Source organism: Uranotaenia lowii, chromosome 3, assembly GCF_029784155.1.
Source record: "Uranotaenia lowii strain MFRU-FL chromosome 3, ASM2978415v1, whole genome shotgun sequence".
Taxonomy (NCBI): Eukaryota; Metazoa; Arthropoda; class Insecta; order Diptera; family Culicidae; genus Uranotaenia; species Uranotaenia lowii.
In genome coordinates, this window is record NC_073693.1 from 105,496,587 (window position 1) to 105,568,675 (window position 72,089).

The window sequence follows — 72,089 nt, forward strand, 5'->3', positions numbered from 1 at the left end:
ATAATTCAAGATTATTTTTCGTTTTATTTTATTTTCTGCTTCATTCGTATGAAAAAACATTATGGTATTATGGTGACAATAAGCTGCCTTTCAACACCCGGTTCCATAAAAAAGTTGTATTGCGCCTCGGACCTTCGACTTCGCGCTTTTTGCCGGTAACCTGAAAAGTAAATAAAACATAAAATTTTCCCATTGAGCTTACAAATATTTTCAACTTAAAATAAATTTCAACTCAAACTTACCATTTAGAAGAATAAAATCACATAAAAGTATTCAGTAAAAGCAGTAACTTTACAAATGGTCGAGTGATTCTGACGACTACGAAATGCATGACTGATGGAATGAATGTGTTCATCATTTTTTTCACAATGCCGTTTCTTCTATTTTTCATAAGAACTTCGTATGAGAATTGAAAGAATTTCATAAGACTCTTATGAAAAACAATTTTACACTATAAATAGCGGTTCATAAGATGCATCTTATGAAAATTGTAATAAGAATTTGCCTGAGTGTATATACCATTAAACGATTTTCCTAACCTCTTTATGTGGCATGGTATGTATGAAACTGTGATTGAAATACGATTTAGAAAAAAAAAAAATAAAAACCTTGTGCAGGTGCATTTTAAAATTTTTATTCTTATATTCTATTTTGTAAAAAAGCACAATAATTTATCCTTATAAATATCCAAATGTTTATATAAACAAAAACTAAAAAAACTCAAAATTTTGTTCCTTGATTCGCAGATGAACTTACAATTCCCAACTGGTAGTAATCTCCTTTGATAAACGTGTGTTTTTTTCAGTTAAAATCACCATAAAAATCTTTCTGAAGCTGGAGAGCAATACAAAATACCTTTACATAGTTTTATCGCCGTATTGAACGTCATCAGGCAATCTGAAATAATTAAAATATAAATTAGTATAAAACTAATTTTTCGAATCTATCTGTAGTTCTTACACTTAAAAACAATCCGTTATTATCACGCAAATAACAGTCTCGGTTAGTGTTGACCGACTGACAGTACACTGAATCCGGTCCAATCCACCAGCGTATCAGAATATGCATTTGATTCCGCTCAGCCAGAAATGGAGTTTGATTAAAACGCTGGTTAACAGCTACCGTTGACGTGTTTCGACATGTTTTATAATAGCTTTAAAAAGCTTTGGTGATCAAAATTTTGCAGCATAATGATTTTATTGAAGTTTAAAAATTGGTGATGGTGACGTTTCTAGCTTTATTACAGTCCTGGTGATTTTATGAAGATTAATGCTATAGTTTGGCCGACCATAATAAAGTTAAGATTTTTACTTGGGTTCCATTTCAAAAATATTGAAAGGTTAATATTGACGACCCCTTGGCCGACCCCTTACACTGAATTTAATACCTGAAACCGATTGTCCGAGCCTCAAAACTCTCGTGTACCAGTTTTCTTCTGAAATCGTTGTTAAATGACAACAATATCGCATAAACAGTGAATAGTTAATATGGATGACCCCTTTGGCCGACCCCTGATTTCAATTTGGATAAGTGAAATCAATTGTTTGTCCCTAATAACTTCTATGTGCAAATTTTCATCCCAATCCGATGCATGAAAACGTCAATATCACTAAGACATTGAAAAGTTAATATGGACGACCCCTTTTACCGGTTTCTTACATTGAATTTGATACTTCAAATTGATTACACGTCACTCAAAAATATCGTGTACCAATTTTCATCAATAACGTCAATGTATCAAAAACAGCGATATGTTATTATGGACGATCTCTTTGACTGATTCCTTACACAAAATTTGACACCTGAAATCGATTACTCGGCATTAAAATTATTCATGTGCAAATTTTCAACACCATCCGACGAAAAGTAACGTCAATATCGCAAAAACAATATTTGTCTTGTAGGAACGACCCCCTTTAGAAGGGGTCATCCGATAATCTGAAAACATTTTTCATCATTTCTGGTTCTAAAGAGCATCCATGCCAAATTTCAGACCTCTAGCTCTTAAGACGGTTGATCCTATAGAGGACAAACAAACAAACATACAGAAATTTATTTTCAAATATATATAGATTCAATAGTATGAAATGAAGATAGCTTTTTTTAAATATTGAGCAAACAAAGACCCCAATACCCCTTTTTAAACAAAAAATTAATAGATGATAAACTTTGATAACAAATGCGAACCGATATATTTTTATACACTGTACCACTGTGCAACGCTTTAACTGCGCGTGGGCGGCGTACCCACAATTTTCGCCTATCCGATAGGCGCTGGGAAAACTAGGGTGATATGGGATGCTGACTTAGGCCGCCCGATAGACTCAAGTGGGGACTAAGTAACGGGAAGCGCTAGGGAGGCCGGCGGGGCACCAAACGAAACGCGCTAGGGATTTCCCGGGTGAAGCGGGCACGGAGCGCGAATGTGGAAAATCTCATCGGCGAGTGTGGGTGGACGGCGCCTAGCAAGAAACCAACTGCTAGTAACCCGCTGCCTTGGGGAAAACCGAGGAAAAACGGAAAAATGCTTATATATAACTATACTCGATTGGCAGCGAAGCGCACCATTCTGCCCAAGTGCTGACCGCGATCTCCACGTCCACGTTTTTCGTGTTGAGCGCGTGAACTTTCCCGTGAAATCCGGTATTCCTGATCCGTGTTTTCGGTTTTTTCGTCGTCGTCGAACGTGCCAATTTGTTAGCTCCAGCGAACCAAAATGAGCGGAATTGTAAGTACCCCGAGTTGTTGGAGCAGTGCCTGGCGTTAACACCTTTGGGATTTACTGTCTCTGGATTGATTTGGGAGTGGGTGGAGGAAAATTGCCCGGAAGTTTGATACTGGAAGATAATATCGGTGACACTTTGTTGGAATATGTTGGCGGCTGGAAAATTCGGGAGAAGTTTGGTTGACAGAACTAATGCTCCTGGCGGCTGCCTGATGTCCTCGAAAGGATTGATTCAAATTATAGTGACACATGATTGGTCAAGTGAAAGATGGTGGAAAATTTTATGGAAACTGACCTGAGAATTACTGGGATATTCCACTTAGTGAGCAAACTGATTATGGATGGCTGGATTTCAATTGAAGAGAGTCTGACCAACCTTGAAATTAAATTAAAAAGTGAAACAGTTTCAAAGTTTCAAAGGTGATTTCTTGAAACTGAAGTAATTATTTTGTTCAACCGTTGCCGTTATTTGGATTTCAAGTGAAAGTTTTGTGCAACGAAAAAGAGTATTGGCTAAAGTTGTTTGAAATAAAATTGAAGAGCCGTTTAAAGAGAGTTAAATGAATTCTTCATATACACGCGAAAACCTGACGTGTGTTTTAGTTTCAATTAGGCTCAGGCTCCGACAAAAGCGGGAACGCCAAATCCTGCACCTTATACTGCCGGCCAAAAGTTTGGGATCACCCGCTAAAAAACATGCGTATTTTGATCATTTATATCTCAGCCGTCTTAGAACATATTGCAAATCTTCTGATCTCATTTGAACGATAATGAGCAATATCTATTTCGGAGGTATTTTGCCTAGAAATAATGTTTTAGTTTTGCACCTGAAGCTTAACCTAAAGTTAGAACATTTTCAAAAAATCGCTCTCAATATTCAAAGCCGATCATCTCGAGATAGGGTGGACCAAATTTCAAAATTTGAGTTGGATTAGAATCCTATAGGCCCCTAAGACAACGGCTTAAGGAAGCTTTTTTCATTATTTCAATAGAATTGCCTTCCACGTTGGTTTAAAACTGATGTTTAGTAGTTAAACTATATTTCCAATTCTGTTTTATGAAACTATGTAGGAAATATATCAATCCATTACGTACTTTTGAGTCAATTGATGATTTATTTTCCTCATCCAAGTTCCTTCATTGTCGTACCAGGTTCCTAATTCCGTCGTACAAGGAGACCGAAATTGTCTCAATTTATTCCACCCTCTTTAGAAACACATTTAAAATTTTGCGGTTGCGGTTCATGCAATTTGCATTAGCTTACATCGAACGAATCAACCGCGCAGGATAACAGCAGAAGTTCTTTCAAGTAACCAGTCGCAATAAGCCAAGAAACTAGGATAGCTTTATTGTAAACAGGTCTACCATTCCTTGGGTAATGCATCTGCAGGCAGCAAAATATTTTACCTTCTATTCAATTCTACCGAAATTGTCTCAAACTATTCCTCCCTCATGAGGGATAGATTTTAAATTTTGCGGTTGCGGTTCATGCAAATGCTATTATTTACTTCGCTCGGATCCACCGCGCAGGATAACTGCAAAGTTCGAATAGAAACTAAGTCGCAATAAAATGGTCTTGCCAAGAAATCTCAAGGTAGCGTTATTGTAGCTAGGTACCATTGCTTGGCTAGAGCAATTGCAGGCAGCAAAATATTAGACCTTAAAAATTGAATCCACCCTGCAAATGTATTTTGTACCAACACACTCTCCAACGGACAGGGCTGCCATGATCCAGGATTTGTCTGTAAAATAAGATTTCATAACATTCATACAGACACTTAACACAAATTACAATGCACAAATTTACATAGAAACTACCCATATTTAAAGAACATCAACATTTTTAATAGAACTATATGTTTTTCTACGTAATGAGACTGAATAGTAAGACATTTGAGGAGAGGCAGAATCACATTTGCGTTTTGTCAACATTTGTATTCTTATACATGTGGGAGCCCTGGCGAAGGATATCGAAACAAAGCAACACCACCTTGATGCGTGTAATGCGCATTAGAATGGTTCAGCTCATCAATTCGAGTTTTTTTTACGAGCGATAAAAGTTTTTGCAAAAATGTTTGTGATTCAACTAAAATTAAACTTTTATTCTTTTTCATTCAAACTGTAGTATGACAAAAATTAAAAAACATCTTTTGTTGAAAATTCACTGAGAATTTATAAAAAATGAAGCAATCATCAGTCAAGTTTTAAAACTTATAGGAATCGTCATATAAAAGGGGTTCAATTTTGTTGAATTTTGACGACTTTATGTACAAAAAAATCATATCTACCGATTTTTTTAATCCAAACTTTTATTGAGATCCAAACCAGAGACTCGTGAACTCTTATTTCAAAGTATAAATCATTCATTCATCTAAACTTTCTTGTCTTTTTGATCTTCAACGGAAGTTTTTGGCATCGTTTTTTCATGCATCGCAAAAATTGAATAGAAATCGAGGTTTTCGGTCCAGGAATTGAATTTTTTTCCTCGAGTAGTTATTGATTCCCATTTAGAGAATTTCTGAAAACTGGAGAAGTTTTAGTTTTCAAGGATTTCTCAGTGACCATTCTGTAGAGGAAAGCGTTTGGTCGTATGTGAGATATTGCAATTTGAATGAAAGAAGTTCAAAAAGTCTAATTTTCATATAGTTGATGTATCTCATGTTTCAAATACTTGAGAAAGGTTAAGTGTCATCAGAGAATAAATCCAAAAATAATCAAATCTCAAAAAATAAAATTTTGAAGAAACAACGTCATTGAAGTTAAACGTTAGAAATGTGTAAAGTTGGAGATATTCTTGCGTGCACTCAAACGTCTATTAAATATTGCACGGAACTGTTAGTAAATAATTTGTAAAACACCAACCACTTAGCTAAAAAAGCCATCAATTCTATGTTTCATTTGTTTTTAACCATGCATTATAAGCAATGCTGAATACATTCAAGTAATTTATTAATATAAAAAGACTTTTTGAACTTATCTCCCAGCGCATCTAGTTCCTAGCTTCAAAATTACTTTATTGTGTTGTGATTACTTAGAAATCAATTATGTTCATTCTCTATGAGTCCGACTGTGGTCAGAAAAAAAATAGTAAAAATGAACCGGTCTAATTCCAATTCTAGCAAAACGGTTTCCTACTCCTGTCCAGGGATGCCAGGTGTTGAGGATAAAAAATCTGGGCAATTTTGAAAAAAAGTCTGGGAGTGTCTGTGCATAAAGATGATCACAGATTTGACACTAAACAAGAAATTGGGGGGGGGGGGGGGGGGGGGTGTTTTGCTGTGCGTTATTTTCAAGTTGAGAACTATACAACAAACACTGTTTCCTGCCACGTACCATGCCGATCTTGTGTTTAATGATAATTGGTCAAATACCAATGGATACAAGCGAGATTTCAGTCTAATCTGGCACTTACGGATCAAATTCGATACACGAATATTGATTTCATCACTCAATTTTGAAAGTCTGTAAAATCTGGGCACTCTCAGCTAAAATCTGGGCAAAATCTGTGTCTGACCAATATCTGGAAGAAGGGTCAAAAGTCTTGGTTTAACAGACAAATCTGGGCACCTGGCAACCCAGCTCCTGTCGCAAAATTACGACGAATTATGGGGGCCGAGCGATTTTTTTTCAATCGAATACTGACAAATTTATATAGTTCAAATTAGTTTGAAATCATTTTTCTAATTTTATTTCAACACTTTTCTGTTGAAAATGATGATTTTGATTGTTATATGCATTGACAGGAAGCGTTAAAACAAAGAAACACGTTGGGGGGATCACTAAGTTCGTCTTTCAATAGGGCGGAGTGCGCCAATAATTAATTTCACTTCGCGATTTCAAAATCAAATATCTCAAAAAATAGTTTCAAAAGTGACAAATTTGTGAAAGAAAATTAATTCACAGGCGTAAGTTTATCATGTGAAGTAGCCTTTTGAAGTGGAAAGTGATTTTTCGGCTCTAAAACATGCATTCATGAACTAAGACGAATCAGAGGGATACGACGGAGGAGGGTACACCTACCCTATATCTAAGCAACTTCTGAACCGATTTCTACAAACTTAGTTACTTAAAGACTCAAGTTTTGAATCTTTAAGTAACTAAGAATTGAAATTATTTATTCTTTAGTTTTCTCATTCGAGATTCGGGATTAACATTAGAAGATTAAGTATTAATTGTTAGTCATTTGTATTTAAGTTTTGGACCAAAAAATATTTCTAAATAATTGTAAAAACTGCCAGCTTACTTCAATTAATCGTTGCACGGTCGTATTCTGATGCTATATTCAGTAAAATCCCTACAAGTTGTATACTGGCGTAAATATAAATATTCATGGTATGCAATATTCACGGTATGCAATAATATATAATTAACAGCAGTTTTCGAAAATTTGTAGTATTATTTTAAATTTCCAAATAATAAAAAAAAACACAAGTCGCTTGCCTTCGGTAGCGAGCGACAAACACACAAAAAGCACAATAGTTAAACAAACTGACAGCCACCTTTTGCGTACGAGCACAGATGAACAGATGTATAAGCTAAGTCTTGAATGTGTGTAAAGTTCCAACGACCGTTTTGAATCAATTTTTGGTTTTTTGGTTGACCCACCAGATGTCTCCAAGATCACCGGAAAGAACTGTCCAAAAGAAAGTGAAATGTAAACAAACAAAACTGCCAACATCAGTTCAGTTTTGAAAAGGTCGTATTAATATTCGACGAGTTTCGATAAAATCGGTGTTGAAATTTCATAACGCATTCGTGATATTGGATACTGAAATTTGTAAGCTTGATTAAACCTTCTATTTGAACAAAAAATCATATAAGTAAATGAAATTAGCTTAGTCCCTCGTGCTCCAAAAATATCTGCTCAAATTTGACGCATCTTAAAGCATACTGTTTCAAGGCTCAGTGTTTGATTTTTAGAACTAACTTTTCTTTGAAGGCTGGACTTTAAAATGTCGAAGGATATTAGTCTAAGTCGATTTGGGTTCATTTTTTAACTTCTTAGACTATGGTGTCCATTTTTTTCAATTTGGTTCAAACCATATTTTTTTCTGTAGAATTGTTAAATAATTTTTCTTCTGTATAACCAAGCTTGCAAATGGTTTTTGGGCCTGTTTATTAAGCATTAGAAAATAAAAATTAGCTTATGAATAGGGGTTTTGTCTTTTGGCGTTCAAAAAATATCTATTCAACTGACATCACTGCTGGTTCCTAGCGAGATACTGCATGACAACTTTTTAAGCTATACTTCGCAAGGCATCAGCAGTGATGTCAATTGAATTGATTAATTTTCAAAATCAAACACATACACCTACTTCAAAGCTAAAATATTTTTTTTTGATAAGATACTTTGGAGAATTTATAAATTGGCAAAAAAACATTAGTTGGTTTGGTTTCACAGAAGAAACAAAAATTATGTTGATTTTTCAGAACAAAATAATCAATGTTCCCAAATAACCTTAAAGTCATCTAAACTGAGGTTACCAGAATTTTTTTAGCGTGTATTCGGGCCAGACAAATATTGTTGGAGCCTAGGAATTATTCATAAAAATTCAAGAAAAATAAACTTAAAAAACATATGGTCATAAAAAATAATTAGGAGATTTTAAATCGTATCTTTTTCTTTCAAAACACCTTTCATGATTATTTTAATAAAATTTGCTCAATAAATTTTATTTTGCACGATTATATTAAACATTTTTACAAAAAAATTTTTTTTTTAGTTTGATTTGAGAATGAAAATTTTGGATCTTTCAATGTAATCTGGGTAACTTTCCCAAATTTTGCATGAAATATCCGGGCAAACCCGGATTTAACCCTGAAATCCGGCAACCTAAATCTAAACGTTACTTGAAAATTATGCAAGAAATCTTTGATCAGTTTTGAACTTGATCGAAGCATTTTAGACCCCAGCGCTTGTGAAATTTAAAAATGATCCGACTTAGTCTAATGGGACTTGGTTAAATCAAAATGGACTATTTTAACAAGAGAGTTCAAGGATATTTCGCACTTTAAATGGTTTTGTTACGTACCGTTTCGAGATTCGTTGTACCAAACATTGCTGATCAACTATGAAAGTTTCTACATACCCTTGAGCAAAACCGTAGGAAAAACTGCCTTATGGGAGGGCAGGGGGTTTGATGATTGATTTTTTTCTATGATATTTTTTCTCAAACAATTCATGAATAAAAAAAAATTGAAAAAAAATGTTTGGCCCTTTTTGGATTATCCGTTTTTAAGTTCTAGTTTAAAATCCCAATTTTTTTTTTAAATATGTTTAGTACGTAATATAGAAATAATTTTTATTGATGTTTTGAATTTTTGTATTTGCCCAAGAGTCTGGTAGATTATGATGATTGTGTCAAAGCATAGAGATCTTTAAGGAAGCCTTCAATTTCTTTTCAAAAAACTATTCTATGCTCAATTTAACTAAATAAGCTTTATCTATCAACCTATTATCCATCGATGAAAATGTATCCAATTTTCAAGAGTGAAAGTAAAATAACAAGTAAAAATTAACTCAAATTATCTTTTAAATTTGTAATGTTCATATAAATGTTCCTGGACCTTTGGCTAATAAACCAGACACGTCACTCATTAGGCTTAACGACCACCCCAAATTGTAAATTAAATTTGATATCAAAATAATACGTCTGCGATCGACTTTAATTCCTCAACAAAATATTAATTTTGATTTTTTTCATCTTGAATGTCAATTTCATTCACGAGCTGTATCTAAACCTGAATTTTGAATACTGATTCTAAACCTGTAATCAAAATTTGAATCTTTAATCTGTTTCCGAATTTCGAGACGATTTTTGAATTTGAATTTCAGATCAGAATTTGAAATTTGAGCCAATATGTGTAATCTGCTTTACAGCTCCTCAATTATTATATTGAAGTTTAATTTTGAAGCTATGATTTTAAATATGGATTAGTTATTGAAATTTTTTCAATTCAACTTGTGGAACTGAATTTAAATATAAATTTTAAATAATGAATCTGGTTCTAAATTTGGTGTTGCATTCGTGTTGGAATTCTGCATAAAAATTTAATCCAAGAACTTTCAATTTCAAAATACTCGAAATAAAAATCCAGAATGGTTTTTAATTTTTTCCCTTAGTAAAATTATGATCTTATTATTGGAAATGCATATGGGTTTTAAAAAGCTTAAAAAAATTGTGTATGAAATTTGAAACTCAAGAATCCTAACAGAAATAAGCTTAGTTTGATGACATGGAACCAGAATTTCTATGGAAAAGTGAGAAAATTTTGAAAAACTGTTGCACAATATTGAACATGGGAATGGTTTTTGAGGTTTTGGTATCAGTTTTGAGTGAAGATTGTTACTTTTGAATATTCATACTTTATCATCCAAATTCGACTAAGAATTTAAAATTTTGATAGAAGAGTGGAAAACCTTGCTTGCTTCACCTTGACCCTCATGGGAAGGGGTTAACCCTGACCCTCCCTTCTACAGACATGTCATTGCCACTCTGTGAGGCTGAGTTTCACCTTGTCGATAACTTTCATTGAGTGTGTGGAAACGAGAAAATCTTGATTAAGAATTATTTCATAGAATTCTCAAATCAAAATAAGATAATTTCATAGAATACTCAAATCAAAATAAGATTAATTCAAATATTTGATCAAAATAAGATCAAACAGGAAATCATTTTCCACCAAAACAAACATGAAAAAACGGTTGTTTAAAATTTTAATAATTGAAAACAATTTGAACACTGCCAATGTGCTGTGTTAAGATGAATGATGAAAAGATAAAATCAAAAGATTTCACCTTTTTCTTGATTTTGTTTTCAGTATAGTCTAAATTTTATCAGATTTTTCCGAATATTGCATGGATTTGCCTCGGGATTTGTCTTGGATTTGCTGTCTCGGATTTTCTCAGGCTTTGGATTGAAAATTTTTATTTCATCCCAAAAATATATAAATCTGATGGAAGATTTGATTTTTTTCAATGAGAAATATGATCGCTTGAAATAAAAAAAAATCATCAGGAGCTTTCAAAAATATGGAATGATGAGTTTGTGCTGTTTAATCATGTCCGGAATGGAATTTCGTTCCAAAGTGCCAGATTTATGAAAAGTTTTGAAAAAAACACATCTTTACAGGATTGCGAATAAAACAATATTCAATTTTTGATAAAATTAATGTTGCACTGTGAAAATTTGTAAAAAAAATGCTATGTAAGGAAAATAAATTTAAAATCCAGAATGTTTTCCGGACGTTTCCGAACAGGACAAATCCGGGCAATTTCATCTAAAAACCTGTCAAAATCCGGGCATTTGATTTCAAAATGTTCAACCAGAAATCTAGGCAATATCTGGAAAAAATTTGGTCAAAACCATAGAATTATTCAGTAAAAGTTAAAAAAGAAAACACTTTAATTTTTTTTTCGTCAAAACCCATTTGTAGATTTTAAATCGTATTTAAAGCGTCCAAATCACCTGTCATGATCATTTGGATAAAACTTGCCATAAAAAAAATTCTTTTTGGTCGGAACAATAAAAATTATAATAACACAATTTTAGTTTTTGCTAGATTTTTCAAATTATGTGAATAAATCCGGGCAAAATCCGGGCTTTTCTAAAAGACATCTGGTCCGGTTCGGACCGGATTTTCCTATAAATTCAGTGTCAAATATCCTGGCAAGTCCAGATAAATCCGAGCAATCTGGCAACCTCAAGCCAAGTATAATTCCTTAATTTAATTTTGCCATTTTACTCCAATCGTTATCAAATTTCATCCCTAAGTATAGTCTTGAAAGAAGATTCAAAAACTTTTTTTTCCCTCTAAACTGAAGTTTGTTAAATTTTAATTTGATTTTTTTAAGTTTCTAGAGGAAGAATTTTGATAAATCACCAATGAGAAAAGCTTTTGAAATTAATGTTACAAATTGAAACCAAATCCCCAGTTTCGATATGATTTCTCACCAGATCAGGAAACTACTGCCAGGTAAGAGTGGGTCGATTTTCATTTTGTACCTTCAGCTTACCTGCTATTCTGAGAGATGGAAGGTGCAAGGGTGGAAAAGGGAATGAGAATACTCACCCACTATAAAAAAAAAGAAAAAGTTCAAGAAAAACAACAAACGGTAGGACGTCCACACCTTCAGAAGCAAATTCCTTGCAACCTACCCACATTTCAAATCTGGCGGATGCTGAGAATACCTTGGGGGTACCCATCTATTCTTTTCCCACTCTCTTCCTGGGCACCTGTTATAGAACGAATCGCTTTTTTCCCACCACCAAGGATGCACCAAGTCTACGGGGCTTTAAAAATTTGAAATTTGAATGAACAGACCAGAAAAGGATAGAAAAAAAAATGATCCTACACCATTTTTGCACACCGGCATTCAACAGTGGCCGTCCTTGCTCATCTTTGTGAATCGACTATAAAATGTAGTGAATCCATATCGGATCGTCGAAAAACTCGTACCCGTCTGTTTTGGTGTGTGAAAATCGGATCATTTGGGAAACGTGGTTGGATTAGAGAGGTTCAACTTTTTTTTGTAACAAATTAAGAATCAATAGCTGGGTATAACATTGGTACTTGCCTTATCAATGGAGAACAGAACAATTGCTTATGTTTATAACTGCCTTTCTTTTTTATTGCTATAAAGGTTTTATCCTTACGATTTTACAAGGCAACAAAATTCACATTATTCTAAAGTGCAAATTGTTAAAATGCTCATTTTAATAATTTTGGGGCGCTGATTCCAAATATGCAAATAATATTCAACATCTTTTTTTTTTCGAAATAACCTTTGGAAATAGATACAAATTCATTAAATTAATTTCTGCTATTTTGGCAAAACTATAGAAAATTACAAAAATTCTACATAAAATAAAGGTTTTAATTGAATCCAAGTCGCGTGTAATTCATGTAAGAAAAAAAATATCACCTCAAACAGGAATCGAACTCAAGCCTACTGATTACTTCTCCGACATCTAACCAATAGGCCAAATCGTCGGACGAAACAAGTCAAGCTGTAGCTCTATTTTTTAGTTGACTTCATCGAGTGAAATTTGCTGCTAGATTCCACTACAGAAAACGCTCATCGTGCCCCGATTTATGTTGCTTATACTGCCCCAGTGGGTATTCTCATTATGCACCTACAGGATCTGATTTTCAACTTATGGAAAAAACAATAAAATGCATATTTAAACGATTTTGTCTACTTTTTCAAGAATAATCCAATTAGGAAATAGACTTTTTCAGTGTCTGAACACGAAACAATGATGTTAGTCACATATCATAGCTGTTTTCTTTGGTTAAATAAGCGTCTTACTTAAGGTGGCCATTATGCCCTTATCTCTCCAAATGAAATTTTCATTCAACTTTTCAGATTTCAAAGTGAAATATTATCTTAGAGTACACATACTTTGTTGTTTTTTTTTATGTCATTGAATTTATTTTCATTCCTTTTTTCAAGTCAATTTTATCTATTCAATTAAAAAGTAGTGTTTACATTTGTTGATATCTCATCACTTTGCCTGGTTTTAAAGTTTGCTACAATATGAAATATGTAGTTAAATTTTTGCTGGTGTGTTGCACATTTGTTCAGGTTTGATTTAAAATATAAAAATATCACAGAGTCCTCAACCGTTTATTCAAATGAACGAAAACTGACGATTGATGGTATTTTCACATAATTTTTTTTAAAATCGTTTACGTAGAAATGGGTTCTAGTTTCAATCATTTAGTAGATATTAAAACACTTGAAAAATACGCTCAATCAACAACTTCGGCTTCTGTAGAGTATTTTCAATTCAATATAAAGATAATAATAGAAGTGATATGAAGAATGTACAAAATAAAGCAAAAAATAAATGTTATGAAATGAAATAAAACAAATGTTTGGCAACACTGGAGGAAAAACTACGAGAAGTAATCAAAAACACCCGTCTATCATTGATCTATTTTTGTGAATGACAGACGAGTCTCTGAATTGAGATTCATAAGAATCGTGAAAACATGACAATTACGTAGTTGGCAAGATGAGCACAGATTTGCACGACTGATGCTCAGATTGTTTAGAAATGGTTCCGGCTCCAGCAAATAAGACAAAACGAATGGAAACGCGCAGATGATTAAGGCTGCTGTTATGCTATGTTCTTCCGGTAAATAAGTCGGAGAGACTGGAAAGCGCAGATTTTTAAGGCTGCTGCTACGATTTTGAATTCCTCCGGTATATAAGTCGAAGAGACTGAAAAAGTGCAGATTTTTAAGGCTGCTGCTAATTGTTTGTTTCTTAACCGGTCTTGATTGTTTGTTTTTATTTCACTTTCCGGTGGCAAATGAGGGATTGGCTTAGGGTGTGCTGATTTTTAAGTCTGCTGCTTGTTTGTTTTGATTTGGCATTTCGGTGGGAAAAACAGATTGGCTTAAGAAGCGCATATTTTTCAGTCTGCTGCCAATGATTGGTTGTTTTGATTAGGCCTTCCGGAGGAAAAAAGGTAGATTGGGTTAAGAAGCGCTGATTTTTAAAGCTGCATCTGCTGATTGTGTTTTCTGATTAGGCCTTTTGGTGGACAAAAACGGATTGGCCTAGGAAGCGCATATATTAAGATTGTATCTGTTTCTGTTTGTTTTATTTGGCTTTCCTGTGGAAGAAGACGAATTGGCTTGGGAAGCGCAGATTTTCAAGGCTTTTGCTGCTGTTTGGTTGTTTTGATTTGGCCTTCCAATGGAAAAGACGGATTGGCTTCGGAATTGTAGATTTTCAACGCTGCTACAGTTACTGTTTGTTTGATTTGATTGGGCCTTTCGCTGGACACAGACGGATTGGCTTAGGAAGCGCATATTTTAAGACTACTGCTGCTGCAGTTTGTTGGTTTTAACTTTGCCTTCCGGTGAACAAAGACGGATTGGCTAAGGAAGCGCATATTTTGAGATTGCTACTCTTACTGTTTTTTTTTTCGTTTTTATTTGGACTTCCGGTGGTAAAAGACAGATTAGCTTAGGAAGCGTAGATTCCCAAAGCTGGTTTGGGCTTCCGATGGAAAAGACGGATCGGCTTTGGAAGAACAGATTTTTAAGGCTGCTGCTTCTGTTGGCTGGTTTTGACTCGGCCTCCCGGTGATAAAAAAAAACAGATTAGCATAGGAAGCGCAGATTTTCAAAGTTGCTGCTACTATTGTATGTTTTGATTTGGCTTTCCGGCGGATAAAGACGGATTGGCTTAGAATGAGCAGATTTCAAAGAATGCTGCTGCTGTTTATTCTGGCCTACCGGTGGAAACAAGACGGATTGGCTTAAAAAGCGGCGACTTTAAGGTTGCTGCTGTTGTTTGTTTGTTTTGACTTGACCTGGAAAAAGACGGATTGGCATTGGAAGCGCAAATTTTCAAAGCTGCTGCTGCAGTTTGTTGGTTTTCACTGAGATTTCCGTTGGACAAAGGCGGATTGGCTTAGGAAGCGCAAGCAATGATTTTCAAGGCTGCTGCTGTTTGTTTGTTTTGATTTGGCCTTCCGATGAAAAAGACGGATTGGCATCGGAAAAGCAGTTTACCAAGGCTACTGCTGCTGTTTATAGGTTTTGATTTGACCTTCCGATAGTAAAAGACGCAATGGCTTTTTAAGGCTGCTGCTGTTGCTGCTGCTGATTGTTTGTTTTGATTTGGCCTTCCGCTGGAAAAAGATAGATTGGTTTCAGAAGCGCAGATTTTCAACGCTGCTTCTGCTGCTGCTTGTGTGTTTTGATTTGGCCTTCCGGTGGACAAAGACGGATTGGCATTGGAAGCGCATATTTAAAGACTACTGCTGCTGATTGTTTGTTTTGATTTGGCCATCCGCTGGAAAAAGAATGATTGGCTTAGGATGCGCTGATTTTCAAAGTTGCTGTTGCTGGTTTAGGAAGCTCGGATTGTCAGGGCTGCTGCTTTTGATTGTGTGTTTGCGCTGGAAAAAGACGAATTGGCTGCTACTGCTACCGATTTTGATAACAATCATCAAATCACGACAGTTGTTATGTAGTTAAAAGAGTACAATAAAAAAAAAATTAAACAGTGATGTTGGAAACATCAGTATTTCTTTTGTATCATTGGAAAAATGTTCGTTTTGGTATGAAAACTGCTTTTTGTACTATTTTTCGTCTTCTCACATGACAATGGAAACATAAAAATCATTCGAATGACGAAAAAATAGAAGCTTTATTGATGAAAGAATTTAAAAATTATTATTTTAATTGAACATAAACCTGGGAAATGTATACTGCTCGAGTCTCATATATCCCAACTTCTGTTAAATCGATTTTTCTTCATTATTATGGCATGAAATGATAAAACAGATATCTTTAATTGATTCAGACCCAAAAAAAACAACTCATTCAAAAATTTCAAAAATTAAAAAAAAATATTAGAAAAAAATCAATATTACTTAGATACCAAAGTTTCTGTTTCGTGCATTTAAACCCTTTTTTGCACCCTGAACCGATCTAACTGGCAAACGATGCAACGTGTTACCTTTGAGACCGCCAAATGCAGCGACAAAAATGCATTTCCCTACTCTCTTGAGGGGGGAAACTGACGACGACGACGACGACGACAACGGGATCATATGCACAACACGAGTACACAGCAAAGATGAGTTATTGGATCGGTGTGTCATGAGCCAAAACGGGACCAGAATCTAGGCAGGTTGGTGAAGTGCTTGCTCACTCACTCCCGCAGTACCTAATGGCTCAAGGTATTTCGTTTCGGGCCAAAATTTTATAGTACTTTCTTTAAGGGGTAGCAAATTTAGCCAAAAAGAAAAAAATATCGTTATAGTATTATGGTTTTCAGACGACGACGCGTCATCGTGACGATGCTGATGATGATGGGTTTCGGTGTGGAAAAACTGGCCCGATCAATTGTATTTTTCGCGCGGACATCCCGGTTTGTTGGAACGTCTGGTCTCGTCGTCTCGTAGGTCTTCAATAAAACTCTATCCGGCAACCGGTGGGCCAGTCAATTCCTGTTCTAGACTCAGACAACATCCCCAAAAAGAAGGACCCAATCGTCTCGACGTTGTGGTCGTTGTTGTGTCAAAGTTCGTTAGCCACGAGTAAGGATCAACCGGGGTGTGTGCCAAGCCAAGTGTGCCCTCTTATAGAAAAACAACCGAGAAGACCACCCACCTCGATCAACAGCCATGGTTAGTGATAGTTTGTAGCCTTTGCCATTTGCTCGGGTTCTAGAATCTCTAGTTGTGTGATTGTTTTTTTTTTGGTTTCCCACCAGTTCCAAATCGGAAGAAAATATTCCATTTATAGTTTGTGCTTCCATACAAAAAAGTAAAAAAAATCCAAGGAAATTCACCAAAAAAGACTAATTACAAATTGCCTTCAAGTAACACCTCGCATGGAAATAGTGCAGAAGATAGTTCGGATACCTTCCACAAATGTTTTGCTGTTTCTTCTTCTGGTGTTTGTGGTGCTGATCGGTGGATTTGGATCTTTTCTGGGTGGAATCGGTGTCCACGGAAGAAGACCGGTTGGTTGATTTTCCAGGGAGGCAGAAATAAATCTTCTTTTCCCCGGGTTGGGATGGATAAATATTTACTTGTTTTTGGGTGTTCGTTGCTTTGGCAGCTTTGCTGTTGATACAACTTGCGATTTTTAGGTCGGTTGTTACTTTTGAAAAGTGCTTTCGTGAAAGAATTGTCCAAACAAACCACTTTGCTTTGACAGTGCTGAAGGCAGTTTTATAATCTTCTCAACCAGAAATACCATAAAATGCATGAACACATCTGAAATTAAGTCTTTTCCTGAAATCATGATTGATTTAAAGTTTTTTCATACATTTGAGAAGGTTTCACTGTATACAAAACTGAACAATTTCAAGGAAATAACTGTGAAACTTTCTTTACGAAATATGTTGTTCTGTAACCGATGTCGTTAATTTCCCAACTGTTCTAGAAAAACTAGGGCATGATGAACACCTTAAGACTTCTAGTAAAAATTGAGATAGAAATTGAGATTTCATTTATGACGAGAATCAAATTTAATACCCTTGAAACAAAAAACTAAAATAAGCAAAATCACCATACCAAACTGAAATTAATTAAAAATACATATTTACGAAGTAACTAAGTAATCGGATAGTTTTTCGATGCACTGAGTCAACCAGTTGAGATTGCTCATTTTATCGATGCTTTAACGTGATTTAAGCTCATTTTAAGTAATAAGTGCGAATAACAGTAAGATACAGCGTATTTCAATTTAAAAGACTCGATTCGTTCATAATCTTGTAGAAGTTTCATGAAGATGCTTCCAAACAATACATATTCGTTTTTCATTAAAAAATTTTTTCCTGGATTATTTTAAACTTGGTTTCGTGCTCTATACATAAAATAGTTTAAATAAAGTTTAGAAAAACATTTAAAACAAATACAATCTTTTGGAACAATATTCTTTTAGATTTAAACATTTATTTTTAGTGTTGCAAGAAAAATAGATTTTTTATGAAATTTTTTGCGTTGCATGAATAATTAGAACTGTTACAGAAAAACTGATAGCCTGTTTTACTTAAGCATCCTCAAATTGATCACAATATGATCTAAAGCGAAAATAAAAAATTTCAAATTTGTAGAAATGTGTAAGTTGAATTTATAATGTAAATTTGTAAAGTAAGCATTATTGAATCGCAAAACAGTAATGAACTGAAGATAAAATGTCATTTTCAATTTTTCACTTCACATTTTCACATTTCATTTCACATTTTGTGAGACATTATTTCAAATTTATTTAATATCTTGAAAAACCTTGAAAACATTATCTGAGTAACTGTTTGGATGTCAAGTATAAAAAAAATAAAAATATCTCTGTCTAATATATCTATCGGTTTTTGTATCTGACAAGCAGATGTCAAAGGTTACGGCCTAAAAAAGCTTAAAAACATGAGAAAACTGTATATCGACCACAGAAAACATGGAATCGCATCAGAAATGATAGCTTAAGTCGTTAAAAATGGTGTTGTGAATCGCAACTGCAACTGCATAGTGAAAAGATCGTATAAAATGTCTTGTGAAGTCAGTTTAAATCGGATATGATAGAAAGTCCGCCATGTTCGTGAATTTTGAAATGATTTTGTTCCCACGCGGGTTCCAAGTGAGAAAATTATCGTTATGTTCTCTCTACAACCAGCAGTGCATCCAGATGGCTAATGTCAGATGAAAATTGAGTAATATTAAGCAATAAGTGGACTGGAAGATATTGTTGCTGGCAACGATTTGAAGGCTATGAGAGCAAAATCTTGCGCTCTATTGCATTCGTCCAATAGGTACGAATAAGGTGTCGGATAGCTCTCAATTGCTTTAGTTTTCGTTGCTATAGTTAGAAATGGAATTTATGTATGTATATTGCCTCCAATTTGGTAGGTAAATGTTGTTTTTTCAATTTTAATACGATCATTCTATAATGTATATGGATCATATATATACCAAATAAGTATAAGAATATAGTTAAAAAAAAATGTTTACAGGGACCTTAGGGTGGCCTTTAGTTAAATGGAGATGTTTAGAGCAAAAATTTCAATCCTCCCACCCTCTAATATTGATCGTTTCAACAAAAATGCATACTGTGTAAAATTTTATTTTGTTTGGACTAATCTAAGGCGACCCTCAAATGCATTAAAGTTGTAAATCGTTAGAAAAAAGTTAGAAATTTCCATCTAAGAAATAAGAATCAATTCTGGCAACACTGGAAGCTTTATAACTTTATTGAATTAAAGATTTATGCTTGGGAACAATTTTTTAAAAGACTTTTTAAACAAGTTATTTTGAACAAAGCGAAAAAAGTTATATACCTTCGTGTTTACATTTTCTCCTTCTTTTTGTGTGGGGATATGTGAGAAATCAAAAATTAAACAAAAATACTTTTCTAATTCAGTTCACATTTGTTTTTTTTCTTTTTCGAAAGAGTTCTCATCAACTTAAAATTATGAAAATGGAACATTCAGGAATGCTTGAAAATATTTCAAAAAATTATCTCTTCGTTTTTGAATGTTTCGAAAAAATGCATATTCAATGTCATAGTCAATGAATTAACAAGGCTTAACTAGGCGTTGTCACTTCAAACATTTTAATGATTGGCACAAGACGGGGAAAACGAAGTCTCTATCAAATGCAATTTTTTTCTCAAATTGTTAATTTTGTTGTAATAAGTTAGGATTATTGGTTTTGTTCTGTTATTTTTTTTTATTTAAACCAATTGAAGATTTTGTAAGAGTTTTATATATTTTTTCTTAAAACCTGTTTATATTATTTTGTTACAAGTATTTTATCAGTTATGTTTTCACATTAATGTTACCCTTGTTGTATTTTCTAAATGTAAGGATTTTTTTTAGAAGTCAGATCCGAAAGGAAATATATTAAATTTTTTTTTGTAACGTTACAATTGATCATTTTTTTATCATTACTAATATATAGCTTAGTTATGACCAAAACTGTAACATTGTAAACAAAGTTATTTTTTGATGTAAATCTTTACTTAAAAAATGCAACGTAAGCAGAAGTATTCAGTTTCTTGCACCACTGTAGGACTGAAGTTTTTAATTAAGTAAGGTTTACCAATATAAAAAGATTTATAAAATATCAATGATCACAAACAATTAAGGTTAATAGTTAAAGGGTTCACGGCATTATGATTTTGCTGTTCTATTGATTTATTTTAAATTATATTTAAAAAAATAAAAGCTTACCTAAAATTGCTGTAAACCTTTTCACGTGTGTCAACATGATTTGAAGTGTTCCGCAAAGTTGTTCCTCACATTAAAATTTTAACGTCACTGTCGTAACCGGTGGTCTTACTGTTCTATATTCTTTTCAATTTCTATAAACTTTTTTTCTTCACCAGTCACAAAACCATAATTCCGTTCGCTTTTTCAACTCGATCAAACTGATTTCCATAAGATCCAAACATGAAGCAAAAACTTTGCATATGCACTAACCCTGCACCGACACAAACATTCAAAAGTATGTTAAATGAAACTTCAATTTAAGATCCATTCCACATACGAACATAGAAAAATCGTATGTGAATCGATCCCTATATCCAGCCTCGGCAAAAATTGTTAGAACTTCATCAATCACGTGTGTAATAAGATGCTGAACATATTTCATCTAATCGAGCATTGGTTTAGAGTTGTGAACTTCCAAACTTACACTTGAAGGAAAAGGATAAATCGTTTGATTGAATATAAATTTGAATTCTGCATGATTAAAAAACAAATAAAAATAGATAAAATATTTTAAACAATATATATTTTTATGTTAAAAAAAACTTCAAAATGTTAGAAGAAAACAAAACACAACTCGGAAATAATTGAACACACAGTCTTAGACTAATCTACCCTGATGAATTTTTGATTATGTTTGTTATTGTCAATTCTGAAATTTTTTTCAATAATTATGAGTTGAGAAAAAAAAATGATGAAAATTGAAATTATTTTACATTTTTCCACAAAATTTAAATTTTGAACGGTTGACTGCCATCCCCTGCAAGATTGTGCCATGAGAAAAATGTGCTGTTAAGAAAAATGCGTTTGAAATTTATACAATATTTTCAGTTTTTTGCATAGATTTTGATTCCACCGACAGTTTTATCGGAGAAAATAGTTCAAATTGATAAATTTATAGTGTAACCTGCCAGAAACGGTACATTTTCTACAAAAACCTGGAAGTTTTAAGCTTCGTGTGACTTCATTGCCTAGAAACTGATCGTATACGGATACGAGTTTCTACGCAAAACTTTCACATAGCTATGCCTTTTCCTCCTTAAAAATGACTGTTTTGAATATTAAAGAAAGTATTCTAACTTCTCTTATGAGTAATGAAACCTAATCACAGCTTTATCATTCCTTTTTAGTTTTATTTTGACATAAAATTAAATAAAAACACGCATTACAGACTGCTCCCATTTTCACATCTTTTTTTTCTGAGTCATCAATTTGGATAACATCATATTTAACAGCTTGATTTAAAATCAGCTGGTTTTCAGAAGCTGATTTTGTAAAAAAATGCATTTTTCTAAAATTTTGTCATTTGTGACATTCTAGCATGGAAACATTAAATAAAAATAAGAAATGGGTTCAGAACAAAGTATACTTGTTTATTTCTGTGTAGAACGGCAGTTCACGCTAGAACATGATAAAAATTTCAACGGGTTTGTGATATAGCTCAGATGGCAAGTCAGTGACTTCTTGAGCCGATGTTCGTGAGTTCGAGCCCAAGAGTAAACATCGAACACAGTTGTACCGGATAAGTTTTTCAATAACGATCCGCCAACTGCAACGTTGATAAAGTCGCGAATGCCATAAAGATGGTTAAACGACTATTGTAATCGAAACAAAAAATAAATAAATAAATAAAAATTTCAAATCGGTTTCGGAATTTGGATAGGAATCTCATACAATTCTCAAAATCTGATTCATTTATCGATCCTGCCATCCAACTGTAAAAAGTATTTTTTTTTACTATAAAGTCTTTCAGCCTTTTGCTGGTTTGTCTCTGTGATTTTTTTTACTCCGTAGAGTTTACAATTTCCGTTTTCTTTGTTAAATTGTCTCATTTCACTATAAAGTGTGTTCATCTGACGTCGGAAGCTTACCAAATTTCCATTACCTAGATATAGGGTGGTGGATCTCTGGCTTTTAAGCCAGACACATTAACTATTATGTTAAACGACCACTCCAACTGCGAAAATTGGGTAATAAGACTCTCAGTTAGATGCTGTCAGAAAATTCTATCGATTTCTTGATCTGACGTTCTTAAAATTTCACAGTATTGTTCATCTCACTTCTCTGAAAATTGATTAAATCACCGATACTGGGTAAAAGATCTGTATGTTCAATTAGAATCGGCCGTTACCAAAAAAAATCCACATCCAGCAAATCTGAAACAAAATCAAGTTGCTACCGAAACAAAAAAAAAGTCGTCAATTGATTAAGAAAACTCCGCTTGACAGAACGTATCGCAATTCAAACGACCGATCGTTTGCTCCATTGTCATTCTTTGGATCCCAGAACATGGGAAAAGGGAGGGGGACTATCCATTTCTTCCCAGGTGTATCGATGTCAAATGGCTGTCGGTCTTTCAAACAAACTGACACCCCCGCATATGATCCCCGGTCGGAAAAAGGGGTCTGCTGGGGGTGGTGAAGTGAGCGAGCGGGTCAACTCATATCGCTTTCAGAGGCCAATTTTACTACATGCAAGAATCTACTGCTTGGTATGAGACCAAATGGGTGGAAACAGGGGAGGAAAATCTGTCATTTGCGCCTCCCAAATTGCCTCATAAACAAACGGTTCGGAATTTTTTCGCTTCCACGTAGTTTTATTCTTAGAACGGAGCAAAAAGTATGAACGAAAAATCGGTTCGAAAAATTTCTCACAACAATTAACCGTGATTGTGTTGTATAGTCGTTTTCTAGAGCGCGGCTTCCCAAAAGATGTTGTGTAGATTTTTGAGAAGAAAAAAAATCCGACCGAAAAGAACAATAATTTGGCTTACCCGGTTGAATCACGTTCGAGAAAATATTTCAACAGAAAAAAAAAACCTCAAAAGGGGTAAATGGCAAATTTGACATTGAGTCTGGGATTGTTCTAAAATAAACCACCATTCAACAAACTTACTAACAACCCCTTCGAGACACAGAGAGAGGGTTGTGCAATTGGCGATTTGTGTAGTACGAATCGCCATTCCATTCAAAATTCGCAACCAGTTATACACTACTGTTTGGGGATACTTTGGGGGTTTCCCAAAAATCTCCCTCTGAATGACAGACGTGGAGGAAATGGTTTTTGAGTTATTGCAGATCGGCCACATTTTCGCGCTCTTTTGTGCTATTCTGGGCGCGTGTAAATTGGCGGGCGATTTAGAAATGCTCATTTGGTTGCTAGGTCGGTTGGCGGTTTTGATGTTGGTGCCTATCTACTTCTGAATAATGTTAAGCACGTGTTATTCCACCGGATGTGCGTTTAGATGACATTGGGAAAAGTCTTTGTTTTTAAACATTTAAGCATAAAGATTGACATATTAAGATACATATTTAATGTTCTTAAACCCAAAGTTTTAAAATGTATCGTACATGAAATGGAGTTAAATGGGGAATTTTTCGTAACGTTTTAGTCCAATGGTTTTCAAAGTTTTCAAAGTAGTCCCTACTAAAGCCCCACAGTAAAAGTGCGGCAGACTGAATTTCTCACCGATTTGGCAGCACTGGAAAAGCTTCTGTTATCTTTCAACTCTGCCAATAACGTGAACATTCGCATGACTTCTTGTTGATGTGCAGCTGTGTCGTAGATTTTGAAGTTGATTTTCGTTTTGTGAATGTTATTTAATTTGTTCTATGTTGTGTCAAATGTTAAAATAAAAACGAATTGCTTCTTTCCGTTTTGCTCCAATGAATTTTCTCTGCAGTCTTGATTAATTTCAATTAAAAAATTGAAAGTCACAGTCACACATATTACAATTCTTCCCACGAATTTGAAATGGTTATGCTCGATTGGAACGACATTTGACAGTTCGATTGGAACTCCGCGGTGACAGTCTGCCGCGCTTTTATTTTAGGGCTTTGGTCCCTTCCGCCACCAGAGAGGCGTTTAGTTCTTCCAAGGGGGCGGTGAGCCTATTTTGGAATTTTGGGAAGCGTTGGAGTTCAAGATGTGATCAATGGGTCGATTCACGATGACGTAATTCCCTTTTGTAATGACAGTTCGCAGATCCTTTTAACAAAATTTTACGAACGAGAAATGGGGTGCTGTGAAATTTTTTGTGTGGCTTCACGGTCATGAAATTTAACTCAAAACTCAGATTGAGGATAGCAACAAACCAAGTCCCATTTTGTGAACTAAATTAAGCGCATTTTTCGGTTTGTTAAAAGTTATCTCTCCGGGAATGAAAAGAAAATTAAAAATTCTTAAAAATTTCGAATAGGAGGTTTGTTTATTTAAATGTTTCAACATGGGTTTAAAACCGTTTTTTCAACTTATTTTTTCTGGACCAACCGACTTTGCATTGAATATTCTGGGGGAGCGCTTCTACTTGAAACAAAAAATCCCATTGAAAGTCCTAATGTGGAAACTTTGAAAGAATTTGAATATGCCGAATCGAACGTCCTTTTTCAGTTTTTCAGCTTTTCAGTTATTTTGACCGGAAGCTGTAAAAAAGTTCACATACTTATACGGCGGAACTATTCAGGGAGAGAAAATCTTATATAAAAAAATTCTCAGGCAAACTTACTGAAAGAAAAGGCTGAACTTTTTTAATTTTTTTCAATATGATATTTTCGAGGAATAAAAATATTGTCGGATAGTTTAACTCTCAAATAAAAATCCATTTATTCCAATATTTCTGTTTTCAGCCGGGTAAACAAACAAATTGATTGATTTTTCATTATTTGATACGAAAAAACATCTAATTTCTTAACGACTCAATTCCATTTTAAGTTAAGCTGAGCTGAGAACTGTCATGTACCTTTCTTGATCTTTTCTTTTATCCCCTATTTCACTTAAATATTTTAAGTAACAACTACAAAATGGTTCGTTGGTGTAAAGATTAGTTAAAAGACTGATCTCATCTACTTGTTTCTCTTTCTTCTTGAAATTCAATACAACCATCTCTTTCTTTGTTTTACCATACACGCTCCTTTTTCAAATTCAATGATCCAAATATGTACCACAGGCACTGGGAAAATATCAATAAAACATTATCAAATTATGAATGTAACTGATTTTTAAATTGTTCGTAATATTATTCTCTACAAGAACTATAAAAACGTCTGAGTGAGAATTAAATGAGGACCCAAAGGTTTGCTTCATTTCCTAAGCGAGTATAATTGGAAAAAAGGAATCAAAACAGATGCTGCGAAGTGTCAAAAAAAAGTGAGGTCAGCCGGTATGTGAATCGATTCATGGAAAACTATCTAAACTAAGGTTGCCAGAATTTTTTCCGTGCGTATCCGGGACGGGTAAATCTAGGTTATTCTATCTAAAAGCCTTGGAAAATCTGCAATTTGATTTTATAATTTTCAACTCAAAATCCTGCTAATATCTAGGCAAAATTTTTAGAGACCCATAAATTACTCAACAACAATCAAGATAAAAAAACACTTTATTGAACATTCTCTTCGAATCACATCGGCAGAATTTAGATCATATTTTTTATTTCAGAAAACTATTCTTGATTTTTTAGATAAAACTTGCTTAGAAAATTTCATTTTTCGTTGCAAAAAAAGTATCTAAGATCAATCTGAGATTTTATCTGATTTTGCAAATCAAGTCAATAAATTTGGACAAATTCGTATTTCTTTTAATGAAATTTGGGCAACCGCCTTGTTCCAGACTTTTCCCAAATATTGTGACAAACGTACCCGGATAAAACCGGGCACTCTTGGTTTAAAAAAAAAAGAATGATTTTCTTTCTGTATGTTCCCTAAAGACTCAAAAACAACTGATGCGATCAAAGTGAAATTTGGTAAATAAGTGTTTTTGGGGTTGGAGATGGTTTCATAAATACATTCAGACCGCTCCGTATTAGAGGAAGGGGGCTCCCATACAAAGTTATTGAAAATATGACACAATTCAAATAATTTCCGGAAAATACTGAACCGATCAACGTGAAATTTTGTTTGTAGCCGTGTTCAAGACCGGGAATGAATTCTTAAATACTTTCAAACCGCTCAGACTAAAAGGAAGGTGAGAAGGCTCCCATACAAAATTAACACAAATTCGACACATTCCGAACATTTTTTTGGAAACTACTTACCCGATCAACGAGAAATTTGGTGTGTTCCGTTTTCAAGACCTTAATATAATACTTTCCTATAATACTTTCAACCCCCTTGAAATCGAAAAAGGGGAGGGAGGCTCCTATATAAAATACACAAAAATTTCACACCATTCGCACAATTTGCGGAAACCGCTGAATCGATGTAAAATTTGGTGTGTAGCCGTTTTCAAGACCGGAAATGGTTCCTATAATACTTTTAAAGCAGACGAAATTCGAAAAGGAAGGGGGGTGTACCCATAAAAAATTAATAAAAATTTGACTATATTTTAACAATCCCCGAAGGTTTTTCTGATAAAAATTGACAAACGTTTTGACTGAATGAAATGATTTTTTGCATTCACAAATAAGTTTTAAACAAATAAGATGATACATTGTTTTGAAAGATGCCCTTTGAAATCAGCCTTATAATTTAACTTTTCTTCAATTTATGCAGATCAACTTCGTGTGTAAGAGCATAAGTGTGGGATGTATGGGAAAAACCATATCGGTTCTATTTGTCGATTAGCCAAAAAACAGACCTATGTAAAATTTCATTTCAATCGAACAAGCTTTAAGGGTGAGACACCCTTAAAGCGTTCAAAGTTTCAGTTTTTTGGCCTTCAAAAACCATCTGGAGAGGTACCAAAGGAAACCAAAAAAATCAAAGTTTTAATTTTGATGTCAAAAGACTTAAAAATGCTTGAAATGTCGAGATCTAGTGCTTTTGAAAGAATTTGCCAGAAATCAATTTTCTGGGACTTAGCTGTAAAAGCTGTAAAACTTATTCAAAAAAGTCGAAGTCGAAATAAAAAGTTTTAAAAGCATTTCATTTTTTTTGTTTGATTTGGCAAGTAAAGTGAATAATTCTTATCGAAATTCGAGCTTTTCTCGATGAAATCCGGGCAACCGTGCCAGAACAGACTTTTTTTTTAATATTGTATTCAATATCCGGGCAATTTCCGATAAAACCATGCAATCTGGCAAGCTTACTCTATAATGAGGTTGCCTAGTGTTTATTAATGTGTTACAATTTAGAGCAGCTAAATATTATTGCACTTTTTTCATTTTCTTAAGTATTCCTACTTATATTATAAAAAAAAATCACACCCTTTACTGGTTGCAATATTTGAAATGTTTTTGACGAAAATATACTGATTTGTTTATAAGTTTCTTAATAATGTCATAAACTCATGTTTGTTTAATTTTGGATACAACTTTTTATTGATTTTTTTTTTAATTTTTTCACCGAAGTTTTGAAGAGTATGTCATCAAGCTCTATAAAAACAACTAACATATCATGCCAAATTGAAATGTCATGATTGGCAGAACCAAACCCAAATCCTCATCTCCTCACCCGGTTCTGCTTCGATCACAATTGTTAGTCATTCAAAGAGGAATTTCAACAACTCATCACCAAGAGCGAAACAAATCGCACCGAATGGGAAACCGATTCGAATCGGATAAAAACCGAGACAGGAAAAAACATGATGACTTCAATGATTTTGATAAAGTTATTCTTGGACAAATAGCCAGATCCCAGAAAGACCAGTTGCTTCCTTACCATCATCAAAACCGGGAAAAGCTCAGCTCCCTCTCACAAAATTTGATAGATACGTTCCTCCATGTATGAATTTATACATATAACACGGAAACGGAAGCAGATGATGAAGTGCGAGAACGTAACACCCAAAGCTGGTTACGTGATTCGACTATCGTGATGTGTTTTCATCAGTCACAGACAATCGAACGTTTTCTGCTGTAAAATTATATTTTATTTGGATTTTGTCGAAAAATTTCTAAATTTTTAAACATTTTCTGAAAGTGGAAATTAATTTGAAAAAAATTAAAATTGGATTATTTCAGTAGGGAATCTATGATTTCACATCCTTCCATTGAACAAATTCTCGAATGCAAAGGGTGTTACAATTCGAATATTTGAACGCCTTTTCCACCCTCGCTCGTTAAAGCGCTGCTGCTATAGGGTAGACAAAAGTGGGTCCCGTTCTGGGGTTTTCTTCCGGGTAATCGAGAGTGCTTTCAGGTCGGATGAATCAGATAAACTTTACTCCAAGCCACCCCCTTTTTGGAAAATCCATTTTTTATTGCATGAAGGATCATCTGTTGGGAAGCTTTCCTTCAGGAATCCAGAGGATTTGTCTTGTTTTCACTAGGTCTGGGTTCAATCTCCAATAAAAACAGGGAACCTTCACTCGAATGGAAATAATTCAATCAATTTTCGGAGGGCAGTCGCTCTCTTTCGTCGGCCTTGCTGGAAGATGTAGTAGTTTCCCCGCCATAGTGTTTTTGAATGATTCCGAAAAGTGATAGAGTAGTGAAGCTAAGCACCCAATATGCTAATATTGTTTCTTTTTCCTATTTTTCTCTTTCACAGGAGGATCTTCCCAAGGAGCAGGTTGAGCGTAAGTACCAAAACACAGGGTAATTGACGGATATTGATGATTAAAATCATTGAGTGTGATTAGCTCGTATAAGTATACCTATTGTGGCGTGAGTCTTTCTCTTAAGTTTCTGGTAGGAAAAAGCTTTTTTATTGAGCGAACACCTTCGGCAACAAGTGAAAAACTAATCATTATTTTTGAAGTCTTCATATCGCTTTGATTTTTGCAATAAATTTTTATGAGTTAAGTAGAGATGAGATATTCAATTGAATGAAATATGATTCATGAACATTAGTTGCTTCTAAATTTTTAACTAAATGTAACACTCTTTGAAAATAAAATTACCAATGTTGTAGTCAGGAAGGTCTTGAATAAGCAAGAATTTGTTTATCAAGTACCTGTATAAAATTATAGCTGTATTACTTGTACTTTTAAAGATGACAAGATGTATAAGTAAAATAGTTTGGCTTTCCTTTCTGTAAAGATTGAATTTTAACCGTTTAATGTTTGAGATTTAGAGTGCAGAACAAAGTTTTTGTAGCATTTGGAGCAAATGTTTTGCTAACCTTTCATTCCATGATTTTTCCTTAAAAAAAACAGTTAAATACAGGTGGAAATGAAAAATTAAGTATGATACACATGTTTTACATTTTCCCATACAATTATTGTTGCACATTTGATTCTTCATACGGAGGGTTTAATGTAGCCGATTTCCAAGAATTATCAAAGAAAATATTTTATTTTAAAATTTTTCATAGTCTTTTTTGATTTATTACGCAAAAGTGCAGAATCTTTATATTTTACGATACATTCACGATAGAGCGTGAACCTTTTTTCTGTAATAAACACTTTTTTTAAGGGTTTCAAAATTGATTGGCTGAATTAAGTTTCATATTAAGATAAGCAAGTCAGATTTCCCGTTTTTTTCCAGGTTGCCTGGATTTCATTGAAAAAGCCCGAGTTTTGCTCGAAGTTAACTAATTTATTCACCCAATTAAACAAAAATAACTAATTATATTTTAAATCTTTTTATTCAACGTCCATAACGAAATTTTCGACCAGGTATTATAAGTCGCGAATGCCGTAAAGATGGTAAAACAACTATAGTCGAAGCAAAAAAATAAAAAAGACCAGGGATTATTAAAATCATAATGAGGCTTTTTAAAAGCCGAAAATACGATTCAAAATCTGCTGATGAGTTTTTGTCTCTTTATTTTCGTTTAGTGATTCCTGGATTTTGACTTAATTTTTCGGATATTGCTCAGATTTTGGTAGAAAAATTTAAATCGAATGCCAGTATTTGGTCAGGTTTTTGGAACAAAAGACTCGGATTTTTCAGTCTCGGATACGTGCGTTAAAAATTCGGGAAACCCTATATTAAGATCGCTCAAACTCCATTTTTCGATTTTTCTAAAGATTCTATGACTCTCAAGAAGCAATTCAATATCTTCCCTCCTACACGGACCAAATCTTTGAAAATATACATTACTTTAGTGAAAATGCCTGGAAAATCGATTGGATATAGTTACAGACGCACGAGCTTACAAACGGAGATATAAAGCCTTTTAAAATTCTTATTCCTCTATATTTTGTAAACAATCCAGAAAAATACTAGAGTTAAACAATTTTGAACATAAATAAACCTCTCTTGTGTGATTTTTCCCGAAAAATCGAATGAAGACTATTTGAGCCACCACTCGCTTCGGAGAATAGAATTATAGCTGATTTTACTACCGATTCCCCTATTTGCTTCAATTAATATTGGAGAAAATTTTGAACCAAATGATACTTATCTTGTGTGATTTTTTTCTTAGACACCGAATGAAGGCTATTTCAGCCACTGCACTTTTTGCAAAATTCAGTTATGACTGTTTTCTTCTTAACTCCCCAACATTTTTTTTTTTCAAATATATTAGAAAAAGCACGTTCAGAATTGAAATTTTGAACAAAATAGAACGTATCTTAAGTGATTTTTTCCCCCAAGAAATCGAATGAAGGTTGTTTGCGGTGGCTCAAATAGCTTTCATAAGATTTCTCGAAAAAAAAAATCTCATAAGATAGGTCTCATTTGTTTCAACTTCGAATTAACTGTTTTCATAATTAATTGGAAATTAAAGGGGAATAGCGGAAAAATCAGTCAAATGTAGCTGTATTTTCTATGCATTTTTACATAATATGGTCTTGTTAAACCTTAGTCATTCATTACTTTTTAACTGACCTCTTTTCCATATTTGGAGATAACATCAGGGATAGTTCGTTTTGGGAACATACAGATCTGTAACAACTGAAATGTTAAGAGTGACTTATTTTTTTGTCGAAAATTTTGTGAAAACAATTACTTTGAGAAAGTCTATTAAAAATTCCATAGATTGAACATAATTTTGGATTTATGTAGAATAAATAAATATTTGAGCAAACAGAGCCATGAATCATTTACATTTAAATAAATAAAAAAAAAAAATCATATTTATTTGGTAGTTTTGTGGCAAAGCGTTATTAACCCTTCATTTCATGATTTTTTATTTTTTCTCGAAAAAATCTCAATAGTGCGCAATGATGAATACATGAAGGGAAAAATAATGAAAAAATATTATTTTCACATATTTCGGTTATTTAGCAAAAATATTAATTGTTGCAAATTTGCAACAACATGCAACGGTTACACCTTTTTTTCTTCACACTCGACAACTGGAAATAAATGCTTATTCCTAATTTCTTTTGCACTAATCATAGTTTTCGCACTGGATATTCGCATATCTAGATTTCTGGACACCGAGAAAGTTGAGAATTTAGCTGGGAGTAGTTATGTATGTTGGTTATCCACCATGGGTGCACGGATTCACCGCAGTTTCTACCTAAGTATGTGCTCACATGCATTATTGGACCGACCCCATGGCTTCGTATGAACTGTTATGGAGTGAAGTATTGTGTTGATGTAGGAATATTTTGGAAGAACGAGTCAATCAGGCTACTTAGAGGTATTCCGGCATCGGTGTATATACCTGGCCAGCTGGCAGCTGGTTAAACATTCATATAGAGTAAGGTGGGGTAAAAGTACGACCTTAGTGCTATCCTATTTTTAGAAAATTTTGCAGCTGTTTCTCCAAAAAACCAAGCACAGCATTTGATTCCTCAGACTTTTATCTCTCTTCTAAGACATTACGAAGATAATCGGTCGACGCATTTGATAGCAGAAGTGAAAATGCCTAACGGCTATCGAAACGTACTCTTACCCCACCTCTGGGGCAAAAGTTCGAACGATGTGGGGTAAGAGTACGACCATTCAAAATTCCACATTTCTGCATGAAGTCAAGAGGAAAATAATTTTATATCAATCTTTGCTTACAGCAATTACTTATGTGTTCGCTTCTGATACACATTCTATAAATGGGCGAACAGCCTACGCGAATTTGGAGCTTTCCACTAACTGCTTATGTATAATCAACAGGTTTATGAAATCCAGTTCTCATCGTATTTGAGCAATTTTTCGCGCGAGCAAGTATTTGTAGAAACAAAAATATGCGCTGATGTTCCCAGTGAATTTTAGAAAGAAGTTTAAACTTTCTGTTCAGATTTACCTCAGTCGACCCTGTATATCATTCGTACTTTTGCCCCATTTGCAGTTCGTACTTTTGCCCCTTCAAGGTTTCTTGTGATTCACAGTTCATTGTGCAAAACAGAGAAATATTTATTAAATTCTTTCTTCGGCATTTGCTAGTGGTTGAAAACAACTAAACAGATTCATCAAGGCTTTCATTGAAAGCCAGAATATTGATTGCTCAAACATGTTTGCCGTTATTTTAAAGATTACATCATTTGAGCAAAAAAGCTGCTTTACCTCATTTTTCGGAGTACTTTCAATTTTTCCAAATAAAAATTATGTCTGGATGAAGGCAGTCCAAATCCCTATCTATCCACGCCATAGTTTTGAATTTTACTGTTCTCGGTTTGTGAAAATCTCAAAACGTACTTTTACCCGACTCGTACTTTTACCCCACCTAACTCTAATCAGTTATAAGAGGAAACACATCTTACCTGTCGGCTTCTTATGGGATTCGAACCCAAAAGTTGTCTCGCCGATACCGGGAATCGAACCCAGCCTGGCACATCGGAACCAGACTCGCACCAGCTTATCCACTAGACTACAAAGACTCTCGAGAAATTAGCTTGGAGTAGTTATGCGATAATATACCACCTACTGAGGAAATTATTCCTTACGTTTGCTTGAAGGTGCTAAATGGAAAGCTTCTTCCCTATACAACTTTTCTGAACATAACCTTGAACAAATCAACACAAATCAATTTCGAAAACGTATTTAAATTGGTTCTGATAAGGATTCTAAATCTTAAACCATACCATAACTATATGCCAGTTTAATAAACAAACTTGATATTGAAGAGCAAAGTCTCAATTGAGTTTTGAAGGAATGATCCAATTACAAATTACATTAAACTTTTAAATATCATTTGTTGGCGAAATTAAAAGAACAATAAAGATTTCTTCGGAATGAGCATTAGAATTTGTAACATGATTTTAAAATTAGAATTCAAACTTGAAATCAGTTTAAGAATAAAAAAGAAATAAAAATAAAACTAAATTCAATAACAAAAAGTTTCAAATTAAAATCAACTTCCAGAACTTCCAGGAAAAGGTTGAATAGTATAAATAATGAGCATTTTTCGTAGATTGATTATAAGAAACGGCTCATACTTTAGTTAAAAAATAACGAGCATAGTAATTTTCAATCAAATCATTCATTCATCTCTAAGAAAAAAAAAAGCAAAATAATACTTCACACCTCGGTTATCGAATGTTGGCAGATAGTACTGAAATTTCAAGTGGAAAAATAAAAAAAAATGTATTCGTTGTTTGTTATTAGATTTTGAAACTCTCTGGATAAAGCCCCGTACTTGAATTTGAATCACGTTCCATAATATAGAATTTTTGAAAATTGGTGTATGCTTATTTTGCAAGTTATGAAGGCATCTGACAATTTTGTTGATTCAAAATATGTATTTGTTATACCAACGGGCCGTGGAAAAAAAAAACAAAATAATGTGTTTTACATACGCTGAATTACAAATCCTAAATAAGTTAATTATTCGGACCCGTCCTAGTTTAAAATTTGATAAATTTTGAACTTTTAATAATATTTTCCTAGTTTTGTTAACGGTTTGGAGCTAAACTTTTATTTTTTTCACCTCGGGGGCCCTCTTTATTCAGGGGGGGGGGGCAATTTTTCTCATCCCCCCCCCTCTTAATACGGCCTGAACATGATAATAAATCATTTATAACGAAAACATTGTCATCGGGAAACAAATACACTGTTTAACGATGCAAGTTTCGAAAACACACTATGGAACCCATATAACTAGCTAGGGTACTACCGTTGCATGGTGTTGCAAATTTGCAACAGTTATTGAAAACCCATTATATCAGAGAAAAAACGAAAAAAAAATCTCAAATTTTGTTTCTTAAGTAAATTACTTTAGTGGGAATACGAAAATATTTTTTTTGAGTCGAAAAAAAAAATCTCAATATGAATTACACTAGGCCAAAAATTTGAAAAATAAGGCTTTTTCCACATTCCATATTTTTCATATTCAAGTTGGTTTTTTTTTGTACCATCAAACACTAAAAGTAATTTTTTTTAATTGAACGTGAACTTGAAGTTAGAAATATTATTACCATCGAAAAAAAAATTGACTTTTTAGCTAAATGTGAAGTTTAGAAAAGTTTTAATTAATTGTTGCAAATTTGTAACTTTATGAAACGAAGGGTTAAACATTCTGAAAACTACATCTTTAATTTTTCACACGTAATTTCTCACTTCAAATTGTCTCCTGATATTTGTTTTATTAATTAAGAACATTCTATTATGTAAATATTTATACCAAAAGTCAGTCCACATTTGAACATTTTTCTCCTTTCTTTCGGTTTAAGGTTTTCTGGAAGCCTTAAAAACGATTTAAAATCTGTCGATGAGTTTTGAAGAAAATTGTTTTAATTAATTTTTTTTTCTTGGTATTTTCTAAATTTGCCTGGGTTTATGGTCTTCAATTCGCATTTTCAATAAGGTTTTTATAAAAAGTCGTTCGAATTTGTCCGGCCCGGATACTTTCTGAAAAAAATCTGGTAACCTTAACCTAATAGCTTTAAAGGTTTAAACTTTAAAGCATCATCATTGATTACAGTAGGCCCGTGAGAACGAGCTGTTCTTGGAGGGAATTTTCGAAATTCATATATAGCAAGAAGTAATATAAGCTAGAAGTAACATACAAGCCTCATAAAGCTCACAGCACAATAACAACTTTATATTTTTGTGTGTTCAATTTATCATTAAAGGTTAGTGATCAATAAAAAACAGATAAAAATTAAAAAAAAGAAATTCCAAGTTTTGTTGTAAACATTGAAAGCACATAGTAAGAACGAATTTAAAACACAGCCCATTACTTTGAAGGTGCTACTCCAAATCATTTTTTTAACTTTTCAAAGATTAATAAAAAATCATGTTCAATTGAGAAAAGAAGATTTAAAGTAAAAAAAATCAGTGAAACGTGCAATGGTTTTCGCATTCAAAGTTAGGATAAAGAAGATTATGTTTTCTGTACACAAATATTTGGATATGAAGGACAAAAACACTTATGTTATAAATATGCAAAAATCCAAGTAGTAGAACCATAAAATTTGGTGAATTTATTTCAACATAAATACCAAATATAGAGACGAAAATATAAAATAAGGAAAAAAAATTAAAAATTATCATTTAAAACTAAATTATTAGATTCAATTGATAACTTCAGGGAACAGCATTTTTGGTACATATTTTTAAATTATAAATTTGGAGTCCCGAATTTGCCATTTTTGTCGAATTTTGTCTATCATCTTTAGTTCTGTTGATATAGCGTTAAAAATTTTAAAATAAATCATATTAAGGTGAATTCAATTTGTAAAAATTCGTTTTCTACACAAAGCGGAAAAGTTAACAAGAAGGAAACTTCAATTGCTTTTTCGCAGAAGTCAAAATTTCTTGCAGTCTTCGGGAAATTTATTCATTTTTATAAAACCTTCATTGAAAAACTTTGTAATGTTTTACAGTTTGGTCAAAAAGTCCTAAAATTTCTCGATGTGTTTTTTTATTCTCAAAAGTAATTTTTATAGAACAAAACCTGATAGATAAAAAACTAACTGGATATTTGAATTCAGGGCACCAAAATTAGGCTCATTGATTGTTTGCTCTCGAAAAAATTTGAATTTTGTTGCCTTGTTTAATTTTTAAAACCATTTTGAATGAGTTGAAGTTGAGCGTTTAGAAGAACGAGAATCACTTAATAAAATAGGGATCGAAATTGGTTTTTTTAAAAATTTTCAATTCAGCACAAAATTTGCATAGACTTGAAAGTTTTTTTTAGCTATAAGGGAGAATGAGGATACTTGATCCCTGGGGGGGATACTTGATTCCTTAGCTATATTTCGAAAGTGGAATGACTCACAAGAATCAAACGTTCTAGAAAAAATGTGCTGAATGGAGCAAAACTACTATGCTATAAGCTCAATAAATTTCAACAAAATAATGTTTTGAGTTATTCAACTTTGTTTGATAAATTTCACAAAATGCGACTTGAAGATTTTTTTTTTCACCACTTTAAAATCTTTCTTACATAAAAAAAATAAAACAAAAAAAAAATATTTCAATACATTAATCGTTAGAGTGTAATATGAACTTTAAAATACCATATTTTCAAAACTATGGTAAACTCTCAACATTTTTCAGATAAAGTTGTCTTAAATGTTCAATATGGGTTTAATTAATCTCTAAAGTTCAAAAAGGTATTTTTTTTTCTTTTAAATAGATCGTGATGATAGCTGATTACACGAATACAATTATTCATCCAATAACTGATATTATACAATAATTGTCTGGCAAAACGGGCTAAGAAAGTTGATTTTCTCTTAAATTCTGAAAATAGCGCCTTAAAGTATGCAATAACACTAGGGTTGAGACATAGTTTTGGAATTTTCTTCTTCTGACATTTATAAGATTTGAAATGATAAAAAACATGAAAAAAATAGTCAATTGACGTTAGTTTTTGAAATTTTGTTTGATTTTTTCCAAGGACTAGGGCCCCTGGAATGAAGGATCAAGTTTCCTTTTACGTCAAAAATATCACAATTTTTTTAACTTCCAAGAAAACGCTTCTAGTTCATCTATCATATAAACTTGAAATAACACGCTGTCAGAAAATGTAATATACGGTGAGTTGCTTAGTTTTCCAGAAAAAAATATGATAAAAATAAGAATGGCAAGAGCAAGTTCACTGGTGTTGGGAAAAAGTGGTAAAAATTTTGTCACTTTTAACACATTTTGAAAATTTAGCCATGCAAAAACATTTTCAAGTCTGTGGCCTTCAAGTTTCGCAACAACACGTGTTGTAGTTTCGCAAACTGTGATGCAAAAATAGCAATATTTCTACCAAATATGGCTGAAATAGAAACAGTGCAGTAAAAAATACAACGCCCAAAGATCTTGGAAACATTTTTGCATGGTAAAATTTTCAAAATGTCAAAATTTCTACCACTTTTTTCCCAACACCAGTGAACTTGCTCTAATGGATATTATGTTTTAGATTTTCTGCTGACTCTGTTGACTATCGTAAGAAGTTATTACCTGTTCCATGGCTCCCTATTTTTTTAATGTTGAGCAAGTATGGTTTGATGAATGAAATTTGAAGTTGAAATGGTTGGTTTAAACTTCTGAACTTTTTGAGTAACATTTGATTAAAAAAAAACGTTCTAAAGGCAAGGTAGGGTTTTTAAGAGTCAAAATTTGAGTTTCAAAACAACAGTTTGGGTGAATTGCAATCAATAACTCACAATTCATAGTTTCAATATAGTGTCGTAAAATAAAATCTGTTATGTTTGAAGAGATTTAGTTCTGACAATTTTCTGACTTGTTAGCTAACACTTATGTTTGAATAACTTTTGGGAAGAAGTAATTTCTCAGTGCTAAGCAAATTTATTTCTTAAACTGAATTTTTTTATAACTTTCAAATTACACTTTAACAAGCAGCAATATTTTCCAGAAACAAACCAATTTTTTTCTATTTGAAACTAAATTTACAGTGTTTCAAAATTATAAAACTATTTTAAGAAATTCAAACATTATTACTGATAAACAAACATGTTTATATATAAATCCATAAAACTCTACTTACGACAGATGTCAAAAGTGCTTTCAACAGCAAATCTCTTTGTTTTTAGTTTCTGGGTTCACGCTTCCGCGATTCCGTTCCCAATTTTTCAGGGCTGCCTGACAATCGGGGCAACACTTTCATAACTTTTCCTGCCTGAAGTATGAAGAGCCCACCTGAACTTAGGCACAAGTGTGCCTTCCAATTGATACTTTAGTCGCAACTCAAAACGCCATCCATTGCATAACGCCAACATTATGTCAACTACTTGGCACCCGAATTTGCCCCGTTCCAAGCTTGAATCATCTCTTTGATTTCTTCAATTCATCATTGTTTTTTCTTTTTTGATGGGTAATCGGCAGTTCGATCGAAATGGTAAAAATGGGTGAAGAGTTGACCTCCATTCCATCAAAATTTCATCCAGCTAGCAGTGCTTGAAGCTTTTAAGAGGGTTATGCTTCAATTTTGATCAACGAGTTTAAGTTGAAGAAGGAGAAGCCGGAATCGGGTGAAGATAATGGGATGTAATGATTGTATAAAGTTGATAGTTATTTGCAGTAATTTTGTTCGAAAAAAAATTCATCCCAAAGTATCGAGCAAAAAGTTTTTGTGTTAAATTTACTTAAAACTGGTTCATTATTTAGTATGTGGACCGAAGAAATAAAGTTGGTTTTTGTAAATTCTTTATTTGAATCGGCTCATACCTTTAGGCTTCAAGGAGCCAAAAGAATCAAAGTTATTAAGAATAAAAAAACCCAGTTGGTCAAGCAAGCTTCACTTGATCAAGCTAATCAGCTGTCATTTGACTGGTTCAACTGTCTAACAACACATGTAGCTTTTCATATTGGTCTAACCGGACTCCGGTTTACGATCTTGATTCCAGTTGATCTGCAATTGCGTTTTGCGTTGTAGATTTAAGCTATTAAAAATGGATTGAATCAGCGAAAAAAAGTTGGTACTGGCTTTGGATTTTTTTTTCTCGTGTGCTTACCAAACCAATTCTAAATGCTTAGTATTTGTCGGTGTGGAAACATACCAGCCCATTAACTTGCACCATTCAATGATAAGTTAATGAATTTTTTATTGATGCTGTCGTCAGGTGTTAAGTAGCTGCAAACAGATGTTTTTCGCAAGTTGCTTGGGGTTGAGCCAATTTGAGCTATAAAATCTTGCCTGGAGGAAAGTTTGAATCTTTTTTCATTAAAATTGATTAGCAGTAATAAAGCTGGGAATTAAAAATCTTATCCCAGTTTTCTATAAAAAAAAAGTTTAAATTCTGATTCAGATTTCAATTAAATGTTTCAAATTAACAGTAAATTTTCATTTGTTTCCGAGTTTTTCCAACCAAAAGCTAATGTGGAAAATTTCCCGTTTAGTCAAGACCCGAACCATGAAGGTGTGGAAACAATTTCCCACTTTTGGCAAACCGTTGAAAATCTGCTTTCTCTCAATGACAAGAAACCAAAACAACCTCTTAACTGACTGATTTTCAACACCTCACGGATGACTTAATCTCGTTCGTCGGCTTTCTCGAATCGTTCGTGGGTGAGAGTTTTAAAGATTAGCTTCCTCCCCAAAAATAAAAGAAACAACACGAAGCAAACAGCTATAATCAGCGCAGCGTTGGCAGTTTTGAAGGGGCCCAAACCAAAACAAAAACGGTCGGTTATTTTCGATCCCGAGATGCATCCAAAAATAAACTTAGTAAATCTAACTGGTTTAGCGGTTGCATTTTCTAAACACAACAACGGCTGCATTGATAGCTCGCTCACTGAGAAATTTTAGACAGGGAGAGCACAACCTTAAGCGATCTCACACTCGGGACATTTTTCGAAATCAGCTGAAGGAGAAATATCTGGGATTACCTACTCAAAAAAAAACATCTTTCTAGTCAAATTATGAGAGCATGGGTGAGAAAATTTTCGTCAGCGGGAAAAAAATACGACAAAAATAGATTAAGGGAAAGGTGCAACTCAAATTAATACTAGGAAAACTAGAAAAACCAAGAATGTTGGCCGAGTGGGAGGGCAAATGACTGTAGGTGGTAAAATATGTGACGGTGTAAATTTAGCTTCTCGATAGTTTTTGATGAGGTATCTAAGGTAGCTACAAATCTTGGAGATCGAGAAGAGAAAAAACCGTTTGGGAGATGTTGAAGTTGACAGCAAGTTTCTTTCTACGTTTATTCAAACGTAAATAGAAGAGATCTTGTATGGTGACGTTTTAGATCAAGTTCACGTGTTACACGTCATAGTTTGTAAGTCTGTTGGTCATGCTATGATTTAAATTGGAAACATTGCGCAAATTCTTCGGCATTGAAATTCCTGTACACTCCTTAGAAGCATGATTGCAATTACTAGATTTGAACATGATCATTTGATTAATTTTTATTCAAATTTGAGCACAGCCTTGTCATTTTTTAAAGCACGCAAAAAGTATGTTGATCCACTAGACCGTGACTATGTTTGTTCGATCATCAGAAAAAATCGATCTCAAAAATCGATTCAGATGACCAATCCGATTCCGAATGTTCGATTCTTCTAAAAAATTTAAGCTTAAAAATCGTTCTTTTTCAATTTTAGTTGTTGGGTTTAGTAACAAAAAAAAAAAAACCAAAAAAAACAGGACACAAAATTTTAATTTCGATCGAAATTTTTAGATAAAAAAAATCCATGAGAGCCAATTTAATTCTGAGTACCGAATTCGACAAAATGGCAAAAAGATGGCATTGTTCGATATCAAATCGGTACTCAAAACTAGATGAAAAAAGTTCGAAAGATCGAATCGAAAATAAACCAATCTAATCGATTTTTCCATACTTCAGAGTCGATTAAAAAAAAGTCAAAAATCTGAGTTTAAATGATCGATCTTCCAAGGATCGACCAATTCTAAGCGTGACACTGAGAATTAAGTTCAAAATGAATTAATCTACTTTGCTGGTGGAATTTATTTTGATCACAGTTATATATGAGCTTAAGGATTTAAAGATTGAAAAAAGTTATACTGGATGATAACTGATTTATAACTTTAATCAATCAATAAAACTAATATTCTTCTTAAATGCCATCTTTTGAAAGCGGACCCTTAAACTGAATAACATTGAAAGATTCTCTAACACAAGACAAATTGTTTGATTGAACCAAACTCATTTCTATCATTTTAATGAAAAAAAAAATTGTTTTATATTTTTTCTCTTCAACTGATCTGAAAAAATAGTTTAATTTGTAAGATTTCTTGATATTTCATGGAAAAATATTGTTGGAAGATTTATAAGTTTTTTCTAATAAAAAATTTGAAATCGTACGCATTCCCGACCAGAAGAGAAAAAATAAATTATATCAAGTTGAGATATTTCGATGTTCAAATTTTTCCTTTGAAAAAGGAAATATAATTTAGTTATTTGATAGTGTTATGCGAAAATTTTAAGTCACTCAGTTAGGATATAGACCAAAACAAAAGCAAAAATACAAATTTTGCATGCAAGCTCCCTTTTCTTTGTATACTCATTCTTGTATTAAATGTTGAACTGCTTCCTGTTTCGCACTTAAATTTCTTATTTTAATTTGCACAAGTTCAACAAAACTTTGCGAAGCTTGGAAGTTATAAAATTTTATATAAGCTCTCGAAACCAGTAAATTTAGGCTGAAGAACATGGGGTTGTATAAAAAAAACATTCTCAATTTTATTCGGAACGAGAAAACAAAGATTTTGATGTCAAAGCTACATACATCTGAATAAGATAAAAATATCTCGTTGAGATCGGTCTTAGTTTTAATTTTGATATGCTCTCCCAATCAGAAGAGCAAATCAAAATCGTTACTCAAATATATCTCAGCTAGATATTTATATCTAATCAAGTAATTGTTTTGTTGTGAAAATTATTGTTTATGTTTTTTCAAAAACATAATTATAGCTTCTTTTGATAAATACAATTGTTTCATACGCAGTTGAGATAGCTTTATGATGAAATTTATTGATAACTAGCTGATCTATTTTACACCTTTTTGAATATATTTAAATATATCTACTATTATTTGATTTCCAATTTATTTTTTCTTTTAATTTTGAACATCACCATTATTCAATATTCATTGTTTTTTAAGTATGTATACAATTTGTGAAATATGAATTTTTTAACTTCTGTTTCCAAAAAAACTTAATCTGAAATTAATATCTTTCATCTTTACTTGGATATTGTTCTTTTTAATCTGAATTTTGATTCCTCAACAAAAATACGTACCTATGTATGAAAGTTTTTACAAATAAAAGGAATTATTTTAGATTTCCATATGAATTGCTGACAACCACAACTGAGAAGAATAATTTTTTAAGCGGGTTTTCATACTTTGAACCGTCAACATTTCAAAGAAATTGAAATGTCAATAATTGTTTAATATCTGAAAATTGAATTTGAAAAGGAGATTAAACTTGGGCCAACAATAAAGTCTTCAATCATATATTAATTTTGCTTTTTAACGCATTGTCATGTTTAAAAATAATAAATAACGATTATATCGTAAGACGTTTTCAAACAATTCATTTCAACATTACTAATTTGTTAATTTGATTTCAGAGGCCCTCTAGTATCTGCTCTTTAAAAAGAATCCCAAATAGTACCACTTTTTTTTAATATTGAAAATTGATAAAAAAAAGGCTTAATACAACAAATACTCATTCTTCAACAACTTGGGCACCTTGAGAAAAACTGAAAGGAGCCTTCAATACAAGACATTTCTTGATCCCACAGGTAATTTAAAAATAAGTGTTTATAATAAGGGTGCCAGCATTTTTTCAGAACCTATCCGGCCCGGACAAATTCGGGCAATTTCGCATAAAAACCTGGTAAAATGCGAGCATTTGATTTCAAAATGGATAACCAAAAATCCGGGCAATATTCGGACAAATTTTTTCAAAACCCTGAAATTTCTCAACAAAAATCAAGATTTTTTTTAAATTTTCCGTCGATAGGGGAGATGAGGGCATAACGAGCACCCGAGGCATAATGAGAAGTCCATTTTTCTACATAAGTACGTATTTTCTTAAACAAATTTTCATGAGGACTTGTTTCGTACTACCTATAGTATTAATTTTTCACCAAAAAAGAAATATCCTTTTCATATTTACAGAAATATTAAATAATAACCAGCAAGGTTCTCAAGTGACGAAAATATTATAATTTTTGAGCACCACCAAATAAGCCTTTACGACCTTTAAATAATCTTGATCTGAAATGTACGCACTGCAACATGATCTACACATTGTTTTTCAATTTTCAGCATCATAAAATTTTTGATTTTTCACTTTAATCAATTGTAAAACGCGTTTTTACTTTAATTTGTTCACTAGAGGCGAACAGAGCACTTTCAATGAAGGCATAATGAGCATTTTCTGCCGGGGAATCTAGCAGCGAATTCGACTCGATGAAGTCAATTGAGTAATAGAGCTACAGCTTAACTTGTATCGTCTGACGATTTGGCCTATTGGTAAGATGTCGGAGAGGTAATCAGTAGACTCGAGTTCGATTCCTGTTCGAGGGGATTTTTTTTTGCACATACCATTCATGATTGATTTTTTTTATTGTTACATTATACGGCTAATAGCATCAAAGCATCATCCGTCAAACAAAACACCAGAAACATAATGTATGAACATGTGTTAATTCTTTGAATTCTACAAATAGACCTAGATTATTTTGTTTTTGCTTTGTTTGATTAATCTTCGCCTCACCGTTTAGTGCAATCATGATCATAAATGATAAAAGAAGAAAAAATAAATCACCTCCACCAGGAATCGAACTCGAGCCTACTGATTATCTCTCCGACATCTAACCAATAGGCCAAATCGTCAGACGATACAAGTTGAGCTGTAGCTCTATTACTCAATTGACTTCATCGAGTCGAATTCGCTGCTAGATTCCCCGGCAGAAAATGCTCATTATGCCTTCATTAATGGTGCTCATACTGCCTCGGGGGGTTTCTCATTATGCCTCTACAGTGACTGGTTTTCAGCTTTCAGCAAAATTTTTTAAAATGCATCTTTAAACGTTTTTATCTACTTTTTCAAGTTTCATCCAATTAGACAATAGACTATTTGAGTGTCGGAACACGAATCAATGATGTAATTCACATATTACAGCTGTTCTCTATGGTTAAATAAGCATTTTCCTTAAGGTGCCCATTATGCCCTCATCTCCCCTACTCATCGACAGATTATATATCGTATTTCAGGCTTCAAAAAAACTTTTCATGATTATTTTTATAAAAGTTTCTCAAAAGATTTTGTGTAGGAGGCATAAGTTAAATAAATTACAACACAAATTGATTTTTTTGTTAGATTCGCCAAGTGAATAAATCCAGTGAACATCCAGGGATTTATCTGAGAAATCCGGGCAATCTGGCAACCTTAATTTATAAACATGTCAGAAAATTGGCTCCGGCCCCGGCGGAATGAAATTCTATATCACTTCAGCGCTAAGGCATTTTAAGACACATGAACTGAAACTTATTTCAAATGAAAAAAATCACTGTGCAAAAATTTGAGGCTCACATCAAGAAATTCATTGAATTGCAAAATGAATTTCTTGTTGTGAGCCTCAAATTTTTGCACACAAAACAAATTCTTCTTTGAATACCAATTTAAACCATCAAGAAATTGATAGTCATATGACAGGATTTTAATACTCACAATAGTCAACATAATTAGAAAAAAAACTCAAAAACCTAGTATTCATTACTCCATTACCCAAGTAACAATTTAGGTTTTATAAGGGACTCCATACCAACTATAAATTAAAGCTATAAAACCTCGTCCGGTTATGTAAGGATCTATAAAACTGCAATACAACGCTTAGTAGCACAAAAAGGCCCTTCTGCAGTTGGTTCTGCAGAGCAAATAATAAAACCTTGCCAATCCAAATCAACTTTCAGAGTTCTGTGTGAATTTCGCTTATAAAACATATTTATTATATTATTTTCATCTACAAATAATTCTGTTCCGGAATTGGGTTTTCAATAATAATTTACAAAACAATTGAATCTTATTCAAATCAAAAATGAAAAAAAAACAAAGCACAAAGGATATCTTAATTCTTTTGGTAATTCAATGCTATTTCCTAAGCCGGAATGCTCAATACCTGTTATTTATTTACTTGCGCTTTCAAATTTACCGCATATAGGCATGAGAAAATTTGGGAAAAATTGTTGGCCTGCTGTAAATCGTTCTTTTAAACAGTAAAAACCGATTAAATAGATCGAATAAATATTGCTTTCAACTATTGAATCATCTTTTGGTTTGTAAATAAATTTTAAAACATTATCTCAACAATAAGGATATCCAAATTTATAATGCGTGGGTTAGGGGATAAGGGTTAATCTCTAAAATAGAAAGATGTCATTTATAAATTCACCATTCATTGTTGACATTATGGTCGATTGAGAGACGACTGACTGTTGTAAGCCAATTATGCGACCGAATAACTTTTATAAAACTTTTACAGCGTATAGAAGTTTTAGTTTCTTATAAACGGTTTATAGACGCCACAAAAAGTTATTTATTTGCATGTTTAAAACCTAAGCTACTTGTAATGACCGTATAAGAACACGAATACTAGGAATTGGTTTGAAAGGGCTTTTATAAATCTGAACAGGTTCATAGGAAGGTATAATTAAACATTTTCAAATCCTTTATCTTTTCAAATATAAAAATGTTTTATAGGACACTCAAAGTGTCTAATAAAAATCAAATCTCAAAAGTTTAATGTTGTTATATAAGTTGGATATATAATGGGCGTGTAGATGTCCTAGAGACTAGTTGTAAAAAGGTTATTATTAAATGATTTTTAAACCAATAATAAATATTATACGACCTTTATAAACTAGCGTTCAAAAATTATAAAACCAATCTGAATTTTATGTGTTACTTGGGTACTGATAACCTAAAAAGGCCACAAAAAATGGTTGAAACATCAGGTTTTTTTCAAAAAGAACTATTTGATTAAAATCACAGACCGTTAAAAGTCAAAAATTACTTTTTTATAACAATTATAAATTTAAACATAATTTTAAAACAAATTTTATGCTGATATGATCTTTTTTTAGAAACCGATTTCAGCCTCAGTTTTATGTTGTGATTCCTGTTCTATTCAATGCTCAACTTCTCGCTCGAAAGGGTTTTGAAAAAAATACGCAAAGCCACCAAATTCACATTTTTCCTAGGTGCGAAGAATCTAAAAGCCAGCACGGAACTCAAATATGCAATAATTTATTGACTATCAGCTTTTGATTTTTAACTTACTTTTGAAAATAAGCAAAAATAATTTAATAAATTTCTGCAATCTTTTGGCCAAACTGAAAAACATATTTGAACAGTGAGCCGATGTCCGCGAGCTCGATCCCAAAAAGTAAACATCGAACTCAGTTGTACCGGATAAGTTTTTCAAAATTTTTAAAAATTCGCAAATGCCATACAGATGGTAAAACGACTGAATTCGAAACAAAAAAAATATAAAATCAAAATATTTTAAAATATAATTAATTGATCGTGCACTTCATCGACTAACCCAAATTTTAAACGTTAACTCGGGCGCTGAATTCGAAAATGAAACTCATAAAATTCTCAGTAGAACAGTTTTTGAGTTTTTCTTCAAAAATGAAATTTCAGAAAAATTATAAAAAATACTTGCACTTTTATTCAAATATTTCAAACTGCATGACATTAATTTGTAATCTTTTTTTTTTGTATATTGAAGGTAAATAAATTTGCTATCGTTCATTTGAACGTATGATCAACAGTATTGTTAATACTAGTGAAGCTGTGATAGAAAAAAATAATAAAAAAATGCATTTTTTTAGAGAAAATTTTATATTTTTGGCCAGATTTAGATTCGATGGTAACATTTTAAATATCTGATTTTCTTTGGATCCTAAATGGCAATCAAGGCCGGGCGAATGGGAGGATTTTAGGGGTTTAACCTCCCTATGAAGCTTTTTTTTTCAAGTAATATTTTAGTTAATAATGCTAATTTACCTTAGTTAAGAAAAATTATTTGATTCGAAAAGAATGTAAAAACTAGTGTAACAAATTTGTCAGAAATGTGGCTCGCCTCCTGCGGAATTAAGTCCTTGATCACGCTAAACCTAATTCCTTTAATTCAACTGCACTATTAAACGTTCACTAATGGAAAATAATTTCTTATTGGAAATTTATATTATCAATTTGATAAAGCTTTTGCATTGAAACTCAAATTAAGACACTCAAAAACCTTACCTCGTTTGTAGAATTGCTCACTATTAAGAAGTGTAAATTGATATCAAACAGAATTTGAACCATACCATTTTAAGTTCGAAATTCATTCATCAAATTTCAATCAAATACAAATTAGTTGGTAGCCTTGTGACCAAGGTTGCCGAGTAAAATTCTCTATTTTTGAAAAAAAAAAAAAATTCTGATTTGACCCAAGAAATCTGTGATGGTTTTCTGTGATGCTATTTCCTTAATTTTCTATGAAAAATTATGATAAATAAGGTATTTTTTAATTTTTTTGTAAGGAAAAATCAATTAACATTACCAATCTTATCCTATTTAACTTATTTGAATTAAAAATATTTATTTTATATGAGCAAAATAAAAATTAATTTTGGAAATCCTTCAAAAATTCAAAAATTCTGTGAAATCTGTGAATATTTCAAAATTCTGTGTACTGTGACACAGATTCTGTGATGAAAATTTGCTTAAAATTCTGTGGAATTACTGATTTTTCTGATATTTCGGCAACCTTGCTTGTGACAGTGATTTACTTCTCACGATAGTCAACAGAATAAACAAAAAAATGTGAAAATTTCTTTTCACTTTGATTAGGAAAAAAATTGTTTGTTGCTCTCCAATTTTCAAGCTGATATGAAATATTCTTCAAGAAACTAATTTTGTCTTTGGAAATGCTCAGCTCCACATTCGAAGAGCTTTTAATAAATTACACAAGGGCAAAAATTTACATTCTAATTTCGACTGCTGCAAAAATAGTTATAAAATTTTTCATTTTGTTGTTGTCCTTCTTTAGTAAAGCAAAAACTAATTTATATTTTTCAAATTGTGAACACTGTAAAATTTTTCTTTTTAAGATCATAGTATCTCTGAAATTAAAAATCCTAGTGAAAACTTATTCTTTTATTAAATGAACAAATTTAGTTACAGTTTTAATTTTTAATGTAGTTAATGTGTTAATCAATGATTAATTTCACTCTAATCTGGATAGTTTGAAAACTCAATAACTTCATGTCACCTCATCTAATCCATATCAACTAGAGGTAATAAAGGAAATCACATAAAGATTTGAATTCAGAACGCCAAAATCTTTCAATTCGATGATCAAAACATAGACACCAAAATACTGTTCCCTTGAGTTATCAATTAAGGTATTTTAATAATTTTTTTCAATTTATAAGACGATAAAAAAGCTTATCTTTTTCATTTTCATATTTTGTTTCAATCTTAAATTTTTTTAACCGATTTTCAAAGTATCGTTATTTTAATTTTAAATTATAAGATTCAATCATCAACTTTATGTTTTGAATAAATTTTCTTAAGTTCAAGTTGGATATGTTTTTATTTTCCAATCGAGATTCCACTTTTCAAATCGAGATTAATTTTTTTCAAATTCATGATATCTTTCAATTGAAAATTAAGAAAAGAAATGTTATTCAAGATGATTGATTTTTAACTATAATTATTCAATTTTGAATAACAATTTTTAATTATGGTAAATTTCTTACCTGATCTGGAATTTATTAAAGAATTCTATCTTTTTTTAAATGATGTTATATTTTCTGTTTTCTTATTCTGTGCACTGATTATAATTTCCAGAGCATTGAATTCTGTTTTTTTTCTGCAAATTTTAATTCGTATTCGTTTTGTGATGTTCCAGAAATTTAGTTTTAAAATCTGCAAACTAGACTGTTCAGAAAAAATTTCAAGCAAATCTTTAGTTCAAAATAAAGAAATTAATTTCGTTGAATTTATTCCAATGACTTATAGGAAATAGCATTGACTTTTATTCTGAATTTTTCGAATCGTATCAGTAAATTTGAATTTGGATCAGTACATGTAAGAAAAAAAAGTTTTAGAAATCAATTCCTTGTCTTTTTTTTTCAAAAAGACTTTCAACTTTTGGCCACTTCGCCTCTGCGATCTTTTTTTCTACTCCGTAGAGTTTCCTCTTTCGTTTTTTTCTTGTTACATTGTCTAATTTCGTGACATATGTGTTTATTTTATGTCCGAAGACTTACAAAATTTCCTTAACCTAGATTAAGGATGGTCGGGATTCAATCTCTGGACCTTTTAATTGTAAAATAGACACGTTAGCTATAAGGTTAAACGACCATTCCAATCAATCAATTTCCTTATTTATTGTGAATTTTTGGTATTTTTACTATTTCAACCTCAATTTGAATTTTGAACACCCCCGCTTCCCCCTTCCCATAGACGAGTCCTTCGCACGGGCCTGATGTCAAATAAAAACAAAGATTTCAAGTGGTTACTTACCCAAATGGTCGAAAATTGAAGAAGTTATGGTTATTTTACTAAAACATGAATATTTGCATTTTTGAATTATTGAACGAACCGCAGCGTACTTATCTTAATAAAGGAAGAATTGAATATGATTAATCTCACTCGATCCAAACCTAAATTGATCATTAACTTACCAGAAGGTCGCTTGCCAAATTTAGAGAAGCAAGAAATGCTGCTTTTCCACTGATAATTTTTTTCTACATTGACTGATTGCTTTTTATGAATATTTTTATTAAAAACTTAACTGAGACACATGTTTCACCCAAAGACTGCTACACGATTGGACTGAAAACAAAACAAATATTACAGTTGAAATATTGTGTTTTGTCCGCAAATGCGTTCAATTATTTTAGTAACATAACCCCAGGCCGGTAGTGATGTCATCACCAATAAATTTTGTGAGTTTTACCATATTTCGTAAAAAAGATGTATGGGAGCACCCCTCCCCATTAAGTTAAAAAGTTTTGTAACTATTATAGAAACCATCTTTTGCCCTAAAACACTCAGATGCTAAAATTAAGTTGTGTCCGAGTCTATAAGGAACATACAGACAGGCAGACAAACATTAATTTTCTATACATAGACTACCTCAAATAAGTTTAAAATATCCCATTTATATGAGTTTTATTAACATATTTTATTTATCCCTCCATGATTCAAAATTACTGCACATTTTTTATTATTGTTTTTTCTTCGTAGATGAGGCAAATTTTTATATATTGGATAAATCTTGAAATCGGAAGTTTGAGTGAAATGTGAAATGATGATCTTTTTTTAATTTTAAAGAATATTTGAAAAATAAAACTTAAATTGTTTGTCAACTTTCTGTGTTAATTTGAGTTGGCTTTTTGTAAGAAGCTAAAAGTCCGAAATAACATTATAACCCAATACTGAAAAAAACTGATATATTTTTATTATTATCTTATATGATAGTGAGTAAGTTCAAAAAACAAGCTATGTTTTCCGGAATGGATCGGTTAAAAAAAATTTAAAAAAAACCAAAACCGTCCTTGACATTATTTTTTGAATTAATTCGATCGAATTCATATGGTGGCTGCTTGGTAAGGTTGCCAAACAAAATTCTTTCCAAAAAAGTACTGAATTTGTGCTTTAGATTTCTTAGATCTGTGTCGTCTATTTTGCATAGATTTATTTAAAAAAAATAGTGAGTATTTAAAATTTCTTTAAAAAAAACTGAGACATAACCATCCAAAATTTATCCAATTAATAATTGCAGACTGACCAAAACAAATAATTTAAAACTCATTGAAATGATTAAAAATTTTGTCTATACATTCCCAGATCGGCTAAAATTTCAAAAATATGAGTCATTGTTGACGAAATGGTTTGAAGTTTTTAAGAAAATATTTCTATGTTGAATAGATTCCAAATGAAACGGTAGAAGTTTGGAGTATTCAAAAAAGTAGAAGAACAGAGTGAATTTAGTATAATCCTTACAAAATCTTGTAAGCTTCAAATTAATTTTTAAAATTGATGTTTTTATAAAATTTTTAAACGCTTCATAAAAACACTAAATTTATGTGATTAACCTCAACCTTTTTTCCTATCTTTTTCTCACCCTCCAAAAAAACAGTGCTGAAGAACGCCTTCAATGCCTTCGATCAGGAGAAGAACGGCTACATCGGCACCGAGATGGTCGGAACCATCCTGAGCATGTTGGGCCACTCGCTCGACGACAAGCTGCTCAAGGAAATCATCGACGAGGTCGACGCTGACGGTTCCGGCGAGCTGGAATTCGAGGAGTTCTGTACCTTGGCTGCCCGGTTCCTGGTTGAGGAAGATGCCGAAGCCATGCAGCAGGAGCTGAAGGAAGCCTTCCGTCTGTACGACAAGGAGGGTAACGGCTACATCACCACCGATGTGCTCCGCGAAATCCTGAAGGAACTGGACAGCAACCTGACCAACGACGATCTGGACATGATGATTGAGGAAATCGATTCTGACGGTTCCGGAACCGTTGATTTCGATGGTGAGTTCTTTGGATAATTTACTTCTTTTAAACACTTCAAGACTAATGAGAACTTTCTCCCTCTTTTTAGAATTCATGGAAATCATGACCGGTGGAGACGATTAAGTTCGCAGAAACGCCTCTTCCATCATTCGTTTTCTTTTCTGTTCATACTTTACCTAGCCTTACGTTCGTCTATTTATTAATCTGATAAAATACGTTTTATACAAATAAAAAACCAGACAATCTCACAACTAGAATACGTATTCCGGAATACTTCGTACCAATTGTTTTGGATGTTTAACTAGCAGTTTCACAATAGAAGCCAATAATGCTGTTAATCAAGCAAGGAATCTTTCTCCCAAGTGGGAAACTTTCCTCAGTTTTCTCTATTAGAAAAAAAAACCAAACCAAGCAGTGTGAAATATGGATTATTCTTAGACTTTTTCAACTGTTTCTTAACTCTAGAGTTTCCCTCCCCAAACATTTGAGGGAAGGGAAGTTTGTTGATATTGCAATCGATTGATAGTTCTTTGTTTCGTGTTTGATGAAATGTTGATACATAACTCGAGCAATTGGCCTTTCATCCATAGCGTTTCATTGAGTTTCAGCAGAGCATTAAGAAAAATTGGAATGGAAATTGATGTATAGCGCAGTGCAGAATAAAATCTACCTTGTACTGAATTCGTAAATGCTGAGAGTGTTGCTTTTATTTTTTTGATGAACAATTCCATGCAGATGCTTCCAATATGATCCTCAATAACTGTCTACAAGAAAAGAAAAAAAGCTAACGTTTAAAGACCTGATCCCTGCTTAAGTTACACCTAAGCCTGAGCTCATAAAAAAGTGGGGAAGGCCCGATATAACTCTTTAATTGAAATGTACCGAGTAGTGGTATTCGGCGAGCGGTCGAATACCGAATGTTAGCCTTTTCAACTATTCAGCCAAAAGAGTATTCGGCCGAATATTCGGTCGAATATTCTATTCAGTTTTCAATTTAAAAAATAGAAGCGATTATTCAATTTCCTTCTATTTCTTCCATATTAATGCCCTTCATGTTTTTAAGTCGGATATTTTCAACCAGATTATATTTAAGTCGATGTATGACAAGATTTTTTCTTCAAGTAGAAGTCTTTCTGATTTTTAAAATGTCACCAATAACTAACATGACAGGACATCAGATGACTAGTCGCTTCTAGGGCGTTTATCACCAAAGAGATTGTGTTCATGTGAAATCTGAGACAAAATTTATCGATACAGGTGGCAAACAATTTGAAATTGCTTATTCGATATCAAATGATATGAAAGTAGATTTTGAGCACGATATCTTCAAATTAGTTGTTAAAAAACAAAATGATCTTTAACCTAAAGTACACCATATTTTTAACTACGTGTATCCACACGGTCAGGCATTCAGGACGATTTTTGAAAAAGGAATTAAAAAAAAGGGCAAAATGTCGGCTCATTTTGAATTTTTTTTAAATCATTACGGAACACAATATCTTAAAAATTTTGAAGAGAAATTTGAATTTTTAATTTGATTGAGCAAATAATCTGAAATTCAGATTCCGAAAAACCCAGGGCAAAACTCGAAAAATTTTAGATAAATATCTGGACATCCCTGCTATTTTTGACTCAGGGTTACTACTTTCCATACAACACTTCGCGAGGCTCAAGCAGTGATGTCAATTGAATTTATTGTTAATCAATGTGAAAAGACATACCGTAAAACGGGGTAACTTTGATCACCGGGGAAAATGTGACCAACAAAAAACTTTTCCACATTAGGGGACATCCATAAATTACGTAACGCTCCTATGGGGGGGGAGGGGTAAGCTCGAGCGTTACGAATTGTGACATAGGGGAGGGGGGGAGGTATGCTCATCGTTACGTAACGGTTTTTTCTTTAAAAATTGCAGATTTATCGCAGCTTTTTTATGTCATGCAATTTTTGCAGGATGATATGCAAACCAAAATGGTTTGTAACCTTTCCTCTTTCAAGATTCATAGGTAGATTTCTTAAAATGTGTTTTGAATACCCGTGAAATAACCGTTGCAAAACCGAATATGAGGTACATCTACCCCCAATAACTCAATTCAACCTTAGACGGAAATTTCACTATTTTTTCTCAATTGATTTAAAAAATGCAATTTTGGTTATTCTGGCGAATATTACTAAGTGGAGTATATCTAGCATAACAAGCTATGCTCTTGTCACAAAATAAAGTAAACAAGGTGGATCATCAGTTAACAAACACAGAGCAACTCGTAATAAGACATTCAATTTATTTTACGAAAGAGTTATCATCAATCAGTACTAAGAAGCGATTTGGGTTATTATTACATTAATTCCGCTTTGAAGAACGTTAAAAAAATTTACGATAAATTTTTTTAACTTCGAAAATTTGTATTTAAAAACGTGAGAAGATGGGGGGGGGTAATTATCAGCGTTACGTAATTTTCATAGGGGGGTACGTCGAAGCGTTACGATTTGTGACATACGGGGGGGAGGGGGACAAGAAATTGCATTTTTTGCGTTACGTAATTTATGGATGCTGCCTTATCACCAATAACTCAGTCTATAGCTTGAATCCTGGAAAATTGTTTTCTTCGTTTGAAAGACTTTCAATTGAGTATCAAATAGGCGAAATTTGGTTTGTATTTGAAATTTTTTTCTATTAGCAAAAAATCTAATTTCAAAATTTTAAATATTTATTTATACAAGGCTCGCAAACAAACAGCTCTTCTGATGATTCCAAAAAGCTTTTAAAGCAAACGGGTTGTTTAATGTGAAAGAACTTTTTTTCTTTGTACATGAACAGTTATAGTGCTATTTTTATAGTCCTTTAATGATAAATTTCTGATATTTATAAAATAAGGATATTTTCCAAGAGTAAGCCCGTATTGGACAAATGGATAAGGACTCTATTAAATCGTTAACTTTGAAGAAAAAATGAAAATAGTAATAGTGGGAGAGCCTAGGGGAATGTGTAAAGGTAAAATTTCATTTGAATTTCGAAGCTCAAACTATTTAGCAATTATAATTATTTTCGCCCCTAAATGTAGGCAGCAACACAGATCTTTTTTCGATTATAAATGTTTTTAAAATAAAACGTTAATTATCAAGGTAAAATTGATAAACTAGCATTTGTAAATATTAAAAAGGTGTTTTGTATCCTTTATGATCAAGAAAACTCGTTAAAACCGTCAGAATAGAGACTGATCAATGTCACCTCAAAGCATCAAATTCTGAACAGAGACGAATTCGATTTTTAAATCAAATTTAAAGAGGTTGATTGAATTTCTGCATCCATGTTTTACGTTCATAGGAGTCCAGTACTGGTTTTAAAAATATAAAACATGGCACATTCCCCTTAACAGAAAAAATAATCGAAATATATTCAAAAAAGGGATCAATATTACCCTGGATTACGGTGCCCCTGTTAAACAGCTAATAACTGTTTTGCCTAATAAGATACGAAGTTACGGTCTTCCACAAAATTGTTCAGGTGAAAATTTCCTGTAGGAGTTTGAAAAATGAGCATAAAAACCTTAAGCTGGCTCGGTTTCACAGACGAAACAAAAATAATGTTGATTTTTCAGTACAAAATATTTAATTTTCCCATACAAACCTAAAAGTTCAAATTTACTCATGTAAACGTTACTTAAAAATTTTGCAAAAAATCATGGATGAGTTTCGGACTAAAACGAAGCTTTCTAGACCCCAGGGTTAAAGAAATTTCAAAATGACCCCAAATCGACTCAGTCTAATGGTTTATACATATTCTTCACAGTGAAAGTAATTTCACTTATAACTTTGGTTTAGATTGTTAAAAAACGTTATTTTTCCTTATTCACTCTAATTTCTTTAAACGCGCCTCACTAATTGAGCTGACTGATTTACCACTGATGATGTGGTACATTTTTAAAACATTGAAAATTCCATAAGAAATACTTTTTGTGGCAAAAAGCGGGATGGTTGGATTCAGGAAGAAAAAGAGTTCATTTTGTGCAAAGGAGAGTATTTATCCTATGCTAGCAAAACGAATTATTTACAATTTTCGGCATTTTAGGACTAACGTAGGCTCTAGGTCCAAAGTAGGAGCACTCACATCTCAAATCTCTATTGGATTTATAGTGCTTTCACACACGCATGCACCAAAGATGTTTTGCTGAAACCATAAAATGTTGATGACTATGTAGCTTTTACAACAATAGTTATGGATATTTTATAAATTATCCTCAATGATATGAACAGGCCCATGCGAAGGACCTGTCCATGGGGGGGGGGGGGCGAAATTCAAATTTAGATAAATATAATTACAATACCAAAAATAAACAATAAACAAGGAAAAAGATTTCTTACACCGTTTCTCACTCATGATTAACACACAAACTAAAAAAAGGACTGATGAAAAAACAAAACTTTTGAAACATATCACAATGAAAGTTTCAAATTTTTGATAAGTCATGAAAGTAAGAAAAAATTTGTTTGAAAAAGAATGTCTTAGCAAATTTAAAATAAACATTTTCAAAATACAGAGTTAAAAACAAATCTGAATTCTTAAATAAATTTCCAATCTGGGGCAAAACTTACCATTATTAGTTGTTGGGGAAATGATAATAGTTGATAATTTTTATTCATCTTAATTTTAAATTCTTTTCCTCATCTTCAAGTGAAAATTTAATAAAAAATTCCTCTGTATTTATTTTTTATTTGAACAAAAAATCGCGATTGAAATGTAAATTACCAATTACTGAAGAAGAAATAAATTTTGAATAGAATTTATTCAATGTTTGATTGTTCAATTGAATTTAATAAAAAGAAGAATATATTTAAGTTTATTTTGAAAGTATCAGTTATGGAAGCCAGAAATAAAACCTTTTATAACGTAAAATTCTCCAGTTATCAAAATAAACGATTTAAAAAGTTAATTTTTGAGGCTTAAATTATAACTTCATGTTCAATCAATCTGAAAAAGAAATGTTTGGAAATGGGTAATAACGTGAATGATGAAAAACTGATAAAAAATTCAAAATAAGGAGTTCAAAGTTTTGTTATTCATATTGAAAGCACCAATCAAAGTTAGTTAACACTGCGTATTTTTAATTAGTTTTAAAGTTGCTACTTCAAACAATTTTTCAAACTTTTTAGACAAATTTAAAAATTATGATTGATCCAAAAAACAAGATTTCATATACAAGAATATTAATAAAAAGTTTTCAAATTTTCAATCGCAGGTTTTGGAGCTTTAAATAAAAAACTTTGTAAATTTGTCACTTACGATAGAAATATTGGCTCCAAGGAAGAACAGAAGGTGGAAACTATGTTTTCTTATCAAAAATTTGGAGTTAAAGGCTTATGTTTCAAGAAAACGAAAATCAGGAATAAAAAAACAAGGACAAATTTGTTAAAAATATTTCTAAATATATAAAAATTTTGACTATAAAATTCGACAAGTTTAAAATAAAATTGAAAAAAGCTGTACTATGAAATTCTATAAATTTATTCGAAAATGAAAACAAAAAATGAAATGATAAGGAGTTTAAAAATGCATCAGTTTTAAGTGAAGCCAAACATAACTGATAACTGATTAACTAACAAACCTACATTTATGAAAAATCTGATTCTGATTTAGTTTATCATACTTCATCCAATTAAGGAGAAATATTTTGATAATAATGATGCATGATCTAATAAGTAAAATTCATCAGTTAAAAAATTAAAACATAACATTACAAGTAGGGGGGAATGAGGATACTTGATCCCTGGGGATACTTGATTCCTTAGCTTTATCTCGAAACTGGAATGTCTTACAAAGATCAAATGTTCTAGAAAAATGTGCCAAAATGAGCAAAATAACAATGCTTGTAGTTTAAAAAGTTTTAACAAAATAGTTGTTTGAGTAATTGAACTTTGTTTGAAAAATTTCACAAAATGTAACTTGAAGATCTTTTTTCATCACTTTAAAATGTTCCTTACATGGGAAAATTATGCAAAAAATATTTGTTCCAATGTATCAATCGTTCGAGCGTAAAATGAACTTCATAATGCCATATTTTCAAAACAAAGGAAAACTCTCAACTTTTTTCAGAAAAAGTTTTCTAAAATGTTGATTATGGGTATAATTGATCCCCTAGAGTTGGGTACAATTGATCCCCCTTCCAAACGGCATATTCTTCTTCTGAATTGATCGTTATGATTGCTGATTATGAAAATACTAATATTTATCCAAAAACTAATATTTATCATACATTTGTCTGAAGAAAAGAGCAAAAATAATTGATTTTCTCTTAATTATAAAAAATAGCGCCTTTAATTATGCAATGTCTTTAGCGTTGAGACAAAGTTCTAGAATTTTCTTCCTATGTCTGCTATAAATTGCGAAATGGGAACAAACATGACCAAAAAAGTCAATTAACATTCTATCTTAGGGTTTTGTTTGATTTTTATACAAGGATTAGGGCTTCCTGAATAAAAGATTAAGTCTCCTTCAATAGGGGATAAAGTCTCCCCTAACTTCAGAAACATCGCAATTTTTTTACTCCCACGAAAATGCTTCTAGCTCATCAACGGGCTCAAGTATCGTTTTAATTTTTGGAGCATAGAAACTTGAAGTTACAAGCTGCCAGAAAATGTCAAAGACGGCGAGTTGCTAGATTTTTCCAAAAAGATATGGTGAAAATAAGAAAAGGGGATCAAGTATCCCCACTCTCCCCTATCTTTGATATTACAGCAGAAAGTTTGAAAAAAACTTGATTCTGCTTAAAGTTGGAAATTCATATAAAGCTTTTATTTTTAAATAATATGTTTTTGATTTGAGTTTTTGTAAAACAAGTGCAGAAATTTGTCTAATGATTTTAACTTATTTTCAAAAGTCATTTCAATAACAAAAGCTGGTAGAAATAATTGCTTATTTAGATTCGGGGCACTCAAATTAGTTAGAACTACCGTTTAAACTCATTGGACCTCAGAAAAATATGAATTTTGTGGTTTTGTGTAAATTACTAAAACCCTTCTTGTTAAGCATTTGGAAGAACAAAAACCATGAAATAAATTGAGTCTGAAATTGGTTTTTTAAAAAATTTTTATATCAACACAACTAATGACATAAACATTTTTTTAAATGAAAAAAATGATTCGTTTCAAACTCTGTTCTTATTTAGTTACACTTCTTGATAAAAACTCATTCAAAAGACAAGGTAGGGTTTGTTTATATCAAATTTTGAGTTTCAATACAAAAGGTTGATTGAACTGAAAATTGAAATCTACAATCAAAGTTAGTTTCAATTCATGAACGGCAAATAGTGTCGTAGATCGAAATGCCTCAAGCCAAGGATGATTTATGTCGAAATTCCCCCGAGGCGAAAAAAATTTCTGACTTGCTTGTTGACACTTATTTTCAAAAAAATTTCTGACTTGCTTGTTGACACTTATTTTCAAATAAATTTTAAGATCAAGTTATCTTTCGTGGAAATTTTTTCTTGGAAAAAATCTTCATGGGGGGGTTTAACCCCATCCATTGAACCAATAACTGAGTTATATTCGTTTTATTACTCAACATTTAATACTAAATATTTTGAAAGGGAAGGAACTGTACGGAAAAAAGTTTGTGACTTAAAATAGATAAAACTTGTTTCTTATCGTTTTTGGAAACTAGGTTCAATTGTCGTTTTTGAATTTCCTATGCATATTTTTGTCCAAAATACAAAAATTTATTAACATTGAGTTCTTGCCGAATTTTATTTTGAATTTCTTATCCATGATAATGTCCAAAACTTGTCCAAAGGTATTGATATAAACTTGAAGAATTGCGCCCTCTTGGGTTCCATAGTATATGACTATTTATTTTTACTGTGCACATTAATTTTAGGCAAATGCATATTTCATTTTAATGAATTACTTTCAAAAATTTGATGTAGATGAAGTTCAACTACAATAGAGAAAAAGTTTAGTCAAAAGCATGCGATTAACGGAAAAAAATTCATGGAATCGTTTAAATTTCTATAAAAACCAAGAACATTCCCAAATTAATCTACTTTAACATTGAAAACATTTTTACAGAAGTTAGGATTGAATTCTGAGATTTCCTGATTAGTCAGAAATTTAATTGCGGTCGATTTTTCATAGGAATGATCGCATAACTAAAAGTTTACTTTCGCTGGCGGAAATTACTGGGAATATATAAAAAAAGGAATTTCCAAATCCTGGGAAACGCTGAAATATTCCGAGAATACTAGAAGCCAATAAAAAAATTTAAGCGGTGTAAATTGGAAATATGGATTCGATTTAGCTAGAAAAGTTATCGTTCTAGTGGTTCATCCTTTATATATGGCTTAAACTGGAACATTATTTTCTTCTTGAAACTTAAATACATTGAATTTAATAAATGAGGCACTTGGGATCAGAAGGGTGCAAGTGCCTCAATGATAGCTTCGAGAAAACGGGCTTCAAATTTGTGAATGTGCTCAATTTTTCATATATTTTTCGAAATCGAGCAGTTTAATTCCATCGAAAAAGTGTTCAAAACAAATTATAAAAAAATCGAGTTTTGCACCAGGTGTACATTGAAACATGAAGAATAGTTAGGTTCACTTAATTCAAATTTGATTATTTTGGAACTTGCTTTCCTCTGATTCTCAGGGCCTCAAATAATTTTTTTCGTATGAAAACTCAGTGTCTCATATTTTTCTTAAAAAGTTATGGTCAATCAATGCATGAAGAAAAAAATACACATTTTTTAATACTATTTTATTATTCATAATTAAGTTCTGATTGTTTTTAGTATTTCAATTTATAGAAACTTTTGAAAATATTTCCTCATTTTTTTTAAATTTTAAACTAGGTTTGTACATGGAAACTAAATTTTGTCGATGGTTGAAATCTTTGAATTTGCTAAAAAAAATGTGACAAATTTAGCTTATTTGAAGTGAAGATATTATTAGATTTTGTTTTTCAAAAAAACCTTTGATATCTTAAACAATCTATCCATGCTCAAATCAAATAAGCTAAATCTATCAAGCTCTTAAGATTTGATCTTTTGATAAGTAAAATATTCAATAAAAGATTAACTTTTTGTGATTGAAATCTGATTCTTCAAAACTTTATCAAAACTTAAGATTTAAGATTAATGTTAATCAATTCACCATTGATTCCCGGTTAAAGATTCAACGGGTAAATTTCATGTTTCTTTATCAGCAAATATTTTCATTAAAAACCTATTCTCTGCTTAAAAGCCTGTAGAATTTTTTATATAATATTATTATATTTTTTATATACAAAATCCAGTATTTCAATGAATTGAACAAAACTTGCGAAATAAACTCAAATTCTTCTTTATATTTGTGATTTTAATTCCTCATCGAAACAGACATTTTGAAATTCATGCAAATATGTAACATTTAGAAGCATTAGTAAAATGTTGTAAATTTTATCGGTATTTTTTTTTTCAAAATTAAACACAACAGTTTCAGCAATTCGAAAAAAATTCAATTTTGAAATGGTGTCCAGTGGTTTTTGAAATATAGGATGTCGTTTTTAGACTTAATTTTTTATTCGATCCTCAATGTAATGATTTGATTCTGAAACTCATTAACGAGCTGAAACCAAATCGAAATATTGTGTATTGATTCAGTACTTGAATTCTGAACTTGAATTCAGAATTTAAATTTTGGATATGTTTCTAGTTTAATTATGATTTCTGCAAAGTTCAAAATACGATTTCTGAATTCAGACTCCATATAAGAATTAAAATAATATGTCAAGTATTGAAATTTGTTTCAGAGCACTCAGTCATGAATCTTTGCTTAAAATCTGAATTTATTATTTCATTTATTTATATCTAATCCGACTTGCAAATCTAAATTAAAATATGATTTTCAAATTAGAAATCTGATTCTGAGTGTTCAATTGGATCGCCATTTTGATGCTTTATTATGTTTGAATTCTGCATAAAAATAAAATTAAGGAACTTCAAATCTGAATATGAAACAAGAACTCGGGATGGTTTAATTTTTTTTTGTCTACATACATCAAGATATTATTTTAGAAATCTTGAAAATGATTATCTTGCTACGGCCCTGAGAGGGTAGAATTAAGGGGAACATAAAACCCATTTATGAGAGTATACAGTTTGACATGTTAGGCGTTGACAGTTGGTGGATTTGCGGGAATGAGAAAGCGAGGGAAAAAGATTGTTGTACAGGAAAAAACGTGCAAGTTGGTTCTTCCACGGGAATAAATTTTGTTGTATCGCCGAAAAAACTATTCTACGTGCCACGATCTTTATAAGATTTGTTCGAATTTGTTGCCTATATACCAGAGATGTTAAAATCGCGAGTCTACATACTCGCACTTTGCCCTTCTTTGCAGAACGATTTTATTTCGTTAAACTCAATCTGCAATGATGCTATCTAAAGTTCACCTCGGAAAGCATCAGGAGGTAAGCTTCGGGTAAACTCGGCAGGAGTAAACAGCAATCGGGGGGGAAACATCAGCGAAGCAAACGAACAGTTCTGCGAATTAAAGAAAAAATCGTTTTCGTTCGGCAGCCGAACACATCAATCGGACAACGCATGGGGGCGTGGCTAAAAGTGATGGATACAAGGGAACGGGAAACGAGCGAGAGAAGGGTGCGAGGAATGTTAACTCGGTCCGTCGGGCAACGATCGCTCGTGAGCATTCGTGTACGGCAAGCTTCGTTCTGTTGTTTCATTGGTGTGATTTTATTCCTGCGAGGAGGGGAAAACATCAACTCGGAACTGTTCTCTTCGTTTTGTGTGCAATCACGTCATGATTGGAACGAAGATAAAATCAATCTGCACACAACGAGTTAAACTCGGAAAAAATCAGCCGAATGATTCTTTCCGAGGCGAGTTTAAACACCGCTGCTATATACCAGAGAAATCGCGAGTCTACATACTCGCACTTTGCCCTTCTTTGCAGAACGATTTTATTTCGTTAAACTCAATCTGCAATGATGCTATCTAAAGTTCAACTCGGAAAGCATCAGGAAGTAAGCTTCGGGTAAACTCGGCAGGAGTAAACAGCAATCGGGGGAAACATCAGCGAAGCAAACGAACAGTTCTGCGAATTAAAAAAAATCGTTTTCGTTCGGCAGCCGAACACATCAATCGGACAACGTATGGGGGCGTGGCTTAAATTGATAGATACAAGGGAACGGGAAACGAGCGAGAGAAGGGTGCGAGGAATGTTAACTCGGTCCGTCGGGCAACGATCGCTCGTGAACATTCGTGTACGGTAAGCTTCGTTCTGTTGTTTTGTTGGTGTGATTTTATTCCAGCGAGGCATGGAAAACATCAATTCGGAACTGTTCTCTTCGTTTTGTGTGCAATCGCGTCATGATTGGAACGAAGATAAAATCAATCTGCACACAACAAGTTAAACTCGGAAAAAATCAGCCGAATGATTCTTTCCGAAGCGAGTCTACACACCGCTGCTATATACTGCCAGTTTGATTGGCACTCGAATAATCGTCGAGCCAAGATTTGTGGAAAAGGCACAAATATCTGGATCATTATATGCGGAAAGTATCTTATTAACTTGTGAAAGGCTAGATAACTCGTTTCGCAACCGTAAGTAACCATTTGCAATGTAAAATATCAGAAATAAACTAGATATTAATTATACAGGAAACATATCCAAGTTGAGTGTAAGGGCCAGGCAAACTCGTTTCGAACGAAAAAACTAGACTTATTTGTAAGTATTCCTTTCATATTTCCTAACTGTAACACAAATTGTAATAATGAATAAATTTACAGTTGAGTCACGTCAAATGCGGACTACAAAAAGTCTACAGATTATGAGATTCGACAACCATGAATCAAATTTGAAATGAAATGCAAAACCAAATTAGCACGACAAGTTCAAAACAGCTTTCCACATCTATTTTCTAATGATGATTCGAACAGAAAATCGAGAATCTTAAACTAAATACAGAATCCGAAGCAAGAAAACAGAAATAAAATTTTGATTTTGATAATATGGAACCAGAACTTCGGAAATCAATTTTGTAGCATTCAAAATTTAATATTCAGAAATGAATTTCTATCAACAAGTGTGTAAATTTTGAAGAATCTGTAGCAGAATTCTTAACCATGGATCCGTTTTTGAGGTTTTGGCATCAGTTATGAGTTAAATTGTTACTCTTGAGTTACCTCAATACATTATCAAAATTTGATGAAGAATTTGATATTTTAAATAGAAAAGAATTGCTTTTTGTGGGCCCTCATGAGAAGGGAGGGGGTAGGCTTAAACTAAAACTACCCCGTTCTTACGGCCATGGCATTAACAATCAGTAAAGTTTATCGGATATTGTACATAATTTTTATGTCTTGGTTTTTATAATTGCAAATTCGATTTTTGATGCATTGAATAAGTTTGAAATATTGCAATACAGCTTATTTAAAATTAGAAAAAAAAACCATTTAAATAAGCAGTTTTCAGCACAAATGCGCTAATGGACTAATCGATTATTAGTCTGCCAATTTTTTTAAACGATTTAAAAAGTTTCGATATTTTTTGGTTCCGCTAACTGAAGACCGCTAACTCCCATATATTTGTTTCAAACTCAAGGATTATTACTTCGAATTTCTCAAACCCTTAGGTATTAGAATCTTGGTTGTAGCCTTAAACTGATCCAAAACTTTCTGCAGAGTTTTGAAATAACGTTTTTTTGATTAAATTTTAATTGTTATGATTGTATGCAAATATTTAACATGTTGTTTTGATATACAAACATAGTTTCTCAACTGTGCAAAAGAGTGTTTTTTTTGTGTCAATTATCTGTCAAAGACTTTGTCGAAGACAATATTTTAGTATCTCATCAGATTACCGAGTTTAGTCCCGTCAATTCCATGAAGTCCAAAAAAAAACAAAATTTTGAACCTAAAAATTAAAGCTTTTTTGATCGTATGATTTGAGAAATTTGATAATGACCTCAAATCATCTCAGTTCATCAACTTGTCATTAAACAGTCCATTTAGCAGCCTTCGATTTAAGCAAAGATGATAGCAAAGACATGACAACCCGTTTGCTTCTAAATGTTTTTGGTGTCATCAGGAGAGCTGTTTGTTTGCGACCCTTGCAAAAAATACATATTTCAAGATTTTGTTATTAGATTTTTACTAACAGAAAAAAAAATCAAATAAAAATCAAGTTTTGCCTATTTTATACTCAATTAATAGGCTTTTATACGTAGAAATCTGTTTTCAAAAATTAAAACGATGGACTGGGCAATTGATGACAATGTGGAAAAGTTTATTGTTGGTCAAATTTACCCCGGGGATCAAAGTTACCCCGTTTTACGGTAACGATTTCATGAGTAAATTTGAACTTTAAGGTTTGTGTGGGAAAATTGTATTTCCTTTTTAATTTTTCTGCATTTTGGCGAATTATGAAATTTCAAGTAAAACTGACAGAAATGGTGGCTTTAAATTCAGACTCTTAAAATAAATTATCTTATATGAGATCCTGAAAATTACGAGCAAATCAATGTATAGATCTTAAAGCTATACCTTAGAACTTGATTTTGATAATCTTTTTTCTGAATTAAATTTATATTCACAGATTTGAAAATCAAATTTCAAAGTTCACAATGAAAATTATATTTAAGAATTGATAATAAAAGTACGGTTATATCGTAATCACAATACATTAAAATACTTCAGAATGATTATGAAGCATCAAAGTTTTACAATAAGATTTTAATTCATAGCAATTATTATCAAACACTTATTTCACGTATTTGCTATTACTAACGAATAGCACGAGCAAACCTTTGATTACTTGTGAGCCTTGTGCTGATATGTAGAAGCTCAGGATGATAAACAAGTTATAGAATCTTTTTCAATACTTTTTTCATTTGTAAAATGACAATTATGTATAACGAGGGATTCTTTAAAGAACTCAGAAAGTGATAGCTTTAAAACTCCCAGATCTACAAATTTCGAAAATGATCTTTCTCTTAATATTTTTTCGCATGAAATATTAAAGATTCGCCGAGGAAAGTTGCATGAAAATATCGAAATAAGTATTGGCAGTGTGCAGCAATTGTTGAAGAACACCTTCAACCCCTTCTAGTCTATATCTCATCTTAACACTAGAAGGACCGGCAAATCGAATATACCTATTCGGACCGTGACCAGTCAAATTGACTGGTAAAGGGGAAATTTTTTCTATCATAATATTTTAAACATTTTCTTTTGAAATTGTTTTGTTATTTATTCGATATCATTTTTGTTATAAAATGGAAATATTTTTTCACCATGAATGCACGTAATCACTTCATTTTGGCATAGTTGACGAATGCGTGTTTGTCATAAAATGAATATTTCAAATAATAATCAAACAATTCAAACACATTATCAATCTAATTATAAAATCATGTTAGACGGCTATGGATATTGACCATGGGTGCACGGTTTCACTTCAATTTTGTTTAAGTAGATATTTTCTAGCATCCATCGCTCTGAAAATTTTCAACACATTGCCTATAAATTATACCTGATATTGAAGGTTTTGAAGCATATTTTTCTTATAAATAGAGCAATTAACCATGGGTGCACGGATTCACTGCTGTTCATCCAAAATCTTTTTTTTTTTGCATGCTAAAGGTAAAGAATAAAGACTTTTATAGATTCAAATAAAAATTGTACATGTATATAACCATGGTTTTTCACTATGGGTGCACGGATTCACCGCGTTTTAATCAAATATTGGACTTTTTGCAAATTTGTAAAAAGCATTTTTGTAAATCTTAACTAAACCAAAGTCGAAACCATGTCTTTCATGTTCAGACATAATGATTTAAATAACGATTTTTATTTAAAGTTCCGTTTTTTCATTCCTGGAAAAGAAATATTTCAATTTTATCTTGAAATAATAAATTTATTTATTTTTTATTACAAAACAGGTTTTTGCAATCACTAATCACCTTTGTAACAACATCACGTATGAATGGTCGGTCGGAATGAAGTGAAATTTGGTATCTGAGAGTTTTTTGGGTCAGAGATGGTTTGTATAATAGTTTCAAGAATCTCACTTTTTATGAAAGGAGGGTCCTCATACAAAGTTATCTCTTCTTTACATCTTCTTATATATAAAAATGGAGGCGTTTTCTTTGTAACAATATCAGGTATGAATGGTCGTTCGGGATGAAGTGAAATTTGGTATCCGAGGGTTTTTTGGGTCAGAGATGGTTTGTATAATAGTTTCAAGAATCTCACTTTTTATGGAAGGTGGTCCCAATACAAATTGAACTTTATTTGTTACGATTTCCATGAGAATAGATTCGCGAGCACGATGGAGTTAAGGACGTGTAGATGAAATCAAACATTGATTACGATTATATAAGAAGGTAAAACGAAGTTTACCGGGTCAGCTAGTTTGGTATAAAATTCCAAAATGTTAAAGATTTTCTATTGAATTTTTTATAAGTCAAACAAATGTTTCAAATAAGTTAAGTTTATTTGTAACAAATTCTATCAGAAATAATAAAAACATGATAAAGAGAACCAATTTCAGTGTATCCCTAGATCTGCCGTTTATAATCATGCACTATTTAATTTTAAAACTTTAAACGAAAGTATTTTTGAATGGATTCTTTCATAATTAATTTATTTTCGAAAGGTTATCTTATCAATTGATATGTATTTCATTTAGCATTATTTCTGCAATGGAAATTTTTGAAAACATCTCTAGTTGTCTCTCACCAGAAATTAATAAAAACTTTTATTTTCTATTTTCGCACTCTCGCGGTTTCCTAGTCAATCGTCTACATTAGTTAAGAAGTAGGAAACAATGACAAGATGAGTCTATTATATTTTAGAATTATATATTTTCTTGAAATGTTAAAGTAACCTTTTTTAACTCATTTTTCAAGAAAAAGAAACATTAAAATAAAGAATGACTGATTTCATAATAACTTTCCTATAATCAACAACAAGCTAAAAACCATTTAAAAAAATGTTTTAGCGCACACTGAAATTGACAAAATTTTTCATGGTTTGAGTTGAAAACTTTCAAAATTTTCCAAATCCAAATTTCAAACTTTTAAAGTTTCATTTATTCTATTCACAAATATGAAAAGTCCAAATTTTCATTTGCTTTTTGAATAATAAAATATTTCAGTTACAATATTTTTTCAAATCTGTATTTTTAAAGAAATCTTCAGAAAAAAAATCCAGATTAAATTCGAAATTTTCAGTACACTAATTGACACATTTTTAATTTCTTAAGTTTCTAATACTTCAAATTTCTGAATTTATGTTGAACGTACATATGTTAATAATGTTTTAGTTTTGAAATTTTCAGGTTATCTATTCAAGTTTTCAAAATTCCAAATAATTCCATAGTTTACAAAAATTAAGAGTTTCATCTTTTAAATTCTTTACTATCAACATCTTTAAAATTCAATTTTCAAAATATATTCAAGTTTCTAACACTTCCAAATTTTCATGCTTTCCCCAACCTGAAATGATCAAATTTTCCAGTTTTCAATTTATAATTTTCTTTAAATATTTCTTATCCAAATAAGAATTAGGAAAATTTTACTGTAGTAAAGTTTTAAAATGAAGATTTCAATAAATTATCAATTTTTTATGTTTCCTGCCTGATATATTAAAATCTATTTTTTTTATTGTTATCTTTTCTTTTGAACCGCACACTGGTGTTTTCGTATTCAATTAAGTTAGCTTGAAAATTGCAAATGAAAATATTAATAGAAATAATATATTGCATTGCTCACTGCTCGCTGGTTGCTTATTTGAAATCTCTCAATTTCACTGTTTTCCCGAATAAAATCGTTATTTAAATAAATCGCGAAACTAGAACTTCTATCAACGAATTGAAATAATAACACATGAAAAGCCGGACTGAAGGTAGTTTGGAATAAAAAAAAATGTCCAAATCCATCCATCCAAATCCAATGTGACCAAAACGTTCTTTTTATCTTTCCCTTCGAGTTGGCTCTCAGTTCACTTTGATGCAAGGCATTTCGGCTATTTTTACTGCCTGCAACATTGATTTTTTCAATAAAATCTTTAAAAATTGAAAAAATGCCCTGATTTTCATAGCGTGGGTAGTTTAACATATTGTGCATCCGTTACAATAAATAACTCAATTTTTTTCAACTTTGCGTTAAGTTCGGTCTGGTCGAATCCTGCTCGAATATGCTTATTCTCTATTTAATTTTGTTAAATCATTCTGAGGGCAAATTTAAAATCAGGAACGAATGATGTAAATGAACTATCTGTAGTAACTATCTCTCTCTCGAACTTTTTACTAAGTTTCCAAATAGTTTCCTGTTACAAAACAGGTTTTTGCAATCGTACATTTATCTGATAAGATCTGATCAACATCCAAGAAATTGGAAAACGCTTACCATGGACCGAGTGAGTTTAAGGGATTATATGCATCAAGTTATGTCGTGCGACGGAAAACAGTGAAAATAAAAATAATGAATCATCATTGTCAAATGTACACGTTGATTTGTTTTTCCTTAAAAGTTTTTAAATTGACAAATATTGCATTTCAAATACCTATCATGTCTAACTCAAAAATATGTTGTGTTCTGAAGCAAGTTGAAAACTATTTCCCTCTATATAATTTACAACGGTGAATTTGCAGCCATTCCGTGCACCCATGTTGAAATATCCGCATCCGATGTGGTCTATCAGAAAGGCTGGCGCGAGTCTGGTATAGGTATGCCAGGCGTACTGGGTTCGATTCTTCGTTTCGGCAAGGAAATTATTGGGTTCAAACCCCATAAGTTGCCGACAGGTAAGATGTGTTTCCTCTTTACTTACTATATAATACGAATGTTCAATCAGTTGCCAGCTGGCCAGGTATATACACGGGTGCCGGAATACCTGTAAGCAAGGCTGATAAATTTCAGTCAATTTCGTTCGACCCGACCAACGTCTAGTAGTCAATGTCATCGAAAGAATATCAATGTCGTCTACCAGTTGAATGACCAACCTACAATATCAGTCATTTAGCAATGTCAATTTTGAATGACATTTTTGCGCTCCACTCGCGTCACACATACCGTCGTCTTTCTATTTCATTTTCTGGCTGTGTTGGGAGCTATTTTACGTTGTAAGTTAAGAAACAGTTGAAAAAATGTAGTTGTTGGCTGTAAAAAGGAAAAAGTCATAGTAAGCACTATGTCGTTCATTCAACTTGGTCATGACATTGTAAGCATATGTCGCTGACCAAAAATCAGTATCGCATGACATAGACATGTAAAGCAGAATCAAAGTCGGCTGACATTAGCTGTCTGACACTGATAATTTGCAGCCCTGCCTGTAAGTGAACTTGCATTGGAAATTTGTCGAGCCTAATAATTTAAGAATGCAAGTGAATACATACTTGGGCAGAAACTGCGGTGAATCCGTGCACCCATGGTGGATAACCAACATATAAGAATATATCGTGCACCCATGTTGAAATATCGATTTAATTATTCAGTTTCATAGCTGACGTCTTCAAAGTTGAATAAATAAGTACTCAATTCATAATAATTTTACTCATTCTAGTTTAGTATAAAACATATTTATCACCTAAAACTACTCGATTACTCGAATGTACATGTATTAAATCTAACATAACTTTTACAAATCTTGATGAAATTTCGCCAAATTTTGACAGAAAGTTCGATTATAGTTGAGCAACAAAACAGACCAAAAAAATTGGGAGTCAAGTGCTTGAAGCGCCACACAGCGGCCAATCCGATAACTTTTTCTTCAAATCTTCACGACTTCGCATCGAAAATCAATAATTTCATAACGAATGACACACTTCTGCTTACCATAAATCAACCAGGACTCATTGTCTTGAGTGTAGCTTGCAAATGAAACCAAAAGCAAGCGAAAACATTTTATCTTGCTTAAGTAATAGGGTTGTGAATTTTACCAGTCATTTTGACTGGTCACGGTCCGAGTGTCCATGGCGAAATTTTTCTCGCTTACTAAAAGAGCTAGTGAAATAAAAAATACACAGTTTTGTAGAAATTCAAAATTCATGAAAAGTCGTATTTTTTGCGAATTTTTAAAGCGAAGTATGCAAAATATATTCAACAAACAAAGTGTCCAACCAGTCATTTTGACTGGTGCGGTCTTTCTAGTGTTAAATGAATCTTTATTCATCAGACATTAACGTTTTTTTTAACAGTATGATTTTGAAGAACTTGGAAATTCATCCTTCCAAGCAGCCAGCTCTAAGATCGCACCTGGTAAAGCTGAGCTTCGAATACTTTTTATAAGAAGTAGAAATTTTTCTGGTGGTTTAAAAATTTTAATTTTAATTTAATGATTAATGGCATTTCGGTGAATTATACATTCTAATAGGAAGAATTTCAAATGAAAGTAATGAAAATTATAGACGGATAGATTAGATTAGGAAGCATGAAAGGTGTTGAAAATGAGCCAAGAGCGTGATTTGAGAAAACTTCTTGCCGCACAAGACCATTTGTCCCACATCGTATTATTGTCTAGAAGAAGTAAAGTCGATAGGCTTTATATATGTATATGTATATGTATAATTCACCGAAATGCCATTAATCATTAAATTAAAATCATAAACCAGCGGTGATAAACTGTTAACACAAAAAATTTTAATTGCATCATAAGCGATATTCTTAAGACAATCATCAAAATCACCAAACACCAAGCTTCACGACTTTAATAAACTAAATATGTTAAACCACATATTTCAAACCGCCTTAAACAAAATACCATATATTGCTTTAACGCTGATAATGGAATCATAACTCCAGATGGTAATGTTTATGGCTCAACGAATTCATTTTGCTCTGTATGCTCTCAAGAGAAAAATCATGACAACCATTTTCCGGTCTTTATCGAGCCACTGTTTTTCTTCCGCGAAATTTTCTTCCCCTACAGTTTGTTGGACTACCAAGCTGTTAACATGAAAGCAAAAAGAAAACCCTGAGGGCAAAGAACTCATTCCTGTGGAGTGGATTTCCGTGCCAAGAGTGCATTTTCTTTTCGGACAACAACATCCACCAAAAAACCGGAAGGTCTAGTTCATGGCGGCTTTAATGGCGTGGTCGGTCGTTTCGGGGTGTGGGAAAGTTGCTCCGGGTGGGTCATTTTCCAAAAGCCGTTATGTTGAGGTAATTCTGGGGGCAAAAATAACAGGCAGTTTTATTTCCCTTGCGTGGCCCTTGGCACTATCAAGGTAAGTTATTCTCCAACAGATTTTTATAAGATGGGTGGAAAGTAAGCAGGAATGGAAGAATGTTTCCGTCGCAAAAACTCTGAAAGCGAGCGAGAGGGAAGGACTTTTGTTGCTCTTGATATGATTTCTATTTTGAGCTATCCGAACGGAAATGGTACCTACGTCTTTATGGAGACGTTAATTCTAATAGGTCTGGTGCTCAGTCTTATGAAAAGTAGGATTCATTCTTGAGATGGGTGAAATAACAATAA

At 32.5% G+C, this 72,089-nt stretch overlaps 1 protein-coding gene across 3 annotated transcripts; it reads left to right on the top strand.

Annotated features, from left to right (window-relative positions):
• The first annotated feature begins 2,547 nt into the window (after positions 1 to 2,547).
• On the top strand, positions 2,548 to 52,309 carry LOC129756953 (troponin C). 3 transcript variants are annotated; one of them, XM_055754030.1, is made up of 4 exons: positions 2,548 to 2,728; positions 28,889 to 28,916; positions 51,243 to 51,638; positions 51,709 to 52,309. In XM_055754030.1, the coding sequence occupies exons 1-4, from the start codon at positions 2,717 to 2,719 to the stop codon at positions 51,741 to 51,743; spliced, it is 471 nt and encodes a 156-aa protein (XP_055610005.1). In that variant the 5' UTR covers positions 2,548 to 2,716; the 3' UTR covers positions 51,744 to 52,309. The 3 variants fall into 3 exon arrangements, with proteins under 3 accessions (XP_055610005.1, XP_055610006.1, XP_055610004.1); XM_055754031.1 differs by lacking the exon at positions 2,548 to 2,728 and adding an exon at positions 16,605 to 16,884; XM_055754029.1 differs by lacking the exon at positions 2,548 to 2,728 and adding an exon at positions 16,958 to 17,222.
• The last annotated feature ends 19,780 nt before the right edge of the window (positions 52,310 to 72,089 follow it).

What these genes read in the sequence shown, in the direction of transcription:
- LOC129756953 (XM_055754029.1), top strand. Translation starts at nt 17,091, where the DNA reads ATGGAAATAGTGCAGAAGATAGTTCGGATACCTTCCACAAATGTTTTG. An exon ending in GTGTCCACGGAAGAAGACCG is followed by an intron (nt 17,223 to 28,888) that starts GTTGGTTGATTT and finishes TCTCTTTCACAG; the next exon opens with GAGGATCTTCCCAAGGAGCA. An exon ending in TCCCAAGGAGCAGGTTGAGC is followed by an intron (nt 28,917 to 51,242) that starts GTAAGTACCAAA and finishes CCAAAAAAACAG; the next exon opens with TGCTGAAGAACGCCTTCAAT.